At 40.9% G+C, this 72089-nt stretch overlaps 1 protein-coding gene across 4 annotated transcripts; it reads right to left on the bottom strand.

The window, feature by feature from the left end:
- Positions 1–24100: 24100 nt before the first annotated feature.
- On the bottom strand, positions 24101–50612 carry LOC122699183 (zinc finger protein 354B). Of its 4 annotated transcripts, XM_043910790.1 has the most exons (6): positions 50478–50612; positions 49797–49873; positions 49353–49440; positions 46149–46275; positions 45316–45411; positions 24101–26243 (listed from the first exon to the last, which is right to left on the bottom strand). In XM_043910790.1, the coding sequence occupies exons 3-6, from the start codon at positions 49383–49385 to the stop codon at positions 24667–24669; spliced, it is 1833 nt and encodes a 610-aa protein (XP_043766725.1). In that variant the 5' UTR covers positions 49386–49440; positions 49797–49873; positions 50478–50612; the 3' UTR covers positions 24101–24666. The 4 variants fall into 4 exon arrangements, with proteins under 4 accessions (XP_043766725.1, XP_043766723.1, XP_043766724.1 ...); XM_043910788.1 differs by lacking the exon at positions 49797–49873 and having other exon boundaries at positions 50478–50609; XM_043910789.1 differs by lacking the exon at positions 49797–49873 and having other exon boundaries at positions 49353–49523; positions 50478–50608.
- Positions 50613–72089: the final 21477 nt, after the last annotated feature.

The following is a 72089-nucleotide window of genomic DNA, read 5'->3' as shown; positions in this document are numbered from 1 at the left end:
CTCCAGTAGCACATTGGGCACCTGGGGAGTTCATATTTCAGTGTCATGTCTTTTCATCTTTTCACACTATTCATGAAGTTCTCAAGGCAAGAATGTTGAATTGGTTTGGCATTCCATTTTCCAGTGGACCATGTTTTGTCAGAATTCTCCACCACGACCCTTCCATCTTGGGTGGTCTTACACAGCATGGCTCAGTTTCATTGAGTTAGACAAGGCTGTGATCCATGTAATAAATTTGGTTAGTTTTCTATGATTGTGGTTTTCATTCTGTCTGCCCTCTGATGGACAAGGAAAAGAGGCTTGTGGAAGATCCTGATGGAAAGTACTGATCAAAAGCTTGAGACACAAGTAAGACTTATGAGAATTCAGCACCACTAAACTAATTTTGCAACAAATACTACAGAAACTTTTCTAGGCAGGAAGCACAAAAGAAAGAAGTTCAGTTCAGTTCAGTCGCTCAGTTGTGTACGACTCTTTGCAACCCCATGCTTTGCAGCACACCAGGCCTCCCTGTCCATCACCAACTCCCAGAGTTTACTCAAACTCATGTTCATTGAGTTGGTGATGCCATCCAACCATCTCATCCTTTGTCATCCCCTTCTCCTCCCACCTTCAGTCTTTCCCAGGAGCAGGGTCTTTTCAAATGAGTCAGTTCTTCACATCAGGTGGCCAAAATATTGGAGTTTCAGCTTCAGCATCAGTCCTTCCAAAGAATATTCAGGACTGATCTCCTTTAGGATGGACTGGTTGGATCTCCCTGCAGTCCAAGGGACTCTCAAGAGTCTTCTCCAACACCACAGTTCAAAAGCATCAATTCCTCAGTGCTCAGCTTTCTTCATAGTCCAACTCTCACATCCATATATGACTACTGGAAAAACCATAGCTGTGACTAGATGGACTTTTGTTGGCAAAGTAATGTCTCTGCTTTTTAACATGCTGTCTAGGTTGGTTATAACTTTTCTTCCAAGGAGCAAGTGTCTTCTAATTTCATGGCTGCAGTCACCATTTGCAGTGATTTGGGAACCCCAAAAAATAGTCTGTCACTGTTTCCATTGTTTCTCCATCTATTTGCCATGAAGTGATGGGACCAGATGCCATGATCTAAGTTTTCTGAATGTTGAGTTTTTAGCCAAATTTTTCACTCTCCTCTTTCACTTTCATCAAGAGGCTCTTTAGTTCTTTCCTTTCCACCATAAGGGTAGTGTCATCTGAGTATCTGAGGTTATTGATATTTCTCCCAGCAATCTTGATTTCATCTTATGCTTCATCCAGCCCAGTATTTCATATGATGTACTCTGCATATAAGTTAAATAAGCAGGGTGATGCTATACAGCTTTGAGGTACTCCTTTCCCGATTTGGAACTAGTCTGTTGTTCCATGTCCCATTCTAACTGTTGCTTCTTGACCTGCATACTGGTTTCTCAGGAGGCAGGTCAGGTGGTCTGGTATTCCCATCTCTTGAAGAATTTTTAGCAGTTTGTTGTGACCCACACAGTCAAAGGCTTTGGTATAGTCAATAAAGCAGAAGTAGACGGTTTTCTGGAATCCTCTTGCTTTTTTGATCATGCAACAGATGTTGGCAATTTGATCTCTGGTTCCTCTGCCTTTTCTGAATCTAGCTTGAACATCTGGAAGTTCACAGTTCACATACTGTTGAAGCCTGGCTTGGAGAATTTTGAGCATTATTTTGCTAGCATGTGAGTGCAATTATGCAGTAGTTTGAGCATTCTTTGGCATTGCCTTTCTTTGGGACTGGAATGAAAACTGACTTTTTCCAGTCCTGTGGCCACTGTTGAGTTTTCCCAATTTGCTGGCATATTGAGTGCAGCACTTTCACAGCATCATCTTGTAGGATTTGAAATAACTCAACTGGAATTCCATCAGCTCCACTAGCTTTGTTCATAATGATGCTTCCTAAGGCCCACTTGGCTTCACATTTCAGGATGTCTGGTTCTAGGTGAGTGATCACACCATCGTGGTTATCTGGGCCATGAAGATCGTTTTTGTATCGTTCTTCTGTGTATTCTTGCCACCTCTTAATATCTTCTGCTTCTGTTAGGTCCATACCATTTCTGTCCTTTAATGTGCCCATCATTGCGTGAAATGTTCCCTTGGTATCTCTTAATTTTCTTGAAGAGATCTCTAGTCTTTCCCATTCTACTGCTTTCCTCTATTTCTTTGCATTGATCACCGAGGAAGGCTTTCTTATATCTCCTTGCCACTCTTTGGAACTCTGCATTCAAATGGGAATATCTTTCCTTACCTCATGTTAAAATATCTTCAGTTTTAAAACTTAGATGACTCTCAATTGAAATATTAAAAATTTTAAGCCTGTAAAGAAAGAAAAAGAAAGTTAGGGACAAGAGACACTTTCTGGTCACAATGTCCTATTAGCCACTTTTCTTTTTCTCTAAACTTTCTTCCCCAGTCTCAGAACCTTCACCAGCCCCAAACCCCTACCCCTTCCTCCTCCCCCAGGCTCACAGGGGCATCTCTGAGGCCAACAGGGCCTGTGACCTCCTGTACCTGGGACAGGGACATTGTTCACAGAATCCTGGTGAGCAGCAGATGTTCAAGTTCCTTTCTGAGGACAGATTACATTCCTGAAATGAAGGATGAGACCATCCAGGCCTTAAAATTCTTAGTCAGTCCTTGTGTTCTGTGAGTTTTCAGATTTCATTATTCATTACTGAACTTGAACAATACTCAGGCACACAGAAGCTTCCCAACAGGACCATGAGTACAGGCACTGGACATTACTTCTCCCAGTGATGCTGGGTCCCAACCTTCTAGTTAATATTTTATCCTCTCCCACTGACAGACACAAAGGCAGGTGTAGGTCTTGTTAGTGTAGAGGGAGGGTCTCTGAAAACCACTGAAATATACAGTGAGTCATGCCAAAGTGCATCCACATTTCTCTGTCCCTTCCCGGCCAGCACTGGCTACAAAATGGGGAACCTTTTTTCATCTTGAGTCAAGGAAGAAGAATCATGCACAGCAAAGACAACCGCAAGACTCTCAAGCCCAGGGCCATAAAGAAGAACTGAAAACAATGTCCTCAGGTTAGTTTGTAAGACTTGAATACTCGTGAGGCCAACAAGTGAATACTGGCCCATCATTATGGAGAAGACCTAAAGAAGAACTTGGACCAGACTGGAAAGAACATGTCCCCTCTGGTATATCTCTTCTACATTCCATTTTCATGATATTTAAGTAACCAACATGGGATGACCCAGACAATCACACGGTGCCCTAAGCAGAGTAGAGAATTATGAGACCAGGCTTTGCCCATGGTCCTGTTTTCACAAGACTGGGAAGGATTTCACACTCTGAGCCTGCCATACATCTGTCTCCTAGCTGCTCCTTTACAGCAATGGCCCAAAGCAATGATGCTGAGGGAATCAGGGGGTCATCTGTGGATACTGTTCAGAGCATTCACAGCCCCTGAGGAAGACAGGTTCAGAGGAAGAGAGACAGGAAGTAGATCCGGGTCACCTAATCCAGCCCTGAAGGCATTTGTTCCAGTCAGCTCTTCCCTGTGTACATGGCCACCTCCCACGTCCCAGGACCAGCTCCAGGCTTGGTTCCTGAGGGTCACAGCTCTGGATTCCCACCTCAAAAGTGAACTATATTGAGACGCTCGAGTACTGTAATAGGTTCTGTGAAACTTGGGTCCTGTCTGGCTATCTCAACACCCATTTCCTGGTCTTCTGTTGAAGACCTCAAGCCTAGTAACAGCTGTGGACTTTATCAGATTCTTGTCTTGAAGACATGACTTTAAGTCATTTAAACCTGTGTTATATAGCAACTTCCCACTAGCTATCTATTTTACATATGGTAATGCATATATTATGGAGAAGGAAATGGCAACCCACTCCAGTGTTCTTGTCTGGAGAATCCCAGGGATGGCGGAGCCTGGTGGCTGCCATCTATGGGGTTGCACAGAGTCGGACATGACTGAAGCGACTTAGCAGCAGCAGCAGCCACAATGCATATATTATACATGACCAACATAGACAGCATATTAAAGAGCAGAGACATTACTTTGCCAACAAAGGTCCATCTAGTCAAAGCTATGGTTTTTCCAGTAGTCATGTATGGATGTGAGAGTTGGACCATAAAGAAAGTTGAGCACAAAGAATTGATGCTTTTGAACTGGTGTTGGAGAAGACTCTTGAGAGTCCCTGGGACTGCAAGGAGATCCAACCAGTCCATCCTAAAGGAAATAAGTCCTAAATATTCATTGGAAGGAAGGATGCAGAAGCTGAAACTCCAATACTTTGGCCACCTGATGTGAAGAACTGACTCATTTGAAAAGACCCTGCTCCTGGGAAAGATTGAAGGTGGGAGGAGAAGGGGATGACAGAGGATGAGATGGTTGGATGGCATCACCGACCGGATGGACATGAGTAAACTCTGGGAGTTGGTGATGGACAGGGAGGCCTGGTGTGCTGCAGCCCATGAGGTCACAGAGTCGGACACGACTGAGCGACTGAACTGAACTGAATGTACATATTTTAATGCTACTCTCTCAATTTGTCCCACCTTTTCCTTCCCCCACTGTGTCCACAAATCTGTACTCTACATGTGCCTCTCTATTCATGTTCTACAAATATGTTCATCAGTACCATTTTTCTAGATTCCATATATAGGCATTAATATCAGCCTGGTGCTCTGTGATGACCTAGAGTTGTGAGATGAGGAGGTGGGTGGGAGGATGGCTCAAGAGGAAGGTGACATGTGTATGCTTATAGCTGATTCACGCTGTTATATGTGGCAGAAACCAACACAACATTATTCTCCAAATAAAAATAAATTTTTTTTAGAAAGTTATTTAAACTGGATACCAATTCTGTTTGAAAGACAAGGGTTGCATCCACTGAACATCAGAAGGTTAACACTATGTGTGTGTGTGTTTATATGTGTAGAATTCAGTAAAATAATCCAGCCAGTCATTAACAATATAAACATGTTAATAGAAGCAACGATCTACAGGGGTTTGAAATACTCTAACAAAAGATATGAAACATACAAAGAAATAGGGAAGGAAGGCCTGTATGCTGGAAAATAAGCAGGGACCAGAAATTGCTTGTGAATAGGTGACAAATGAAACAGAAAAAGACTTCAGTTCAGTTCAGTTCAGTCGCTCAGTCATGTCCGACTCTTTGCGACCCCATGGACTGATGCCATCCAACCATCTCATCCTCTGTCGTCCCCTTCTCCTCCTGCCCTCAATCTTTTCCAGCTTCAGGGTCTTTTCAAATGAGTCAGCTGTTCGCATCAGGTGGCCAAAGGATTGGAGTTTCAGCTTCAACATCAGTCCTTCCAATGAACACCCAGGACTGATCTCCTTTAGGATGGACTGGTTGGATCTCCTTGCAGTCCAAGGGACTCTCAAGAGTCTTCTCCAACACCACAGTTCAAAAGCATCAATTCTTTGGCACTCAGCTTTCTTTGTAATCCAACTCTCACATCCATACATGACCACTGGAAAAACCATAGCCTTGACTAGATGGACCTTTGTTGGCAAAGTAATGTCTCTACTTTTTAATATGCTGTCTAGGCTGGTCATAACTTTCCTTCCAAGGAGTAAGTGTCTTTTAATTTCATGGCTGCCATCACCATCTGCAGTGATTTTGGAGCCCAGAAAAATAAAGTCAGCCATTGTTTTCACTGTTTCCCATCTATTTGCCATGAAGTGATGGGACTGAATGCCATGATTTTAGTTTTCTGAATGTTGAGTTTTAAGCCAATTTTTTCACTCTCCTCTTTCACTTTCATCAAAGCCTGTTTAGTTCTTCTTCACTTTCTGCCATAAGGGTGGTGTCATCTGCACATCTGAGGTTATTGCTATTTCTCTTGGCAATCTTGATTCCAGCTTGTGCTTCTTCCAGCCCAGTGTTTCTCATGATGTACTCTGCATAGTAGCTAAAAAGTACAGTTGAAATGAAAAATTTACTGGAGTATGTCAGTAAATTTGAACTAGTAGAAAAAATAATTAGCAAACTTAAGTGTGTATTGATAATAAAAATTATGTAACCCGAGAGAAGAGAGGATGAAAGAAATTGAAAGGAGACTCAGAAAACATGGAACATGTTTAAATAAATACACAATGGGAGTATCAGAAGGATAGGAGAGAAGGGAACATAAAATTACTTTGAGGAAATAATAACTTAAAATAAGCCAAATTTATTTTTAAGAACACAATAATCTACACATTCAGGAAACTCAACAAATTCCAACTAAAACAAATGCAAAGAGAGCCAGAATTAGATCCATCACATTAAAAAACTGAAAGCCAAAAGAAGAAAACATACTCTTGAAAAACCACAATGTGTCTCCTCACCTCCCTTCCGCTCACCTGCACATCTGACCATCGGCTCGGTCTGCCCCGCCACCATCCAGCTTGGTCCCTGATATCGGGAAGAGCTGAGGTACAGCCGTGGGGTCAGGCAGCCTCATCCTCCCCAGCCCAGGCCCACTGTGAGGGTCCCATGACCTGCCAGAGCCAGTGGCAGCCGTGGGCAAGGTCGGCGTGGGGCTCTCTGTCCTTGTCCCTGTCCTCGGGGGCAGGGTCCCCGGGCTCCCGCCTTGCAGCTGCAGTTGCATTTCTTTCAGAAGAGGCATCTCTCCGTAGGCTGTTGACTCTCCCCGTGTGTAATACCCATTACCAGAATGACCGTGTATTCAGTTTAATCACTCATTATTTCTATGCTGAAAGAAGATTTTTAACGAAGGGAAAAAACAGCAATAACATTCATATCTATGGAGCAGCTAACTCACTCACATAGTGTCCTGCTTTTCCTACAGAACTCGCCAGTGTACAAAGCGACCGTGTAAATACTCTCTCCTCTTATACACTCGTGTATCATACGTGTACATGGTGGGTCCTCCCCCGGGACTCTCTCCTTACCGGTAGCTGTCCTATTTTCTGGGTTATTTCTAACAGAGGAAGAACACGCCCACCGGCTCACCCGGCTTCCTGGGCAACCCCACCTGTCCTTCATGCCTGCTCAGCGGGCTTGGGGGGCTGTCTTGTTCTTGCTTTAAGTCAGGAGTCACAAACGACACTTTTTTTTTTTTCAATTAAGGAAAAAACCACAGCTCCACCCTGGTGCCCGCCAGGAGCGTCCACATCGCCGTCCCCTTCTCTCCTTTGCTGCTGCTAATGACAATATGACGACTTACTCTACTATTCGAAAACTATTTTTATGTAATTAATGTATGCTTTCTTGTTTATAAATGCCTGATTTAAAAAGAAAAAAGAAAAAAAAAAAGAAAAACCACTTGTCACTTGTAAGGGAAACTTAATAAGAAACTTAATAAGCTAACTTCTCTTTTTAAATTAATTTTTTCATGTTCAAATTTTTTTTTAATTTTTAAAATATGAATTAAGAAAAATGTTTTTTGACGGTACTGCTTGGCAGGTGGGAACTTAGCTCCATAACCAGGGATTGAATCCACTCCCCCTGCAGTGGAAGCGCAGTCTTAACCACAGGACTACCAGGGAAACCCTAATGGTTATCTTCTTTATTAGGAACAATGGAGTCTAGAAAATAGTGGGATATTCAGAGAACTAAAGGAAACAATTGCATTCATCTCATATGATAGCAAAGTAATGCTCAAAATTCTCCAAGCCAGGCTTCAACAGTACGTGAATCATGAACTTCCAGATGTTCAAGCTGGATTCAGAAAAGGCAAAGGAACGAGAGATCAAATTGCCAACATCCGTTGGATCATTGAAAAAGCAAGAGAGTTCCAGGAAAACATCTACTTTTGCTTTACTGACTACGCCAAAGCCTTTGTCTGTGTGGATCACAACAAACTGCTAAAAATTCTTCAAGAGATGGGAATACCAGACCACCTCACCTGCCTCCTGAGAAATCTGTATGCAGGTCAAGAAGCAACAGTTAGAACAAGACATGGAACAACAGACTGGTTCCAAATAGGAAAAGGAGTACATCAAGCCTGTATATTGTCACCCTGCTTGTTTAACTTATATGCAGAGTACATCATGAGAAATGCTGGGCTGGATTGAAGCAAAAGCTGGAATCAATATTGCTTAAACAAATATCAATAACTTCAGATACACAGATGACACCACCCTTATGGCAGAAAGTGAAGAAGAACTAAAGAGCCTCTTGATGAAAGTGAAAGAGGAGAGTGAAAAAGTTGGCTTAAAACTCAGCATTCTGGGAAAAAGACCTAAACAGACATTTCTCCAAAGAAGGCATACGGATGGATAGCAAACACATGAAAAGATGTCAACATCGCTCATTATTAAAGAAAGGCAGATCAAAACTACAATAAGATATCACCTCACACCAGCCAGAATGACCATCACCAAAAAGTTTACAAACAATAAATGCTGGAGAGGGTGTGGAGAAAAGGGAATGCTCCTGCACTGTTGGTGGGAATGTAAATTGATACAGCCACTATAGAAGACGGTATGGAGATTCCTTAAGAACTAGGAATAAAACCACCATATGACCCAGCAATATCACTCCTAGGCATATACCCTGAGGAAACCAAAATTGAAAAATACACATGTATCCCATTGTTCATTGCAGCACTATTTACAAGAGTTAAAACATGGAAGCAACCTAGAAGTCATTGACAGATGAATGGATAAAGGCCTTGTGGTACATATACACAATGGAATATTACTCAGCCATAAGAAGGAATGCATTTGAGTCAGTTTGAATGAGGTGGATGAACCTAGAACCTATTATACAGAGTGACGTAAGTCAGAAAGAGAAAGATAAATATCGTATTCTAACACATACATATGGAATCTAGAAGAATGGTACTGAAGAACTTATTTACAGGGAAGCAATGGAGAAATAGACACAGAGAATAGACTTACGGACATGGGGAGAGGGGAAGAGAAGGTGAGATGTATGGCAAGAGTAACATGGAAACTTACATTACCATACATAAAATAGACAGCCAACGGGAATTTGCTGTGTGGCTCAAGAAACTCAAACAGGGGCTCTGTATCAACCTAGAGGGGTGGGATGGGGAGGGAGATGGGAGGGAGGTTCAAAAGGGAGGGGATAGATGTATACCTATGGCTGATTCATGTTGAGGTTTTACAGAAAACAACAAAATTCTGTAAAGCAACTATCCTTCAGTGAAAAAATAAATAAATTTAAAAAAAGAGAAAATAAGAAAGCTAAGATCATGGCATCTGGTTCCATCACTTCATGGCAAAGAGATGGGAGAACAAGGGAAACAGTGAGAGACTTTATTTTTTGGGCTCCAAAATCACTGCAGATGGTGACTGCAGCCATGAAATTAAAAGATGCTGACTCCTTGGGAAAAAGTTATGACCAACCTAGACAGCATATTAAAAAGCAGAGACATCACTTTGCTTACAAAGGTCTGTCTGGTCAAAGCTATGGTTTTTCCAGTAGTCATGTATGAATGTGAGAGTTGGACCACAAAGAAGGCTGAGTGCTGAAGACTGATGCTTTTGAACTGGGTGTTGGAGAAGACTCTTAAGAGTCCCTTGGATTGCAAGGAGATTCAACCAGACAATCCTAAAGGAAATCAGTCCTGAATGTTCACTGAAAGGACTGATGCTAAAGCTGAAACTCCAATACTTTGGCTACCTGATGCCAAGAACTGACTCATTGGAAAAGACCTTATGCTGGGAAAGGTTGAAGGCAGGAGAAGGGGATGACAGAGGATGGTTGGATGGCATCACCGACTCAATGGACATGAGTTTCATGAAGCTTCGGGTGTTGGTGATGGACCAGGAAGCCTGGCATGCTGCAGTCCATGGGGTTGCAGAGTCGGACATGACTGAGCAACTGAACTGACTGATGGATGTTCAAAACCATCAGTTCTTTGCTGCTCAGCCTTCTTTGTGGCCAGCTCTCATATCCATATGTAACTATTGGAAAAACTATAGCTTTGCCTATACAGACCTTTTCCAGAAAAGTAATGTCTCTGCTTTTTAGTATGCTATCTACGTTGGTCATAGCTTTTGTTCCAAAGAGCAAGCATCTTTTAATTTCAAGACGGCAGTCACCATCTGCAGTGATTTTGGAGCCCAAGAAAATAAAATTTGTCACAGTTTCCATTGTTTCCCCATCACTTTGCTATGAAGTAATGGGACCGGAAGCCATAATCTTCGTTTTTTGAATGCTGAGTTTTAAGCCAGCCTTTTCACTCTTTTCTTTCACTTTCCTCAAGAGGCTCTTTAGTCTTCGCTTTCTGCCATAAGAGTGGTGTCATCTGCGTATCTGAGATTATTGATATTTTCCCCAGCAATCTTGATTCCAGTTTGTGCTTCATCCAGCCCAGCATTTCACCTGATATACTCTGCATATACATTAAATAAACAAGGTGACAATATACAGCCTTGGTGTACTTTTTCCCAGTTTGGAACCAGTCTATTGTTCCATATCTGGTTCTAACTGTTGCTTCTTGACCTGCGTGCATGTTTCTCAGGAGGCAGGTTAGATGGTCTGGCATTCCCATCTCTTTAAGAATTTCCCACAATTTGTTGTGATCCACGCAGTCAAAGGTTTTAGTGTAGTCAATTAAGCAGAAGTTTTTCTGGATTATCTTGCTTTCTCTATCATCCAACAGATGTTGGCAATCTGATCTCCGGTTCCTCTACCACTCTACTATTTGTATTTATCATTTCTATGTTTATATTCTCATGTATCTTTGTTTCATGTATCATTTTCTTAATATTCTTTTTATTTTGGCCGTGTCAAATGGCATGTGGAATCCCAGTTCCCCAAGCAGGGTTCAAACTCAAGCCCCATGCATTGGAAGTGCAGGATCTTAACCGCTGGACTGCCAGGGAGTCCTAATTTTCCTAATATTCATTACTTGCTTATCTGTGTTCTCTTTTAGCTCACTGAGCGTCTTTAAGAGGGTCATTTTGAATTACTGTTCAGATAGTTCACAAATCTCCGTTTCTTAGGGCTGGTTAATGGAGATTTAGTTTATTCCTCTGACCGTGCCATGCTTCCCTGTTCCTTTCTAGACTGTGACTTCTGTCAGATTGGTTATGGGAAAAAAACAGCCCCCTCTTCAGTCTTTATGGGCTGACAGCATATCTTCCAGTCTTTACGGACTGGACAGGGGAACACTGTTATCAGTCAGCTGGGCCAGATATTCTGAGGGTGTCTCCAATCATTTTTAGGGACTCTTCTCTGAACTAGTGTATATAATTTCCAAATTAAATGAGCTTGCTGCAGAGAGAGAGTCTCTCTCTCCGGAGACTGCAGTGTTTTGCTTCTCCTGGTGTCTGTCTGTGGTATTACAGTCTCTTTGATGTTCCCCTATGGTTTTCAGCAGTCCCAACTTGGTGTCTAAACTGCCATTCCAGTCAATGCTCTGAGCCAAGTGAGACAGAAATCAGTCCCCGAGGCAAGACCCTGAAAAGTCAGACCACTGGATGTAAAGTCTATCTTGTTTTTTCCCTCTTTCACTCCTGAGGGAGAAGCTAAGAGTTGGGGATTTTTCTCCTGAATGTGTCTTGCTGTGCTTGGGGCAGAGGACATAGCTAAAGTGGGTAAAGTAGCACGGATTTTATTCTCCAACACAATGCATTTCTTACCGGCTTTGCACTCACCTGGAGTGCTGCAACCTCCTAAATGCATTCTGCAGTTCTCAGAAAAGCAATTTGATCTATATCTTATTTAGTCAAAGTCTTTGTAAGAGAGTGAAGGCCTGGAGCTTCCTAGTTCATCGTCTTACTGATGTGATTACCCTGGGCTCACAGATATTTTATTTCAGCCCTTGTACCTATGTGGTTTCTGATGAAATATCTGTTTTCATTTGTTTGCTTTTTTCCCCCTTTATAAGGGGTCATTCTTCTCTATAACCTCTTTTAAAATTTTCCCTTTCACTTCAGTTTCCAGAAGTTTAACCGTGAAGTATTGTGGTGTGGATTTCTTTGGTTTAATGCTTTTAGGGGTTTATTCACCTCCCTGAGTTTGAAAGTTTACATCTCTTGCTAAACTTGGGAATTTTCAGCTACTACTGCTTCAGACTTTGCCGGCCTGTACTCTTTATCTTCCCTCTTTTAAACTGTGATAATATGAATGCTAGATCTTTTGCTACAGGTACAGGTACCTGAGTAGCCCTGTTCTTTCTTTTGGTCTTTTTTCTCTCTGCTATTAAGTTCTGCTCTTCTGTCTTCAAGTTTATATTCTGTCCACTCTGTTCTGCTCTTGAGCACATGCAGTGTATTTTTAAAATTTAGGTTACTGCATGTTTTCACTTCTAAAATTTCCATTTGTTTCTTATCTTTTCTACTTCTTTGCTGAGACTTAAATTTCTTTGCTAAGACTATTTTTTGTTTCAAACATTTTTTTAAATTGCTTATTGAAGAATTTTTAGGATGGCTGTTATAAAAATATTTGTTAAATTGTTTTAACATCCTTGTCATCTAATTGTTGCCTTTTTCATTTAAGTGATCTTCCTGGTTCTTGGTATGATGAAAGTTTCTTTTGTTGAATCCTTGAAATTTTGGGTATTATGTTACAAAAGTCTTGATCTTATTTTAATCTTTAGCTTCAGCTGACTTGCTTTGATACTGCCACTGCAAAGGTAGAGGAAGTGCCACCTCAAAATGGCCATGTGACATAGATCAGCTTTCCCATTTGATCTCCCTAGAAACCTAAGGAGTTAAGGGTCTCCTTTTTATTGCTTGGTAGGGGTGGGATTTCTGGTTCCTCACTAAGCCTTCACTGGTACCACCTTGGCTGAGACAGATGAGTGCCTGGTTTGTTCCTATGTGTCCTCCAATGGCACTATGGGGTGGGACTGTGGCCTCATTACTGTTGGGCGGTGGTAAAAGTTCTAATCCGGCACTGGTGTGTGTGTGTGTGGGGTGTCCCAGTTCCCCATGTAGTGCAATACAATTCATAGCAATAATAGATTGCTGTGAAGATGGGTCATTTATTACCACCCAGCATGGATGAATGTCTTAGCTCCTGGCCTTCTGTGACACCACCAGCAGAGTTTTATGGCCCCTCTTTACAGTCTTTTAAGGGTAGAAGTCTAGACTCTTCATTCAGACATTGCTGGTGTGTGTAATGATGATTCTTTTTTTTTTTTTGGTGCTTTTTGGATGGAGTAGAATGGTTATTATCTAAGAGTCATCTGTCTTGCTAGGGTACCCCTTTCCTGGTCCTTTGGCTAATGAAACTGAACCCTTTGTTGGGGGTTTGTAAACTTCTTTTTGTGCCTATGTCTCTTGCTGTCTCTGGGTTCCTGATTCTTCAGCTCTACATTTGGGATATAAGAGGCAAAACAATTGCCATATCATTCTTCTGGTTCTCCTGAGGTTCCTAGCAGGCCTATCCTCTTTTCTCCACTTTAAAGAATATATATATATATAACATATATAATGTACAGGGGGTTAGGTGTACTTAGTGGGAAAATAACACAGAGTATATACCTGCTTACTCCATCTTCCTGGAACAATTTTATTTTTAGATTGAAAAGTTGAGTTCATAATATATAAATTGATTGATTATTTTATCCAACAATATATGCTAATACTGTTACTAATTAATGATGTTTCTGACACCAAAATACATAAGATGAACACTTAAAACTATGAGTTAATCTACACCATTCATTGTTGTTGTTCAGTCACTAAGTTGTGTCTGACTCATTGCCACCCCATGGACACCAGGCTTCCCTGCCCTTCACTGTCTCCTGGAGTTTGCTCAAATTCATATTCACTGAGTTGGTGATGCTATCAGATCATCTCATTCTCTGTCGCTCCTTTCTCCTACTGCCCTCACTGTTTTCCAGCATCAGGATCTTTTCCAATGAGTGAGCTCTTCACACCAGGTGGCCACAGTATTGGAGCTTTAACTTCAGCATCAGTCCTTCTAATGAATATTCAGGGTTGATTTCCTTTAGGATTGACTGGTTTGATTTCCTTGCTGTCCAATGGACTCTCAAGTCTTCTCCAGCATCACAATTTGAAGCAAGTGTCTTTTAATTTCACACCTGCAGTCACAGTCTGCAGTGAATTTGGAGCCCAAGAATATAAAATCTGTTACTGCTTCCACTTTTCTCCCTCCTATTTGCAGTGATGGGGCCAGATGCCATGATCTTAGTTTTTTTTAATATTGAATCTTAAGCCAGCTTTTTCACTCTCCTCTCTTACCTTCATCAGGAGGCTCTTTAGCTCTTTACTTTCTGCCATTAGAGTGGTATCATTTGCACATCTAAGGTTGTTGACATTTTTCTCAGCAATCTTGATTCCAGCTTGTGATTCATCCAGCCTGGCATTTTCTATGATGTACTCTGCCTATAAGCTATATAAGTAGGGTGACAATATACAGCATTGATGTAGTCAGTGAAACAGATGCTCTTCTGGAATTTCCTTGCTTTCTCTATGATCCAACAGATGTTGGCAATTTGATCTCTCGTTCTTCTGCCTTTTCTAAATACAGTTTGTACATCTGAAAGTTTTTGGTTCATGTACTGCTGAAGCGTAGCTTGAAGGATTTTGAGTATTACCTTGCTAGCATGTAAAATAAGTGCAATTGTGTGGTAATTTGAACATCCTTTGGCATTGCCTTTCTTTGAAATTGGAATGAAAACTGACTTTTCCAGTCTTGTGGCACTGATAAGTTTTCCAAATTTGATGACGTATTGAGTACAGCATTTTAACAGCATCATCTGTTAGGATTTGAAATAGCTCAGCTGGAATTCCATCATCTCCACTAGCTTTGTTTATAGTGATGTTTCCTAAGGTCCACTTGACTTCACATTCCAGCATGTCTGGCTCTAGGAGAGTGGTCATACCATCATGGTTATCCAGGTCATCAAACCTTTTTTGTATAGTTCTGTGAATTCTTGCCACCTCTTCTTAATCTCTTCTGTTTCTGTTAGGTCCTTCTCATTTCTGTCCTTTATTGTGCCCATCTTTGCATGAAATGTTCCCTTGGTATCTCTAATTTTCTTGAAGGGATTTCTAGTTTTTCACATTCTATTGTTTCCCTCTATTTTTGCATTGCTCACTTAAGAAGACTTTTTTTTTTTTAATCTCTGCTTTCTATTCTCTGGAACTCTGCATTCAGTCAGGTATAGCCTTCCATTTTACTTCTCTTCTTTTCTCAGTTATTTGTAAGGCCTCCTCAGACAACTACTTTGCCTTCTTGTATTTCTTTTTCTTTGGGATGGTTTTGGTCACTACCTCCTATACAATGTTATGAATCTCCATCCATAGATCTTTAAGTGCTCTGTCTACCAGATCTAATCCCTTGAATCTATTCATCCCACTGTATAATCATAAGGGATTTTATTTGGGTCATACCTGAATGGCCTAGTGTTTTTCTCTACTTTCTTCAATTTAAGCCTGGATTTTGCCATATGGAGTTCATGACTTGAGACACAGTCCACTCCAGGTCTTGTTTTTGCTGACTTTATAAAGCTTTTCCATCTTCAGGTGCAAAGAATACAGTCAACTCAATTTTGGTATTGACCATCTGGTTATGTCCATGTGTAGGGTTGTCTCTTGTGGTGTTGGAAGAGGGTGTTTGCTATGATCAGTATGCTCTCTTGGCAATACTCTGTTAGCCTTTTCCCTGCTTCACTTTGTACTCCAAGGCCAAACTTTCCTGTTACTCCATGTGTCTCTTAACTTCCTATGTTTGCATTCCAATCTCCTATGATGAGAAGGACGTCTATTTCTGTGTTAGTTCTAGAAGGTCTTGTAAGTCTTCACAGAACTGTTCATCTTCCCCATCATTAGTCACTGGAGCATAGGCTTGGATTACTGTGATGTCAAATGGTTTGCCTTAGAAACAAACTGAGATCATTCTGTCATTGTTGAGACTGCACCCAAATAACTGCATTTTGGGCTCTTTTACTGACTATGAGGGCTCCTCCATTTTTTCTAAGGGATTCTTGCCTACAGTAGTAGATATAATGGTCATCTGAATTAAATCTGTCCATTCCCATCCATTTTAGTTCACTGATTTCTAAAATGTTGATGTTCACTCTTGCCATCTCCTTCTTGACCATGTTCAGTTTACCTTGATTCATGGACCTAACACTCCAGGTGTCTATGCAATATTGTTCTTTACAGCATCGGACTTTACTTTCACCACCAGACTCATCGAGAACTGGGTGTGGTTTCTGCTTCGACCCAACCTCTTCATTCCTTCTGGAGCTATTTCTCCGTTCTTCCCTAGCAGCATATTGAACACCTATCAACCTGGGGGGCTCATCTTCTGGTGTCATCTTTTTGCCTTTTCACACTTAATCCACACCATTAGGAATTATAAAGCAGTATATGAAAAAGGTGGACTTTCTAGGGTTTAAAAAGCCAGAGACTGTGTAACTTGAACCAGAATAGGGGTAGGAAAGCATATAGGTCTCTTCACTCCTTGTCCAATGATCTCACGGAATGTTATCTCTCTCAAAAATAAAATAAAATAAAATAAAACCTTACAAGTAGCTGTTGGAAGTTGTTTTTATAATCTGAAGCATACTGACCTACAATACAGAAATTATATGTTCTTATTTTGAAAGCATAGTGAAAGTTTCTCAGTCATGTTCAACTCTTTGCGCTTCTCCATGGAATTCTCCAGGCCAGAATGCTGGAGTGGGTAGCCTTTCCCTTCTCCAGGGGATCTTCCCAACCCAAGGATCGAACCCAAGTCTTCCACATTGCAGGTGGATTCTTTACCAGCTGAGCCATAAGGGAAGCCTAACTGCACCTTAATTTTAAAAAGTAAATTAAGTAAATTGTCAGTTTTAACAATTTTATCATCTGTGGTATTTAGCAAAATACCAGGACAATTGTCCGGCACCAAGAGTAGAGCTAGCCTCTGTTCTTTTTTATTTTTTTAACTTCTCATTAAACATTTTTAACAGATTCTCCTAAACTCATATTTCCAAAAGTTCATCTTTCAGCCAGTTTCTCAAGTCAGAAACTATCAAATCATCTTTGAACCTTCTGCCACATCAGACATTCTTCCTAAAACAGGCTTCAAACTGGCCATTTACTACTCAGAAATATACACTGATTTAATATCTAAGGATCCTACCCAAACTCCTATACTCTCAGGTAGTATCTGAAATTTCTGATAACCTAACTCTAGCTTTCATTTCCAGTACTACTTTTTCTTTCATTGTATCAGAAATCCTCTACATCAGCAAAGCTCGTTTCTCTACTGGTCTCATCAGACGCTGCATTCACTCTCCTTCTGAGACTCTTGCTCTTACGGTACTCTTATCCATGCCATCCCCTTCTTCTCTCTGGATGTGATAATTCCATCCATGCTTCAGATCTGGATGATAAAAAAAGTTCTGCTCTGAGTTCTTAGAACACAATCTTGGTCACTTCATTTGGCTTCTACTTATTAAAGAAGAAACCTGATCTTATAAACACATACATGTAAGTAATGATATACCATGACCAAGTAGAATTTATTTTAGTAAAGCCAACATTCAAGGGATCAGATCTAGTAAACAGTGTGCCTGAAGAACTATGCACGGAGGTCCATGATATTGTACAGGAGGCAGTGAACAATACCATTCCAAAGAAAAAGAAAAGCAAGAAGGTAAAGTGGTTATTTCATGAGACTTTACAAATAGGTGAAGAAAGAAAAGCAGCAAAAAGCAAGAGAGAAAGGGAAAGATATGTCCAACTAAATGCAGAGTTCCAAAGAATAGCAAGGAGAGACAAAAAGCCCTTTTACAATGAACAGTGCATAAAAATAGAGGAAAACAACAGAAGGGAAAAGCCTAGAGATCTCTTCAAGAAAAATGGAAATATCAAGGGAACATTTCACCCAAAGATGGACACAATAAAGGACAGAAATGGTAGAGATCTAATACACACTGAAGAGATTTAATAGAACTTCTTGATCTAATAGATGGAGATGAAAAGAACACATGGAAGAACTGTACAGAAATGATCTTAATGAACTGGATAACTATGAAAGCCAGAGCCAGTATGTCACCCGGAGCCAGACATTCTGGGGTGTGAGGTCAGGAGTGTCATAGGAACTGTGGTGCTGGCGAAGATTCCTGAGAATCCCTTGACCAGCAAGGAAACCAAACCAGTCAACCTTAAGGGAAATCAACCCTGAATATGCATTTGAAAAACTGATGCTGAAGCTTCAGTATTTTGGTCGCCTGATGTGAATAGCCAACTCACTGGAAAAACCCTGATGCTGGGAAAGATTGAGGGCAGAAGAAGAGGGTGTCAGATGATGAGATGACTGGATGGCATCACTGATGTAACAGACGTGAACTTGGGCAAATTTCAGGAAATGGTGAGGGACAGGGAGGCCTGGTGTGCTGCAGTCCATGGGGTCGCAGAGTCGGACATGACTGGGCAACTAAATAACAATAACAGTGCAACACTGGTCAGCATAAAAATTCAGTCAATATAATTATCTATTAAAAGTGTGAAGAAAAAAATATTATTTCACTAAGTACAGGAAATAAAAATGAAAAAATACTACTCCTATTTATGATTAAAAGAAACAGCACACTGGGAATACAGAGGTATGTTTCTGTTCTGATAACAAATACACACAAAAAATTTAAAGTAACATCATTAAATGGGCTTTCTTGGTGGGTCAAATGGTAAAGAGTCCACCTGTAATGCAGGAGGCTCAGGTTCAATCCCTGGGTTGGGAAGATTCCCTAGGTTGGGGAGATTCCCTGGAGAACAGAGTGGCTACTCACCCCAGTATTCTTGCCTGGAGGATTCCAAGGTTAGAAGAGCCTGGCAGGCTAAAGTCCACAGGGTTGCAAAGAGTTGGACGTGACTGAGCAACTAACACTTTCACTGCTTTTCAACATTGTGCTGGTCTGTGCTATACAGGACTACCATGTAAGAAGAAATTTTGATTTAAAATTAAATGTACTACAACTCAAAGAGAAAAATAAAATGGTCATTATTTACAAAAATTCAGACATAAATTGAAGAAAGTAGGGAAAAACCACTAGACCATTCAGGTATGGCTTAAACCAAATCCCTTGTGATTATACAGTGGAAGTGATAAATAGGTTTAAGTGATCAGATCTGATAGACAGAGTGCCTGAAGAACTATGGACAGAGGTTCATAACGTTGTACAGGAGGCAGTGATGAAAACCATCCCAAAGAAAAAGAAATTTAAAAAGGCAAAATGGTCGTCCAAGAAGGCCTTACAAATAGCTGAGAAAAGAAGAGAAGTGAAAGGCAAGGGAGAAAAGGGAAGATACACTCATCTGCATACAGAGTTCCAAAGAATAGCAAGGAAAGATAAGAAAGCCTTCCTAAGTGAACAATGCAAAGAAATAGAGGAAAACGATAGAATGGAAAAAACTAGAGATCTCTTCAAGAAAATTAGAGATACCAAGGGAACATTTCATGCAAAGATGGATACAACAAAGGACAGAAATGGTATGGACCTACAGCAGCAGAAGAGATTAAGAAGAGGTGGCAAGAATACACAGAAGAACTATACAAAAAGGGTCTTAATGACCCAGAAAACCACAATGGTGTGATTACTCACCTAGATCCAGACATCCTCGAGTGTGAAGTCAAGTGGGCCTTAGGAAGCATCATTACAAACAAAGCTAGTCAAGGTGATGGAATTCCAGCTGAGCTATTTCAAAGCCTAAAAGATGATGCTGTTAAAGTGCTGCACTCAGTATGTCATCAAATTTGAAAAACTCAGCAGTGGCCACAAGACTGGAAAAGGTCAGTTTTAATTCCAACTGCAAAGAAAGGTATTGCCAAAGAATGTTCAAACTACACAATTGTGCACCACATTCAAAGCAAAATTGCACTCATTTCACATGCTAGCAAGGTAATTCTCAAAATCTGTCAAGCTAGGCTTCAGCAGTACATGAACTGAGAACTTTCAGATGTACAAGATGGATTTAGAAAAGGCAGAGGAACCAGAGATCAAATTGCCAACATCTGTTGGATCATAGAGAAAGCAAGGGAATCCCCAAAAATCTACTTCTGCTTCATTGATGACACTAAAGCCTTTGACTGTGTGGATCACAACAAACTATGGAAAATTCTTAAAGAGAATCTGGAATACCAGACCACCTTAGCTGCCTCCTGAGAAACCTGTATACAGGTCAAAAACAGTAGTTAGAACCGGACATGGAACAATTTTGAAGTGGTTCAAAATTGGGAAAGGAGTATGTCAAGGCTGTATATTGTCACCTTGCTTATTCAATCTATATACAGAGTACATCATACTATATGCTGAGCTGGATGAAGCACAAGCTGGAATCAAGATTGCCAGAAGAAATATAAATAACAGATACACAGGTGACAACACCATAATGGCAGAAAGTGAAGAGGAACTAAAGAGCTTCCTGATGAAGGTGAAAGAGGAGAGTGAAAAAACTGGCTTAAAACTCAACATTCAGAAAATGAAGGTCCTGCCACTTCATGGCAAATAGATGGGGAAAGAATGGAAACAGTGACAGGCTTTATTTTCTTGGGCTCCAAAATCACTACAGATGGTGACTACAGCCATGATATTAAAAGATGCTTGCTCCTTGGATGAAAAGCAATAACTAACCTGGACAGCATAATAAAACACAGAGACATTCCTTTGCTGACAAAGGTCCATCTAGTCAAAGCTATGGTTTTTCCAGTAGTCGTGTACAGATGTGAGAGTTGAACCATAATGAAGGCTGAGCGCTGAAGAATTGATGCTTTTGAACTGTGGTATTGGAGAAGACTCTTCAGAGTCCCTTGGACATCAAGATCAAACTAGTCAATCCTAAAGGAAATCAACACTGAATATTCATTGGAAAGACTGATGGTGAAGCTGCAGCTCCAATCCTTTGCAACCTGATGCGAAGAGCTGACTCATTGCAAAAGACCTTGATGCTATGAAAGATTGAGGGCAGAAGGAAAAAGGGGTGACAGAAGATAAGATGGTTGGATGGCATCATCTACTCAATGGACATGAGTTTAAGCAAACTCCAGGCGATAGTGAAGGACAGGGAAGCCTGGCATGCTGCAGTCCACGTGGTCGTAAAGAGTCAGATACGACTGAGCGATGGAACAACTAAGTTTGTAGAAAATTCCAAAGAATCTATAAACAAGCTACTGGAGAAAGTCAGTTTAGCAAGATTATGGGATATAAGGTCAATATATAAAAACCAGTTGCATATTCATGTTCTAGTAATAAACAATTGGGAAATGAAGGTTAAAAAGTACTATTTGCAATACTACAGTAAAGACATCATATCTCCTATGTTCTTTGCCATTACATGAACTTTTCCTCTGTGTTAATGTCTTTCCATCTACTTCCACACATTTGTTGAACTCCTATAATTCTTTCCAGTCTCTGTTCAGGGTTAATCAATCTTTTAAAGCATTTTTTCTTACCCTTTAAAGTACTTTTTCAACTTTATCAGCAAATTCTCTTCTTAAAAAGAAAAACAAAACAAAAATTAACACAGATATCAAACATATAGAACTAATAAAAGTGGAGCTTTCTTACTGAAATGAGTACAGAGTAAACTCAGAGTCATAACTTCCTAAAAAAGCTCCTAAGCACAGACTGAAACTCATTAAGATTTTTAAGCACCCAAAGATCTGAAAGTTGCTACTATAGCCAACATCTTAAAAAGTGAAATCTTTCTCCAGCTTTATAGAAAATAAGATCAGCATATACAAATTCTTTCACCTCCAAGTCAAACAGAAACTTATTTGCATTCCTTTTTGTAGGATTCCTCTCCAGTCTGAGTTGAATTCTTCCACCTATGCTCTCATTCTCTCATAATATCTCAGAAAATCTGTTCCAGTGACCTCTTTAATTCACTCTCAACATGTACATACACTGTTGCCTCAATTATTAACACAGAAATATTGTCATTTTCTCCCATTGAAATACAAACTTCTTCTTTTTCCCTTTTTTTAAACTTCCTGAAGTTCACATCTTCCATCTAACCTAGAATAATGTGGTTTCTGTTCACCCTGATTAACAGAAATTGTTCTTGCCAAGGTCTTCAACATGCTAGCTACTAATTCAAATTCATTCTCTTTTATGTGATTTGTGGCACCCAACACTACTGAGATCCAGTTCTCCTTTGGGTTCACTGACTTCACTCCTCCAGCTTTTCTACCTCTGGGGCCATTCCTTTTCATGTTAAATTACTTTTTCTCCACCAGCTCCTTATTTATTGATATTTTTGTGGGTTTTATATATGACCCCTGCTCCCCATTCTAATCTATACACTATGCTAGACAAGTTCACACACAATGGTTTTGACTACCAATTCTGTATTTTACTCTGAATTCTCATCTTCTGGGTCTAGATTTCTAGGCTTGTCTGTTCAGCTGTCTTCAACCTTCTAAACTCAGTCTCTACACCTTATTGCTAGACCCACTTCCCTTATAGAAAATCTTTCATTGGTATAAATTTCTGAATCAATTTAAAATGCTTTAGGATGGCAAGTAAGACCTTTGGTTCTGCCATTTCTCAAGCTTCAACCTGTCATTCTCACCACTTAACAGATATTCTACAAATGTGTCACGCTGTCACCCACCTTTATGTTTGCTTATGTGGCTTCCTTTCCTTGAAGTACTCATCTCACTCCCTGGAGAATTCTTATTCTTCTTCCAAAACGAGGCTCAGACTTCACTGTCCCTATTCCTTTCAGACTCCTTATGAATCCAGCACAAAAACACAGCATTTGCATTCCATAACATAGTATCATTGTAACATCTGTTTCCCTGTGCAAACTACTTTAACACATTGTAATCTGCTTACTCATTTGTTATTCTCTTCAACTCCATCTTTTTGCCTGTCAAATCACGACTTCCTGAAGGCCTATTCTTTTTCTCTTGTAGGAGTTCCAGTGCCTAGAATAATAGCTGGCTCACACTTGGGGTTAAGCATTTACTGAGTAAACTGTTTTTTAAAGGCTTAGAAATTTCCCCCTTCTTTTATTTTCCTTTGGAGTCTGAGATTTTTAAAAACCAGAAAATCTTAAGTGGGGAAAACATGCTTTTATTTCGTGAAATTGATTCCTTTTTAAGACTGCCACAGGTTCTTAGGACTTCTGCAGCAAACTAAAAAAAAAATTAATAGCTTTAAAGGGATTATCTAATCAAACTATATTTTTCCTACTTATATTAGCATGCTGTACAGAACAGAGCAAATAAAGTTATATGATAAATATGGCTTCAATGCAAAGAAAAATAATGCTGAAACAAAATTAGAAATTGTGTAAAAATGTTGGGACACTCTTAGGTGCAGTTTGGAAGTAACAAGAAAAATAAAGGAGGAAGAGAAAGTTATGACCAACCTAGAAAGCATATTGAAAAGCAGAGACATTACTTTGTCAACGAAAGTCCATCTAGTCAAGGCTATGGTTTTTCCAGTGGTCATGTATGGCTGTAAGAGTTGGACTATAAAGAAAGCTGAGCGCCGAAGAAGTGATGCTTTTGAACTGTGGTGATGGAGAAGACTCTTGAGAGTCCCCTGGACTGCAAGGAGACCCAACCAGTCCATCCTAAAGGAAATCAGTCCTGAATATTCATTGGAAGGACTGATGCTGAAGCTGAAACTCCAATACTTTGGCCACCTGATGCGAAGAGCTGACTCATTTGAAAAGACCCTGATGCTGGGAAAGATTGAGGGCAGGAGAAGGGGATGACAGAGGATGAGATGGTTGAATGGCATCACCGACTCAATGGACATGGGTTTGGGTGGACTCCAGGAGTTGGTGATGGACAGGGAGGCCTGGCGTGCTGCAGTTCATGGGGTTGCAAAGAGTCAGACACGACTGAGCAACTGAACTGAACTGAACAGAGAGTGGGTTTTTTGGCCTCTCTTTTGATGAAAACCATGCACCAAGTTTGACAGCAATTTAGGAAAAGTAAGTTGCAGAGGCTGAGGTAGTTTGCAGTTTATTTTTATCTATTATTTGGTCCTTTGCTCTAAAAATGCATATATTTTAAGATTTTGTTTGCTATTAAAATGTTAGTTGTAAGAGACATGGTATTAAGCTTATGCAGTTGGTGAGTTTCTAATGAGAAATTCAGCACCTTTACACACAGATTTTTTCTGTTTACATGTTGCATATAGTATATAACACTGTATAAAGAGACAGAAAAACCTCACATTTATCTTACAAATGGCCAAAATCAGTATTTTTGAACTGTGATTTATTTGTCTCAGGATATTTTAAAAAGTGACTGACAGGTATTAAAGTATTCCACATATTTATTACACAGTCAAAGCTTTTCCTTAAAATTAAATAACTGATAAGGACTAGATTAAAATTGAAGTTTTATCATATTCATTACATTTACTAAGTCATTCTCAAGTGTGTATACAGTTGTCCCACACTATCTGTAGTGGACTGATTCCAGGACACCCCCCCCCCCCACAGATACCAAAATCTGAACATGATCAAGTCCCTTATGTAAAATGGCATAGAATTTGCATGTAACCTATGCACATCCTCTCATAAACTTTAAATCATCTCTAAATTACTTGAAATACCTAATACAGTGCAAATGCTTATGAAAATAGTTGCCAGTGTGTGGCAAATTCAAATTTTGTTTTTGGATATTTCTGAAAATTATTTTTTTAGTATTTTAAATTTGCAGTTATTTGAACCAGTGGATGTAGAACCCACAGATATGTGGGATCAATTTTATTCTAATGACCTTTGGTTTAAGGGTTTCACACATGCAAATCTACTTTGAAGGGGTCCTCTTCAATGTGAATTTTATAATGGTTCGTAAGGGACGACCTCTGGCTGAAGAGTTTCCCGCATGCATTACATTCATAGGGTTTCTCTCCAGTATGAATTCTTTGATGTGCAATAAGTGATGAGCTCTGCCTAAAAGTTTTCCCACAGGTAATACACACAAAGGGTTTTTCTCCTGTATGAATCCTTTGATGTTGAAGAAGAGCTGCACTCTGCCCAAAAGATATCCCACATTCCAGACATCGATATGGTTTCTCTCCTGTGTGAATTCTGTGATGATTACTAAGGGATGAATTACACCTGAATGTTTTCCCACACTCATTACATTTATAGGGTCTTTCTCCAGTGTGCATTCTCTGATGTTGAATGAGAGCAGAACTTTGTCTGAAGGCTTTCCCACACACTTTACATTTACATGGTTTCTCTCCAGTATGAATTCGCTGATGAATAATGAGTGTTGAGTGGGAACTTAAGGCTTTACCACACTCATTACAATTATACAATTTCTCTCCAGTATGAATTATTCTATGCCTATTAAGTCGTGAAATAGAAGTGAAACCTTTTTCACATTCATTACATCTGTAAGGCTTTTCTCCGGTGTGAATTCTTTCATGTTGAATAAGAGATGCACTCTGACTGAAGGCTCTCCCACATTCACCACATTTAAAAGGTTTCTCTCCTGTGTGAATTCTCTGGTGGTAACGAAGGGATGAACTAGACTTAAAGGTGTTGCCACATTCGTTACATAAATAGGACTTCTTTCTTGAATGAATTCTCTGACATCCAGGAAGGTTGCAAGTGGCTGCCTTCCTTCCTGGGTTATATTTGTGGGGATTGTCTTGAGCATGAATTTTTTGATGTATAAAAAGGGCAGACCTTCTGCCAAAGGATTTACCACATTCTTTACATTTGTAGGATTTTTCCACAGTATGTATTTTTACGTGTTTATAAAGGGATGCACTATGGCTGAAGGCTTTCCCACACTCTTTACATATATAGGGTTTCTCTCCGGTATGAGTTCTTTGATGTTGAATAAGAGCTGAACTTTGGCTGAAGGCTTTCAAACATTCATCACATTGAAATAATTTCTCTCCAGAATGGTTTTTCTGATGTTTACGAAGGGATGACTTGTGAATGAAGGCTTTTTCACATATGTTACATTTATGGCGTTTTTCTGCTGTCTTTATTTTCGACTGGTTAAGTACATTTGAATCCTGCCTGAAGCTATTCCTTTGTATTTCATATTTTGAGGGTGTTTTTTCTCTAGCACTCCTCTGTTGCTTAACAAACACTGATTTCAGGCTGAAATTTTGGCCGAAGTCATTATTTTTATGGCTTCTTTCTGCAGTGAGGATTTTTGTATGGGTGACTGAAATTATTTGTAAACTTTCACTTTTGTCCTTCTGTTTCTTTATTCTGTCTTCATATATGCAGGGGTTTTCTGATATGAAATTCCATGGTTCATCCTTTTTGAGTGTTTTCCTTATTAGCCCCGAAAATGATGAGTCTTGAGTTTGAGTTGCCTTTGTGGTTTTACTGCTCTTACATTCTGAAAAAAATAAAAAAAGGAAGTGCCAATGATTCACATGATTAGCTGAGACTAAATGTATAGAAGGAATAAATATTAATGATATCTAAATAAGGCCTCACTTTCTGGATAAAAAAACTAGGAAGAGGAAAAAATAGGAAAGTAACACTGTATATATAAAACAATAATGAATGAGAGATGATGTATTAGGGTGAGTGAAATAAGGGATCCTCATTTAAAGAAGGTGAGCATATATGCATGACCAGGAGAATGGAGAGAAGGGATCAGAGGAGAAGTATGAACTGGGAAATGCAGTCTAGCACCCAAAGCATATGACAGGCTCATAAATTATCTCCATGACATCATTCTCATTTCTGTAATTATTTCTAATCTTGAATATCTTTCCTACTTTTCCTACATGTCAAACTTCTCTGTAGCCTTCAGATTCAGTTCCAATGTTAGCTTGTCTGTCACCCTTTCCTGACTCTGAGCCCCACCAATCTATTCCCCTTATTATACCACTTACCATAGTATGTATTTAAGGGAAAAAACTGAGTATATCTAGAGACAAGGAGAAAGCCTTAAAAAAATTCAGCACCATTAATAATAAACACATGCAAGAAAACAGGAATTGAGGGATACTTCCTCAACAAGATAAAGTACATACACTTTAGTCCTAAAGTCAGTATCTTATTTAATGAAGAAACTCTAGAGACATTTCCACCATGATCAAGAACAAGGCAAGGATGTCAACTACCTTCACTTCTATTCAACACGGTACTAGATGTATTAACCAATACAAGTATACAAGCAAAGTCTTTTGGCTTTGTGTATAAACAGGCATAAGGATGAGTAAAGAGAAAATTAAACTACTTCTATTTGCTGATGCTATTAATGCTACATCTAAAATTAAACCTCAGAGAATCAATAATAAAACTTGATCAGTGACATAGCAGGATATAAAATTAACATACTAAAATCAATAACCTTCATTTATACAAAAAATTTAGGGAAAGAAAAATTCACAAGAAATATGAAAAACTTATATGAAGAAAAATTTAAAACAGTCTTGAATGTCATTAAAGTATACCTGAACCAATAGCAAAACCTCTCCTATTCATGGATAAAATGATTAAATATTATAAAAATATAAAGGTATTAAATTGCATACGTGTGTGTGTGTGTATAGATAGATAGATATTTTAAATCCTGCAGGATTTCTCAACTTCAGCTGACATTTTATGCTGGATAATTCTTTGTTTTTCAGTGATGGCCTGTGCAATAGTACCTACTCTTTTCACCACTCCTATCCTCTCTCAGGTTGTAACACTCAAAAATATCTCAAGACACTGAAGCACTGAAATGGTAAAATCACCCCTGGTAGAGAACTAATGGTATGGATGAAATAAAAATGACAGTAAGTTAATAAATGTTGGAACTGGGTGATAGACACACAGGAATTCCTTATATTATTTTCTCTACTTTCATATATGTTTAAACTTTTCTATAATAAAAGTAAAAATTAAATTTTCTTTTACTTTCTGTTAATTTCTTGCTAGAGGAGAGAGTAAGTTAATATTTTCCCCCTTTATACCATGTCTAATCAGGGAGAAATTAGAAAATGTTTATACATGAATGAAAATGAAAACACAACTTACTAAAACTTATGGGGTGTAGTGAAAACAGTGCTAGGAAGAAAATTTAAAGAAGTACTTAAAAACATAATTTACTACTTAAGGAACCAGAAAAAACAAACTCAACCCAAAGCTAGCAGAAGGAAGGAAATAATAAAGGTAAGAGCCTAGCCACATAAAATAGAAAAACAATAGAGAAAAATCAACAAATCCAAAATCAGTTATCTGAAAATACCTAGAAAATTGATAAGCCTTTAGTGAGACTAAGAATAAAAGGGAAAAGACACACATTACTAAAATCAGAAATGTGAGTGTTGACATTACCACAGATTAAAATAAAAAGGATTATAAGGAAAAACTATGGATAATTGTATGGCAAAAAACTGGAGAGCCTAGAAAATATGGACAAATTCATAGAAACAAAAAACCTACCCAAACTGAATTATGAAGTAGAAAATCTGAACAGATATATATCTAGAAAAGCAACTGAGTCAGTAATCAACACCTCCCAATAAAAATAATAATTACAAAAAACAGCTCTTATCAGATGGCTTTACTGCCTACCAAACATTAAAGAACTAACACCACTCCTTCTGAAATGCTTCCAAAAAACCAAAAGAGGCAGCAATACTTTCTAACTTATTCTATGAAGCCAGCATTGCCCTGATAATAAAATCAGACAAAAACCCTACAAGAAAAGAAAGCTAAAGACCAATATTCGTTACATATATTGATTTTAAAATCCTCAATAAGGTACTAGAAAAGAGAATTCAGCACATTAAAATGATTATATGCCATGACCAAATGAAATTTATCCCTGGCATGCAAGAATGATTTAACATATGAAAACCAACTAAAGCAACACATCACATTAACAGAATGAAGACACAAAATCACACAGTCATCTCAAGTGATGTAGAAAAATGCACCTAACAAAACTCAAAATTCAACATCTTTTCATTAAAGAACAAAACTGGGACTAGAGGGAAACTACCCCAACACAATAAACACTATCCTTAAAGAACCCACAATTAACATCATATTCAATGGAAAAAGACTGTAATCTTTTCCTCTGAGATGAGGAACAAGATAAGGATGCCCACTTTTACCACTTCAACCCAGTATTGGAATTTCCAGCCAGAACAATCAGGCAAGAAAAATAGAGTATCTAAACTGGAAAGGAATAAGTAAAATGATCTTAGTCACAGATGACATGGTTTTTTTCAAAATTTATTTTATTGAAGTACAGCTGACATATAATGGTGTGTTAATTTCTGCTGTACCACCGTAATTCAGTTATCAGATGATAAAAGAATCTGCCTATAATGCGGGAGACCCAGGTTCGATCCCTGGGTTGGGAAGATCCCCTGGAGGAGGGCATGGCAACCCACTCCAGTATTCTTGCCTGGAGAATCCCCATGGTCAGAGAAGCCTGGCAGGCTACAGTCCATGGGGTTGCAGAGTCGGACACAACAGCAACTAAGTGCACAGCACATACATATATTGGGTTGACCAAAAAGTTCGTTCAAACATTTCTGTAACATCTTATGGAGAAACCCAAATGACCTTTATGGCCAACCCAATATATACATTTTTTTTCATATTCTTTTCCATTACTTACGGTTTACCACAGGATATTGAACATAGTTCCTTGTGTTTTACAATAGGACTTTGTTGTTTGTCCACTCTATATAATAGTTTGCAACAGATGACATGATCTTATATCATAAAATCTAAAGATTCAACAAAAGAACTGATAGAATACACAAACTCAGCAAAGTGGCAGGATAAAAAAATCTACACAAAATCAGTTGTGTTTTTATATTCTAACAATTAACAAGTCAAAATGGAAATAGAGAAAAGGTTTTTATTTACTATAGCATCAAAAAGAATAAAATACTTAGGAATTAACTCAAAGGAAGTAAAAGATTAATACACTGAAAACTACAAACACTGTATAAAGACGACAAAGGTAAAGTGGAAAAACATCAAATATTTATAGATTATAAGATTTAATGTTGATAAGATGTCAATACTACCCAAAGTGATCTAGAGATTAAATGCAAGCCCCATGAAAATTCCAATGCCATTTTGGGACAGAAATAGAAAAACTCATGTTAAAATTTATATGAGATCTCAAGAGACCCTGAAAAGTCAAAATAATTTTGAAAAGAGGAACAAAGTTGAATCCTCATACTTCCCGATTTCAAAACTTATACAAAGTTACAGTATGGAAGCATCATGGTACCGGCATAAAGGTACATATAGACCAATGGAACAGAATAGGAAGTCTGAAAACAAACCTTTGCATACGAGGGTAAGTGATTTTCGACAAGGGTGCCAAGACCATTCAATGGGGAAAAGATAGTCTTTTCAACAAATAGTGCTGGGAAAACTGGCTATGCAGGTGAAAAAAAAAAAAAAAAAAAAAAAGCCTCCAACTAATAAAAATAATTGAAAAAAAATGAAGTTGGACCCTTCATGTGTGTAACACCATACACAAAATTTAACTCAAAATGAATATATAACTTAAATATAAGACCTAAAATTATAAAATTCTTAGAAGAAAATATAGGACAAAAGCCTCATGATTTAGGATTTACCATTGATTTCTGGAATAGAATACCAAAAACATAGGAAACAAAGGAAAAAATAGACAAATAATTGTATTTCATCAAGATTAAAAGCTTCTGGGAGAATTCCTGGCAGTCCAGTGGTTAGGACTTGGCACTCTCACTACTGGGGCCTGGGTTCAATCCTTGGTTGGGGAACTAAGACTCCACAAGCTGAGCAGTGTGGCCAAAATAAACAAATAAAATCTTCTGTACGTCAAAGATGACATCAGCAGAATATAAAGGTAAGACTAGGAAAAAATTTTCTAATTATATATCTGATAAAGGGTTAATATCCAAAATATATTCCTATAACTCAACAATAAGAAAAAAACAATTTAATTAAAAAATGGGCAAAGGACTTGAACAGACATTTCTCTATAGAAGGTATACCAGTGGACTCTAATAAGCACATGAAAAGATGCTCAACATGTTAGGAAATAAAAATCCAAACCACAATATTCTATTTCACATTTGTTATTATGGCTAACAAACATACATGTGTATGTGTGTGTTTTAATTATAGAGAGAGACGGAAAGTAACAAATGTTGGCAAGGATATGGAGAAACTGGAACCCTTCTGAACTGCATTGGTGACCATGCACCAGCTAGGAGAAAGAAAGCTCTGACTCAGTCTCTTTCAAAATCTCTGCTAATGCTTGAAACGTCAAAAATTCCAATGTTCACTTGCCACCCCCATCATTCCAGTTTGGCTTTGAATGTAGCCACTTTACATGCCAACCTAAACACACTGTCATTCTCCCCTAAACAGACAGATGGAGTCTGTTGAGCAGGTTGAATATGTCACACAATGAAGGAAATTTTGTGACCCATTCTGTGTCACTGAAATATGCTGCTAGTGGTGACCATTATTCTAAAAAAAATCTCTGAAATGTCTCTCATAACTCAAAAACTGGCCAGATCACTCTGGCCAGTGATCTACCCTTAGAAAGCATCTCACTTCTGTGTATAAGAGAGGACATGTGTGCTCTGCATCCATCTCACAGAGCTGTGCAGACAGACATGAGTTAAAGGCACGTACTTAATGTGGTTGATAATTTTAATCACACTCTGCAAAACGTTGTCAAGGAGGTATTTTCCAGCTAGCCAGCATTTCTCTATGAATAACACAGTGCATAGACTCACATTCAGAAGTGACCTCTTTGACCCAAGTACATTACTTTGCCAACAAAGGTCCGGCTAGTCAAAGCTATGGATTTTCCAGTGGTCATGTATGGATGTGAGAGTTGGACTATAAAGAAAGTTGAGTGCTGAATAATTGATGCTTTTGAACTGTGGTGTTGGAGAAGACTCTTGAGAGTCCCTTGGACTGCAAGAAGATCAAACCAGTCAGTCCTAAAGGAAATCAGTCTTGAATGTTCATTGGAAGGACTGATGCCGAACCTGAAACTCCAATGCTTTGGCCACCTTATGTGAAGAACTGACTCACTGGAAAAGACCCTGATGCTGGGAAAGATTGAAGGCAGGAGAAGAAGGGGACGACAGAGGATGAATGGTTGGATGGCATCACTGACTCGATGAACATGAGTTTGAGCAAGCTCCAGGAGTTGGTGAAGGACAGGGAAACCTGGTGTGCTGCAGTCCATGGGGTCGCAAAGAGGTAGACACGACTGACCGACTGAACTGAACTGAATGAAGCCAGAAAGCCATCTAGTGGCTTTCTGACCATGTAATAATGGTCTCAAGACCATTATTATGGTCTCTGTGCAGTCAAACCTCTCTGCTAAGGATAATCTGTATTTGTACCACCCCCTCCCAGCAATAGCATCAACACCTCAGTTCCACATCAGATCAAGCATTAGATTCTCATAAAGAATGAGCAACCTAGATCCCTCACATGTACAGTTCACAGTAGCACTCACACTATTATGAGAATCTCATGCCACTGCTGATCTGACAGGAGTTAAGAGCTCAGTCATGGCAGCCACTCTGTCCATGCATATACAGACACAAAATGACCAATTCTGTTTTCCTGATATGAAATCATTCTTGAATAGTTCTGCAGCTGTGATGTTGGTTGCCAACCAAAGTGCACATAACATATCCTCCTGAAAAACAGATTGCACAAAAACAAGCACTGTTGCCCTGTTGTCAACATCGGTAGACTCATCAACCTGGATTGCATACCACAGTGACTCATTAATCCTCTCTAACAATTGTGCCTCAACATCCTCTGCTGTTTCATCCATTCGTCTAGTTACAGGGCTAGCCGAAAGAGGAACACGTGCCACCTTTTAACTGCGACCTCTCCTAAAAGTTCATGACAAATGAACTTTAGCAGCAGACAGGATCAACTCTTCACCAATAGTAAAGGACTTCTTACCTTTAGCAATGCAGTTAGCCCTAAGAATGATGCTCTCAGTGCAGACACATTTCATGAAGTGGTGGCCTTCAGTAATTTCTTCTGTTCTTCGTATTCACTTTTTTTTTTCCTTTTGAAAAACTCCAGAGACTTGCACTTTATTGCAGGGTGCTTGGTCTTCCTGTGGTAAAGCAGTTTCGAAGGTTTCGAAACTTTGTTGGATAGCCAGTCATCACATATTATACAAAGTGGGCTTAGAGAATGTGACTCACCTATTTCAATAAACCTGTACTTTAAGTTGGACTCCTGGTATTCTATATAACTGGGTCTTTGTTGCTGTGTGCAGGCTTTCTCTAGCTGTGGAGACTGCAGGCTTCTCATTGCAGAGGCTTCTCTTGTTGCAGAGCATTGGCTCTGTAATGCAAGGGCTTCAGCAGTTGCAGCTCTTGGGTCCTGGAGCACAGGCTCAGCAGTTGTGGTGCAAAGGTTTAGTTGCCCTGCAGCATGTGGGATCATCCTGGACCAGGGATCAAACCAGTGTCCCCTGCATTGTAAGGTGAATTCTTAACCACTGAATCACCAAGGAAGCCCCATTTTCTTTTAAATGCAGCTTTATTTTTGTTGGCAGTCTTAGAGCCTTCTGCTGTCTCATTATTGTGTCTTTCCCCCTTTTCAAAGAAGCTCTCCAGTGATGTTTGTTTTTCACTCATTTTGGCAAGGGTTACTTTGTGGGTTTATCAAAACTGTGACTGAGACAAGTGTGCAATGAGGGAAAGAGGTGTGGATAGAAGTGATAAATAAAATAATGGACAGGCCATGCATGGCCTAAAATAAGTATAAGATTCTGATTTAAAGCCCGCCACTAGATGCAGCTGTACAATTCAAGTACATCAATTCACTTGCCACTATAAAGCCTGCCACCAGATACATCTTAGTTGTCACTTGCCACTCACTGACAGGGTTTTTATATCAGTCTTCAAGCAATTGATTTATTATGGTCTCTGTGCAGTCAAACCTCTCTGCCAAGGATAATCTGAATCTGCACCCCCCCAGCAAAAGCATCAACACCTCGGTTCCACATCAGATCAAGCATTAGAGTCTCATAAAGAGTGAGTAAACTAAATCCCTCGCATGTACAGTTCACAGTAGCATTCACACTATTATGAGAATCTAAAGCCACTGCTGATCTGACAGGAGTTAAGAGCTCAGGTGGTAAATGCGAGCAAGGGGGAGCTGTTATAAATACAGATGAAACTTCCCTCGCTCTCCTGCTGCTCACCTCCTGTCATGCAGCTTACCACTCACCTCCTGCTACCGGGACTCCTGCTCTGTAAGACACTAGGGATCCAGTAATGAAAAGAAATGTTTTGTTTCCTCCAGGAGCCTAGTTTGACAGGAGAAACAAATTAATTCAATGTGCAATCACAGCAAATTGTGATCACTTCTACAAGGAAAACAAAAGATAGAAACAGAAGCAAATGTGTGCTTTAAATAGTATCCAAACTATCCTTAAGATATTGGAGGATATAGGCAGGAAAGATGTTCAGGCAATAGTTACAGTTTCCTAGGATTTTAGGGGATTAGCAGTTTGCTAGTGGAAATTTAAAAACTGAATCTTCCCTTTTGTCAAAATGGAAAGATATATGCTTTCCCACCCTTTTTCTTGGCATATTCTTTGAGAAAACTTTTATTTGTAAATCATTCCTCTATGCCTTTGATACGTATTTAAACTTGTAAAGCCTCTGTTAGCATTACAAACCAGCACTAAAAATTCTTGAGAGCTTGGGAACCATCTCTTTGAAATATAAACATCAAGAAATACAGTGATACTGTCTTCCTGTCCTTGTTAAAGTTTAGCCTAGTGCCTAGCTCCAAACTGGCACTATCTGCTCACCATAGGATACTAGCAGTTTTCTTATCACCAGGACAGATCGCCCGACCGCCTGGTGAGTTTAGGGTAAATACAAAGGAACGTACAGCTGTGTTGTCGTCAGTCCCCTGGGAAGTGACAGTGTTAGTCGCTCAGTCCTGTCGACTCTTTGCGACCCGTGGACTGTAGCCTGCCAGGCTCCTTTGTCCATGGAATTTCCCAGGCAAAATTACTGGAGGGAGTTGCCATTCCCTTCTCCAGGGATCTTCCTAACCCAGGGATCAAGCCCAGGTCTCCCACATTACAGGCAGGTTCTTTACCATCTGAGCCACCAGGATGAAGACAAATGACAGTTAACCTCAAGAACATGTATTCTCAAGAATATGTAATTCTCAGCTACATTAAAAAAGGGTGGGTTTTTTTTCTGTTGTGATTTCATCAGCAGGTCACCTATGCAGTCTAGTTTAATGCTTATTCAATAGTGACAATGTTTTCCGTCTTTTGGAGAGATTTTTCTGGGTTGGCAGGAGATTTAACAAAACTTCCCTCAATATTATATGAAGGGATAAGCATGAGGGTTGAAGTCAGAATCAGTATCTTTTTTGTTTGTTTTGTTTTGTTTTTTTTTTCCATTTATTTTTATTAGTTGGAGGCTAATTACTTTACAATATTGTAGTGGGTTTTGTCATACATTGATATGAATCAGCCATGGATTTACATGTGTTCCCCATCCCGATCCCGCCTCCCACCTCCCTCTCCACCCGATTCCTCTGGGTCTTCCCACTGCACCAGGCCCGAGCACTTGTCTCATGCATCCAGCCTGGGCTAGTGATCTGTTTCACTGTAGATAACATACATGTTTCGATGCTGTTCTCTTGAAACAACTCATTTGAATCAGTTCTAATGAGATGGATGAAACTGGAGCCTATTATACAGAGAATCAGTATCTTTTTTTTTTAACCCCAAATACGTTTTTGGCCTTATTTTCTAAAGCATTCCCCTGACTTATCCAATAATCAGTCAGATTCAAAGTTATATCTTAACAAAAATGTGACTTTAATTGGCACTTTCACAAGGCTTCTTGTAAACCAGAGGACTGAGAGAATTAAAATCGGTATGCTGGGAATTAAACATAAGAGTATAATTATACATGGGTGTAGTACTGCACATTTGTGAACACCCTCTGTCTTACTGAAAAAAGAAATGCTGGTCTAGACAATGGTTTTGGCAATGTCAATTTTAAAAACTTTTTATTATGGAAAAATTTCAATATATATGAAAGTAGAGAGAATTGTACAATGCTTCAAAAACCACCACCATTTCATATATAAGCTTCACTCCTCCTCCATCAGATGGGCTAAAGCAACTCCCAAACATATCTCATCTTTCCAAAGATTTCCAAACGCATTTCTCAAAGGGCATTAAAAAAAAAGCAACAAAAAGCAAAACATCTCACAGCCAATGAAATTAACACTATTTACTAGTAGCATCTTATATACAGGCAGCATTTAATTTCCCTATGTCAAAGCCTTTAACTATGTGGATCACAATAAATTGTGGAAAATTCTGAAAGAGATGGGAATACCAGACCACCTGACCTGCCTCTTGAGAAACCTGTATGCAGGTCAGGAAGCAACAGTAAGAACTGGACATGGAAGAGACTGGTTCCAAACAGGAAAAGGAGTATGTCAAGGCTGTATATTGCCACCCTGCTTATTTAACTTATATGCAGAGTACATCATGAGAAACGCTGGGCTGGATGAATCAAGATTGCTGGGAGAAATATCAATAACCTCAGATATGCAGATGATACCACCCTTATGGCAGAAAGAGATGAACTAGAGAGCCTCTTGATGAAAGTGAAAGAGGAGAGTGAAAAAGTTGGTTTAAAGCTCAACATTCAGAAAACTAAGATCAAGGCATCTGGTCCCACCACTTCATGGCAAATAGATGGGAAACAGTGGAAACAATGGCTGACTTTATTTTTGGGGGCTCCAAAATCACTGCAGATGCTGACTGCAGCCATGAAATTAAAAGACACTTGCTCCTTGGAAGGAAAGTTATGATCAACCTAGACAGCATATTAAAAAGCAGAGACATTACTTTGCCAACAAGGGCCCATCTAGTCAAGGCTATGGTTTTTCCAGTGGTCATGTATGGATGTGAGAGTTGGACTATAAAGAAAGCTGAGCGCTGAAGAATTGGTGCTTTTGAACTGTGGTGTTGGAGAAGACTCTTGAGAGTCCCTTGGACTGCAATGAGACCCAACCAGTCCATCCTAAAGGAGACCAGTCCTGGGTGTTCATTGGAAGGACTGATGTTGAAGCTGAAACTCCAATACTTTGGCCACTTGATGTGAAGAGCTGACTCATTTGAAAAGACCTTGATGCTGGGAAAGATTGAGGGCAGGAGGAGAAGGGGACGACAGAGGATGAGATGGTTGGATGGTATCACTGACTCAATGGACATGGGTTTGGGTGGACTCTGGGAGTTGGTTATGGACAGGGAAGCCTGGTGTGCTACAGTCCATGGGGTAGCAAAGAGTCGGACATGACTGAGCGACTGAACTGAACTGTCTCATAAATTTTTTCAACTAGGAAACAAGGCTCACCTACCTTGGTTGGTATGACTCTTAAATCTTTTCTAATTATTAGGTTATAAATGTAATCTGTAATGTGGTGAAGTGAAGGTCATTTGCCATCCCAGAAAAATATCTTAACCTGATAAAGAGCATCCACAACAACCTAGAGCTAACATAACACTTGGGCTTCCCCAGTAGCTCAGTGGTAAAGAATCTGCCTGTCAGTGCAGGAGATGGAAGAGATGCGGTTTCTATCTCTGGGTCAGGAAGATCCCCTGGAGAAGGAAATGGCAACCTACTCCAGTATTCTTGCCTAGACAGTTCCATGGAGAGATGAACCTGATGGGCTACAGTTCATAGGTTTACGAAGAGTCAGATATGACTGAGCAACTACACACACACATCATTATACTTAATGGTGAAAGGCTGAACGAAAAATTGGTGCTTTTGAACTGTGGTGTTGGAGAAGACTCTTGAGAGTCCCTTGGACTGCAAGGAGAGCCAACCAGTCCATCCTAAAGGAGATCAGTCCTGGGTGTTCATTGGAAGGACTGATGCTGAAGCTGAAGCTCCAATACTTTGGCCACCTCATGTGAAGAGTTGACTCATTGGAAAAGACCCTGATGCTGGGAGGGATTGGGGGCAGGAGTAGAAGGGGGCGACAGAGAATGAGATGGCTGGATGTCATCACCGACTCGATGGACATGAGTTTGAGTAGACTCCGGGAGTTGGTGATGGACAGGGAGGCCTGGCATGCTGCGATTCATGGGGTCGCAAAGAGTTGGACACGACTGAGCAACTGAACTGAACTGAACTGAATGCTTTATACCTAAGATCTAGAACAAGGCAACGATGTCATTCTCATCACTTATAATCAGTATAGTACTGAAAGTCTACTTAGTACAATATGGTAAAAAAGTGATATAAAAGGTGTACGAACTGGAAAGGAAGAAATAAAACTATCCCTATTTGTAGATAACAGTACAAAGAAAATTCCTCAGAATCTACAAAACATTTTCTAGAACTATAAGATGTTTAGGAAGGTCACAGGAAAAAGACAAACATACAAAAATCAGTATTATATCTACATACTATGGACATATGGGCACTGAACTTATATTTACAATACCATTTATAATTACTCAAAAACACAAGTGTAAATGTAACAAAACATGTATAAGACTTGTATTATGAAAACTATGAAACATTGATGAAAGAAATTAAATAAGAGCTAAATGGGGAATTCCGTGGTGGGTCTGTGGTTAGGACTCAGCACGTTCACTGCTGAGGGCCCAAGGGCCAGGGTTCAATCTCTAGTTGGGGAACTAAGATCTCACAAATCATGTGGCATGGCCAAAAACAAAAACAAAATAGAACTAAATATATGGTAAGATAAACCATATTCACAGATTGGAAGATTCAGCCTAGTAAAGACCTCAGTTGTCTCAAAATTTACTTGGTTTACTACAATATCTCTGCATGTAGATATAAATAAGATTATTTTAAAATTTACATGGAAAAGCAAAGAAACTAGAATACCTAAAGCAACTTCTAAAAGGAAGAATAAACTAGGAATAATCAACCTACCCAACATTAAAGCCTATACATAGCTACAGTAATCAAAACTTTGTGATGCAGGTAGAGGGAAAGACACATAGATCAGTGGAACAGCAGAGAACACCTAGAAATAAAGTCACAAATGTGCTCAACTGCTTTTGGACAAAGGTGTAAAAGAACTGAGTGAAAGAAGATAGCTTATTCAACAAATAATGCTGGGACAACTGACTGTCCACCAGCAAAAATAATGAATCTTGACTGGATCCTACATCTAATACAAAAATTAACCCAAAAGAATCACAGAAATAAATGTTCAGTGTAAAACTATAGAACTTTTAGAAAAAAACGCAGAAGAAAATCTATAAGATCTAAGGATAGGTAAAGAGTTCTTAGACTTGACAATGAAAGGACAATTCATAAAAGGGAGCATTGATGAACTGGAGCTCATCAAAATTAAAACTTTCATTCTTCAAGAGACACAGTTAAGAGGATGAAAGGAAACTAAAGACTAGGAGAAAATATTTGCAAAGCACATATCCATCAAATGACTATGATCCAGAATGTATTAAAAAACTTTCAACAGCAAAAAACCAAGCAATACAATTAGAAAATGGACAAAAGATACAAACAGACATTTCACCAAAGAAGATATACAGATATCAAAAAAGCACAGAAAAATATGTGCAATGTCATTAGAGCTTAGGAAGATGCAAGTTAAATTATAGGTATAATTGGGTCTCCTGCATTGCAGGCAGATTTTTTACCATCTGAGCCACCAGCAAAACCCCGTATATACCTATAAGAATGGCTAAAGTAAGAGTAGCAACAACACAAAATGTTGGCAAGGATATGTAGAAACTGAATCATTCATATGCTGCTGCATTGCTGGTAGAATATCAATTGGTACAGCCACTCTGGAAAACAATTTGTTTGTGTTTTCAAAACCTAAACATGCAACTACAACATGACCCAGCAATTATACTCCTGGGCATTCATCACAGAGACATGAAAATTTTCTTTTGTACAAAAACCTGTACACAAATGTTTTTAGCCATGTTTGTTGTAATTGTCAGAAACTGGAGACAATCTATGTCCTTCAACAAGTGAATGGTTATATAACTGTGGTATGTGTACTTTACAAAAAACTATTCAGCAATCAAAAGGAATGAAATATTGATACAAGAAACTACTTTAAAAATTTCCCAGAGAATTATGCTGAGTGCAAAGAAAAATCCTAAAATGTAACATACTGTATGATCATTTAAATGACATTCTTGAAATGACACAATTACAGAAATGGACTAGGAGTTACAAAAGAGAAAGAACAAGGGGAGGTGAGAAACAGGGACAAGGAATCGGAGGAAAGTGGGTGTGTCTAAAAATGGGTAACAGGTAGGATCCATATGGGGGCAGAAGGAATTCTTCCATATCTTTACTGTATCAATATCTTATTTGCAACCTTCTATTATAGTTCTGGAACTGGGTGAAGGACCAGTGGGATCTCGCTGTGCTACTGGGTTGGCCAAAAAGTTCCAATACTTCTTATGTGAATCTACAATTATTTTAAAATGAAAGTTTTTTTTTTTAAAAGCAAAATTCCCTCTAAAGTAAAAACTCAAATTGGTATCAGTCCCCCAAATCTGATCTCCTAGTACCACTGTCTCAGTGAATGATATCATTGTCCATCCCTAAACAAGTCACAAGACAAGCAGGCAACCTTGACAACTCAGCATCCCTTATCTTCTGTATTGAATCCATCTTTAATTCCTGCTGCATTTATCTCCTAAATATCTCTGAAACTGGTTTCCTTCTTTCTGTCTCCATCACCACTAGGCTAACCAAGTCATTCATGCATTCATTAACTGGAAACTGACTTGGACTAGGCACTATTTTAGGTACTGGGGAAATATGTACAAATGAAACAGACAACCCAGCACAAGGGAGTTTATAATTCAAAGAAAGAGCAGATTATTAAAAAATACTTACTATTTTGCAGTGGTAAGGACTCTGAGAGAAAGTAACACATGATGAGGGGATTAAAAAAGAAGGAAGAATGCTGCAAAGGGTGTGGAGGTAAGGGAACCCTCCTATACTGCTGGTGGAAATATAAATTGGTGCTGCCACTATGGAAAACAGCATGGAAGTTCCCCAAAACAACTAAAAACAGAGTTGCCATATGATCCAGCAATCCCACTCCTGGGCATATGTCTGGAAAAAACTGTAATTCGAAAAGATACACACACCCAAAAGATCACAGCAGCACCATTTACAATAGCCAAGACATAGAAACAACCTAAATGTTCATCAAAAGATGAAAGGATAAAGAAGATATGGTATATATACACAAGGGAATACTACTCGGCCATTAAAAAGAAGGAAATAATGCCATTTGCAGCAACAGGAATGGACCTAGAGATTATCATACTAAGTCAACTAAGTCAGAAAGAGAAAGTCAAATACCACATTATATCACTTACATGTGGAATCTAAAATATGATGCAAATAAACTTATCTGAGGCAGAGGAACCAGAGATCAAATTGCCAACATCTGTTGGATCACAGAAAAAGCAAGAGAATTTCAGAGAAACATGTTTCATTGACTATACTAAAGCCTTTGTGTGGATCCCAACAAACTGTGGAAAATTCTTCAAGAGATGGGAATACCAGACCACCTGACCTGCCTCCTGAGAAACCTGTTTGCAGGTCAAGAAGCAACAGTTAAACAGACTTTTGGACTCTGTGGGAGAAGGCAAGGGTGGGATGTTTTGAGAGAACAGCATGTATATTATCTATGGTGAAACAGATCACCAGCCCAGGTGGGATGCATGAGACAAGTGCTCGGGCCTGGTGCACTGGGAAGACCCAGAGGAATCGGGTGGAGAGGGAGGTGGGATCGGGGATCGGGATGGGGAATACATGTAACTCCATGGCTGATTCATGTCAATGTATGACAAAACCCACTGCAATGTTGTGAAGTGGTTAGCCTCCAACTAATAAAAATAAATGAAAAAAAAAAAAAAAGAGTAGCAAAAAAAAAAAAAAAAAAAGAAGCAACAGTTAGAACCAGACATGGAACAATGGATTGGTTTCAACTTGAGAAAGGAGTATATCAAGGCTGTATATTGTCACCCTGCTTATTTAATGTATATGCAGAATACATAATGCATAATGCTGGGCTGGATGAAGCACAAACTGGAATCAAGGTTGCCAGGAGAAATATCAATAACCTCAGATATGCAGATGATACCACCCTTATGGCAGAAAGTGAAGAGGAACTAAAGAGCCTCTTGATGAAGGTTATAGAGGAGAGTGAAAAAGCTGGTTTAAAACTCAACTTCAAAAAACTGAGATCATGGCATCTGGTCCCATCACTTCATGGCAAATAGATGGGAAACAATAGAAATAGTGACAGACTTTATTTTCTGGCTCCAAAATCTCTCTGGACAGCCCTGGACAGTTGTACTTTCATTCAATTCAATCCAACTAAAGCTTAACTCAGAAAGGGCTCCTCCTGGATCAGAGGCTGCAAGGAGAGGCTGGTGAAGGTGAAATCTGTCAGATGCACTTTCCTCAAGGACCACCCCACTGTCCTTTCCTTCAGCACCAGTGTAGCCTGTCCACTCTTTTTTCAGGGTCTTTCGGTCTTTCTTGGTTCCTCTTTCTCTCTGCCTCCCTGACAATCCCACCTGCCATCGAGGCCAGAGTCAGATTCTCCTCTGCTTCCTTCACAACCTGCGTCTGACTCCTGATATCTCCAAAAGTGACCTGTTCCCTGCAGAGGGGCTGTGAGAGACCCAGGCCCATTCCTGCGCTCATCCGTGACTGGTATGGACACTGCTTGGGCTTTATGAGGGCTGGTATGCAGACCCTCACCCACCTTTAGGTGGGTCCAGGGATTCACTGAACTACGGGTGCAATTGTTGTTAAGGCGTTCATAGAATCCAAAGGACGCACCAGTTTTCCTTCACCTGAGCCCCTGCAGGCTCCTGTTCTCCAAGGTCTCCTCCCATTGGCTGCCCTGATCTCGCTCTCAGCCTGAGGTCTGTTCGAGTCACTGGCCTCTGGAAGAGGCAGCTAGTCTGTCTCACAGGGTGTTTAGAGCTTATGCTGGTTTTCTGCTTGGCCTGTTTCATGTCCTCACTGTTTCCTCTGTGAAGTTGGGCATCATTTTTGAGCTTTCTTTGTAAAATTAAAATGTGAAATTTGAATAAAATGGAGGCAGAAGATTACCATGCATGGGGAAGGTCTCAACTAATTTGAATGTTCTATCCTACTCTGTCCCTTGAAAAATGTCTCTCAAATTGTAGTCTACAAGGACAGAAAGGTGCAAGTCATTATCCAGTGCCAAATCCAGACCAATTTATGTAATACATTTTCCAAACACTAAACCTTTACCTCCTTTCTCTGGACTCACACACACCTTTCTGAACGCTTCTCACATCCCAGGATCCTTCCTTGGGAAGCATTGCCCACACTGCCCCTCCTGATCCACATTCTCACAGCTCCTGTGGCTCTTCCCCCAAGATCCCCACCAGAATCTGCCATTCCACACTCCTGTGTGCACTTAGTCTTCCCCTCAGCTGAGCTCTGCCAGGGCAGGACCTGTGTCCTTCTGTCCAAGGTTGCATTGCCGTTTATCAGGGGACAGGAAAGCAGTGGATGAGGGTTTGAACTTGGTTCTCTCAGAGCCCGAGCCTCCCCAGTTCAACAGCTGTCAGTCCCCAATTTTCACGACAGCCGCCTCTGCCATTTCTCTCCTCTGGTGACCACTTCTCTGGTTCAGTCACAGAATCTTCCTTCTTAACCCACGTCGTGAACATCAAGGTTTCCTGGAACTCTGACCTCTCCTCCATTCCCTCACCTGCTCAGCTCAACGCTTCAAATGCTTCCTTCACACTGATAGCTCCCTGACCTCCCTGCTGAGTTCCAACCCCCTAATCCTTCTATAACTGTCCACTGCTGACCTCTACCCACATTTCATTCACATCTCAAGTGAAACCCCACCTCACACTGAACTCATCACATACCCTTAACAAAGGGGGCCTCCTCTTCTCTCCTGAACCCACTGCACACGCCTTCTTCCAGGTAATGTCTTGCTTACATTATGCAATAATCTCTAGAAGGTTCCCACCTCTATTTTTTTCTCAATTCAAATCTAAGCCCAACAATGTTTTCAAAGTGACTATTCTTATTAAATTCAAATTACATAATTAAGGACTTCATGAATATATTTTGTGAAAATTCTAATAAAATTAAATGTAAATAAGTCTCCTTTCATCATGCCCATTCTTGATCCCAATCCACATGTAACTAGTGTCCCCTGACCTTTTTTTAAGCACTTAAGCACATATTATGCATGTAGACAAACATGTATAACACCAGGGGCTTTCCTGGTGGCTCAGCTGGTATAAAGAATCCTGCAATGTGGGAGACCGGGGTTCGATCCATGGGTAGGGAAGACCCCTTGGAGAAGGGAGCTGCAGTATTCTGGCCTGGAGAATCCCATGGATTGTATATCCATGGGGTCACAAAGACCTGGACATGACTGAGCTACTTTCACATGCATGCATGCAGACAAACACCATGTAAATTTCTGTACATGTAAATGGTGACATGTTATAATCATGCTCTGTAACTTGCTTTAGTTTCTCATAGGCCTTGGAGCTCAGCCCACAAGGCTGCTCCTTCTTTCTAACTGTGGTGCTGTGTGCCAACACAGCGACCCACCTCAGGACGTTTGAAGCGTCTCAGACTCAGACCAACTTTTCCAAAATATCAAGGACCATATAATTCTTCAGCTTAAATTCTTGAATTGGGGCTTCTCTGGTGGCTCAGCGGTAAAGAATCAGCCTGCCAATGCAGGAGACACAGGTTCAATCCCTGATCCAGGATGACCCCACAGGCCAAGGAGCAACTTGGCCCATGAGCCTCAACTGCTGAGCCTGTGCTCCAGAGCCTGGGAGCCACGACAAGAGAAGCCACCACAGTGAGAAGCCCGAGCACCGCAATTAGACAGCAACCCACAGCAGCAAAGACCCAGCCCAGCCAAAAAGTGATGCCCAAATAAATAAAACTATCAAAAGCTTCTTAAATTATTTCCAGTCAACCATAGACAGTTCTCATCTTCAAGAACTGTGCCAAAGCACCCATAGTGTGGCCCCCACCCGGCTTTCCAATCTATTTCCTTTCTCATCTCTTTCCTTTCCTATAACCCTCGTCTTTAGTCAGAATGAAACAGCTACAGTTCCTTAAATACACTAAATCTGCTGAATGAATACATGAAAATGTAGTCCTCCTCTGAAACAGGAAAGAATAAGAAAAAAGATCCTGAAAGATTTCTCCTGTGAAGTAATTCTAAGAGAAAAAGAGGATGCTTGTGACTGGGGGCCTTAGCATTCCTTCTCCATCATTTCTTGAGGACTGAGAACCTGGAGAAAATTCACTGACCAACATCTCCAAGTCACACATCCACTTGTTTACCAGACTGCTGCTTGCAGAGATTCCCCACTCACTCACCTAGAGAGGGACCTTCAGGGCCTTCTTTCTCTACTTTCCAGGGATCTTCTCCTTGCTGCAACAGGGAGATCACTTCAGGTTTGGAAAATGGGAGTCCTGCTCACAGAAAAAAAAAAAAGACAAAAAAATAAAAACAACAACAAACTCAGTCTTGACACAAAGAGGTAACTGGTTCTGAGGGGAAACTTAGAGGATGATATAAAGAGCTTCTGTGGGGTGCTCAAGCTATGCCCCTATGATGTAAAGGGGTGGGTTAGGGAAAAAGCAAGGGACTTGTAGAACCTACCAATGGAATAATTAGTTACATGTGAGGGAAACACAATGAACATGCAGCCCTGAAATAGGGTACCATTAGCTTTCTCTAGAAAAAGAAATATGTGAAATGTCCAGACTAATATCTATAAACAGGTATCTATGGAAAGGATTATGTAACAGGTAGCTTGTTTAAAATGAGAAAACACTATCTAGCTCCCTTTAAAAATATGGATTATATGGTGTTCATCTGGTTGGAAAAGAAAACTGGGAAAGGCAAATGGTGGGTCAAATAACGGGGCTAAAGGATGCTCTCTGCTTAGAAAAGAGCAAACACATCATAGTGGGAATGGCCTGAACTATGAGGGAATTTCAAATGTGCAGTTCTGTAGACTGTCCTATTCATGAGGCACGAGGCATCCAGGCTTATGAGGAAGAAAAATTTTTCAGATTTATTTTTGGTGATCCAATTTGTACAGTGCTAAGGCAAAATTCAGCTGAAATTTTGATGATCCATGGCTTTTATCCAGGGAATTGGGTGTTGAGTTATCCCAATTTCTGATCAGAGGAAATTTCCTTACCCAATGAGACAAGGTTACTATAGTTCTCCAGCATCACATCTTGGTACAAGTTTCTCTGAGAAGGAGCCAGCTTTCTCCACTCATCCCGTGTAAAGAGCACAGCCACATCTTCGAACGTCACTGACACCTGTGGAGACAAGTATCCTAGCTCACCCAGGACCACCCATCACACAGGCTGAAGGCAGCAGCAATGGGAAGTAGTCAGGCTACCATGAAATGCTTTTATCTTATTCTAGATTCTGAAAGGTTCAAGTCACTTGTTTAATGAACACTTGATTTGTGACAAATATATACTGAGTAGCATGATGTCTGAACCATGCCCTGTGTTAACCACAGAGATCTGTGGAGGTATTAAGGCCATTAGTAGTAATTTTCATTAGAATAGTCTTTCTTAAGGCAATTCAATAAAACATATTAAGAGCTTTAAAATGTTTATACTCTTTAACCCTCCAAATTACTGTATTTGTTTGATAATGAACCGTGCAAAAAAAAATGCACACACAAGGACATTTATTATGGTGTTAGTAAGAGCAAAGAAATGGAAACAACCTAAGTAATCATTGCCAGAGGCTGGGTTAAATAATTTAAGGCATTATCTGTGTGCTCTCTGAAGCCTGAGGACAATAGTGGCAATTAAAATAGCTATCATTTATTGAATGCTTTCTTCAGGCGAAGTACTATTCTTACAGCTTTATATTAACCTTTAGTGTAAATCTTTTATTTTATCTTCATGACAACCTTGAGAAGAAGGTACTCTTAGTATCCTCATTTTACGCAGGAGAACTCACAGAGAGGGGAAGACATCTGTCTAAAATCATAAAGCCGGTCAGTGGTAGTGCTGGGATTCCAATTTCAGGTGCATGGCTAAGGCTCCATTCTTAACCACTCTGTAAAAGGCCTCTTAAAATCTACCAAATAATTAGTAAATAATTGAAATACTGCATACAATGTACTTAAAACTGTACCAAGCTTATATTAAAGGTTCAGATGTTACCTATTATCACATCAATATAAAGTACTATGCAATCATTAAAACTGATGGTATAAGTCAACAATGTTGACTTAAAAAGACATTCATGATAATGTTAAGTACAAAAAGCAGGTTATGTATCAGTATGTATAGTTTGTTCCCATTTTTGAAAAAAAATTAAATATGTACATAGAAAATGATGCTGAGAGATGCATAACAAATGGCTCACAGCAGTTATCTCCAGATGGTGGGTTTTTTTTTGCATATATGGAAAAAATATATACACAAATACACACACATACACACATCTATGTACATATGTACATATACAAGCATATATACATATACACATATATATGTGCATATTTTATTCTCTGTCAAGTTTTTTGCCACAATTATGCAATATTTTTATGGTAAGATGAGATATTAAATTAATATTGGTGAGGAATACAAGAAATGATCTTTGCTGTCAAAAAATTTACAATCTAACAGACAAGAAAAGTGAATTTGAACAATAAAAGAAAATGTGTAGCTGAATATGACCACACATCATTTCTATTAATCCTTATTTTAGAGACGAGGAACACAAGATCCAGGGCAGTTAGGATTCCAAGTCACATACTTTATTAATGGCAGAGACAGGATGATAACCAGTCTCCTTTTAACACAGCACTTGGTTTATTCTCTCTCTGATCCTAAAACATCCCATCACTGAGTTTTACATACAAGTCCACGCAGCAGGTGAGGTTAGGGAGGAATGTTATATAGGGACGGAGAAGATTCTGGGCAAGAGAGCAGCTTGACTTTGTTGGAATGGAACGTGAAAACCAAGCAGCTCAAATAATCAGAGGCAGGTCCTAGCCATTGCCTCAGAAGATCAATTACCACATTTCGTGGCTTCAAATGACATGCAACATCACATAGCAAAAAGCTCTGGTAACACAGGGTCTGGGCCTACTCTGCATTTTGAGAAATGCACCAGAGGAACGGCTGGACAATAACCAGCATAAACTGAGAGGCCAGACATACCTGGGTTTGATTTCAGGTCACTTGACTTCTTTGAGCCTCAGTTCCCTCATATGTAAAATGGGGTAATAACTGCTGCACTGTTATGAGAGTGAGAACAAAGGTAAAGTCCTTGGGATATTCCCTAGCAAAATTAACTATCAATATTATTGTTAGATGAAAATAAGTAAAAATTGACAGTGTTTTCTGGGTCTGAAAAACACTGTACAGTAATTTCTATTTACCAACAGTAATAGTATCATGGACTAGAATGATACTGTTCAGCTACTACAACTGGTGCCCAGCCCTGATTAAAACACTTTTCATGCTGTAATTTCATATGATCCTCTCATCTACCCTATGAGGTAGGTATGGTTGTTATTCTCATTCTACAGCTGAGGAAACTGAGGCAGAGAGAGATGCAGATACCTAAGGCCTATAAATGGCAACAGAAGATATGGGTTCAAACCTGGTTCTCTGGCTTGAGAGCCCCACTTCTAATTGTATACCCTGTATACCTTGACTCTCCACTACTGATATCCCACAAAATCCTCCCTGCCACTTCCTGAGGAGTCTTCTCCCTGCTCTTGAAGTCAAGAGACCTCTCCATTTATGTTCCCTCTAACATGGTTAACCTGGATGAGGGCCCCACCGTCATTTCCACAGAATGAAGATCAAAATAGTAGGTCAAGATCAGCTTTCAAGAGAGTGATAGAAGCGAGATACATGATCCAGAAAGTTAAAAGGGAGAAAAAAACCGAACAACTATGGATTGGGAAAAACCTGGGAAAGATAGCATGAGGATTCTCAGGGATGGAAAGAAAAAGAAAAGCATTCTGGCCAAGGGCAGGGAGAGGGACAGGAATGAGCAAAGGGGCCAGGCCAGAAAGCAACTCTGCCAAGTGTGCACGTTTCTTTGTTCTGACCTCAAGTGACACAAGACGTGTGTCATCTTACCTGTCTAATTAGTAATCACATGGTGAGCTGAGATTAACGAATAAAAGAGTGTCTACCAGGGAAACAAAAGAGAAACACTAGATATGGATTGCAAGGTTCGAAGTGAACATTCCCTATGGAATCCACCATCCACCACTGTGGGCCAGCTCTTCAAAGAGAAAAGGATATGGGCTCCAAATCCTGGTGAAGATGGTATTAGGGGGAGAACTCCAGTTTCCAGATAAAAAAACAAATCTATTTGTCTGTAAGACTTGAGAGGGCAATGAACTCACCTGAGACCTTGTTTCCCTCTGTTCGGCAGCCATATCCTCTTTCTGAGCAGTTTCCCTTGAGGATGGGTGAAGTCTCTGGAAGTCAGATCTGAGAGAAGAAGAAGGGAGCCAGGAGGAAGCCCTTTCTCTTTCCACCCCTCAGAATCAGCAGCTCTGAAACCTTTACATTCCCTGAGAATGATAGTATGTGCCCTCAGAGATGGAAGTCAGGACCTCGGAACAGACAGCACCAGAGAAAAGGGTTGGGTCATCCTGTTCCAGGCCCAGCTCTCTCCCTGACTCAGAGGAAAAGGTCCTAGGACTCTATCAGCGGTAGTAGCAGCTCCTTGAGCCTCACCAAGTGTCAGGCGCTACCTGCATCACTGAGCACAGTTGGCACTGTCAGCCCCCCCACCCCCCCATTTTATAGATCAGGAAACTGAGGGCAGAGTGGGAGCAACTCACCCCAGTCCACACAGCCAAAGGAGGGTGGTACCAGGATTCCAACCACAGCTGGCTCCAGAGCACAGGCTTTAACCTCCCTGCATGCACGTGACAACTTTTCTCCATCCAAGTCTTCCCACCCAACTCCTCCCTCTCCTGTTAAGGAAACAATTTCCAGATTTTTCTAGAAAACCTGCTTCCGGAAGGGAACACATCAGCTCTCCTAAAGCGGGGAGCAGGCTTGAGGGAGGAGGCACAGACAACCAAAGACCGGGATTCCAGTCCTGATTCTGCCACTGGGGGAAACCAGTGACTCACTTCTCACGCGAAACAAGCCTTTCACTGAGGAGGGTAGTGGCGATGTGAGGGGGAGGAAATAATCTTCTCATTCACTGCCGGCCCGGAGCAAATTAAAACGCCCCAGGAGCCGGGCAGGCAGCTCGCTGGGAACAGGTCGGGAGAAAGCAGCAGGGTGGCAGAACCCGGCGAATGGGGAGGAAGTGCCCGACTTGCAGCGTTCAAGGCACATCTGTGGGAGGCAGTGGCGCCAAGAAAACATAGGCGGTGGTGCCCCGCCCACGGCCCGCCGGCACCCACGAAGAACCTGATCTCGCCTCTTGGGCCTCTGCCGCGCGCCCCGACGCAGCATCCTCCCGAGGCCCGGTCCTCCCTCCTGCATCCCGCCGACCCTCCGCCGCTCACCTCGCCCAGGCCTCCGGGGGTTCCGCGGGCAGCAAGTGGTATGCTCCGGAACTGCCACGGCCAGACAGCTGCTTCAGGTAGGGACTTGTCCGAGGTGCTGCTTGGGTCGACCTCACGCCGGGAGGCCTTTCACGCCAGCGGCAAAACCCACGCAGGTCCGGGACCCTCAGGGGCTATCGCTATCCCCTCTGGGAAATGTAGTCCGCACCAGTGCTCAAGGATTCTGGGAAGTGTAGTTCTTCCTAACTGTCTGCCAGGAGAGGCCCGGCTGAGTCTGTCCCATGCCCAGAGGTATTCTGAGCTAGTGCTGGTGCTTCCTGGGCCGCTGGGTCGTGGGTTCCTGGTTCTTCCGAGAGGAAACCGTTTTGCCAGGATAGTATCCTGTAGCTCTGCATCTTTGTAAATGATAGTAAGGCAAGTAGACAACTGACAAGAGCAAACCTATTTTCTCTTAAGTCTTTCAACAAGTATATTGAGCACCTGTTGGAGATAAACCCTATCTTGGTGAGCAAAACAGAGATCATTGCTCTGGAGAACTTTTTTCTGGGTCAGGGGTTGGGGAAGGAGGTGTTGGAGGAAGGAAACCCCCTCCAGGGCCCAAAAGAGGGTTCTTGTCTAACACTTGGAAATGATATGTCCAAGGAGACACACATGCTGACAAAGCAAGAGACTTTATTGGAAAAAGTACCCTGACCCCATCCCTCAACCCCCCAGAGAGCAGTAGGGTAAGGGAACCCAGGAGAACTGATCTGCCACATGGCTCACAGTCTCAGGCATTATGGTGATGGGGGATTACTTTCCAGGTTATCTTTGGCCAATTATTCTGACTCAAGAGTCCTTCCTGGTGGTGCATACGTTGCTCAGCCAAGATGGATACCAGGGAGAAGGATTCTGGGAGATGATTGGACATGTGGTGTTTCCTTTTGACCTTTCCCGAACTCTTCTGGTTGGTGGTGGCTTATTAGTTCCTGTTCTTTACTAGGACCTCCTCCTGTCATGAAATAACTCATGCAAATGGTTACTATGGTGCCTGGCCAAGGTGGGCGATTTCAGTCAGTGTGCTTTCCCTAACAGAGAGATTGAGCAGACAAGAAGTCATGAACAAAATTATACAGCATTTTAGAAAATAAACATTATGGGGAAAAGCAAAAGAAAAGAAAGGTAGGAAGAATCTGCAACAGGTATGGAGGCAGGTTGCAGCAAGGAATAGGATCACAAATACAGCCATTTGTTAATACAGCAGGAAACAATCTTGATAAGGTAGAATAAGCATCCTTCCATAAGTTCTTTTTTAAATTTATTTTTTTATTGAAGGATAATTGCTTTACAAAACCTCGTTGTTTTCTGTCAAACCTCAACATGAATCAGTCATAAGTATATGTATATCCCCTCCCTTTTGAACCTCCCTCCCATCTCCCTCCCCACCCCACCCCTTTAGGTTGATACAGAGCCCCTATTTGAGTTTCCTGAGCCATACAGCAAATTCTCATTGGCTATCTATTTTACATATGGTAATGTAAGTTTCCATGTTACTCTTTCCATACCCTCTCTTCCCCTCTCACCATGTCCATAAGTCTATTCTCTGTGTTTGTTTCTCCACTGCTGCCCTGTAAGTAAATTCTTCAGAACGATTTTTCTAGATTCGATATATGTGCATTAGAATATGATATTTATCTTTCTCTTTCTGACTCACTTCACTGTGTATAATAGGTTCTAGGGTCATCCACCTCATCAGAACTGACTCAAATGCGTTCCTTTTTATGGCTGAGTAATATGCCATTGTGTATATGTACCACTACTTCTTTATCCATTCATCTGTTGATGGGCATCTAGGTTGCTTCCATGTTTGAGCTATTGTAAATAGTGCTGCAAGGAACAATGGGATACATGTGTCTTTTTCAACCCTGGTTTCCTCAGGGTATATGCCTAGGAGTGGGATTGCTGCATCATATGGTGGTTTTATTCCTAGTTTTAAAAAGAATCTCCATACCATCTTCCATAGTAGCTTCTGTAAGTTCCTGTTCAACTGTCTTGGCTATGCTCAACTCAAATAAATAATAGTCATCATGACAACTTATAAATAAAAATGCTGAGACTTTGATGGGATTCTTTGAATCCTTAAATCTACTTGGGAAAAAATATTATCTAACATTATTGATTGTAATAGCCAATTACCATGGTATAGCTCTTCTTTTACTTTGGTCTTATTTAGGTCTCCCTATATTTAGGTCTCCATGTATTTTCTCCACGGCAGTATTGCATATTTTTGTGAGTTTTATCTGAGGGTGTTACATACTTTTTGACCCATTCATGGATGACAGCCTTGTCGTAGTGAAGGGGTTTGGATAACTCAATGAAGCTATGAGCCATGCTGGGCAGGGCCACTCAAGACGGATGGGTCACAGTGGAAAGTTCTGACAAAACATGGTCCACTGGAGGAGGACATGACAACCCACTCCAGTACTCTTGCCAAGAGAACCCTATGAACAGTATGAAAAGGAAAAAAGATTTAACACAAGAAAATGGGCCCCACAGGTCAGAAGGTGTCCTGTATACTACTGGGAAAGAGCAGAGGGCAGTTACTAATAACTCCAGAAAGAATGAAGCAGCAGGGCCAGAGAGGAAACAAGACTCAGCTGTGGATGTGATGAAAGTAAAGTCCAATGCAGTAAAGAACAATATTGCATAGAAACCTGGATTGTTAGGTCCATGAATCAAGATAAATTGGACATAGTCAAGCAGGATATGGCAAGAGTGAACATTGACATCTTAGGAATCACTGAACTGAAATGTACAGGAATGGGTGAATTTAATTCAGATGACCATTATATGTACTACTGTGGGCAAGAATCCTTCACAGGAAGTGGAGTAGCCCTCATATTCAACAAAAGAGTCCACAATGCAGTACTTGGGTGCAATCTCAAAACTGAGAGAATGATCTTGGTTCATTTCCAAGGCAAACCAATCAACATCAGAGTAATCCAAATCTATGTCCCGATCACTAATGCTAAAGAAGCTGAGGTTGAACGGTTCTATGAAGACCTATAAGACCTTCTAGAACTAACACCCAAAAAAGATGTCATTTTCTTCACAGAGGATTCGAATGCAAAAGTAGGAAGTCAAGAGATACCTGAAGTAACAGGAAAATTTGCCCTTAGAGTACAAAATGATACAGGGCAAAGGCTAACAGAGTTTGCCAAGAGAACATGCTGGTCATAGGAAACACTTTCTTCCAACAACACAAGAGATGATGCTACATATGGACCTAATCAGATGGTCAACACCAAAATCAGAATAATTATATTCTTTGCAGCCAAAAAGGAGCTCCTTATTTGAAAATTCAGACTTAAATGGAAGAAAGTAGAGAAAACCTCTAGGTCATTCAGATATGACCTAAATCAAGCCCCTTATGACTGTACAGTGGAGCTGATGAATAATTTCAAAGGATTAGATATGGTAGAGTGCCTGAAGAAATATGAACAGGGGTTTCTAACATTGTAAAGGAGGCAGTGCCCAAAACCATCTCCAAGAAAAAGAAAGGCAAAGTGGTTGTTTGAGGAGTCTTTACAAATAGATGAGGAAAGAAGAGAAGCAAAAGGCAAGGGAGAAAGGTAATGCCAGAATTCCAGAGAATACCAAGGAGAGACATGAAGGCTTCTTAAGTGAACAATGCAAAGAAATAAAGGAAAAAAATAGAATGGGAAAGACTAGAAATCTCAAGAAAATAGAAACAGTAAGGACGAAACAGAAGCAGAAGAGATTAATAAGAGGTGGCAAGAATACACAAAAGAACTATACAAGAAAGGTCTTCTTGACCTGGATAACCACGATGGTGTGTCACTCACTTAGAGCCAGATATCCTAGAGGGTGAAGTCAAGTGGGCCTTAGGAAGAATCACTACAAACAAAACTAGTGGAGGTGATGGAATTCCAGCTGAGCTAAAAGATGATGCTGTGAAATTGCTGCTGTCAATATTTGTCAGCAAATTTGGAAAACTCAGGAGTGGTTACAGGGCTGGAAAGGTCAGTTTCCATTCCAGTTTTCCAAAGAAGAACCTCTTGGTGAAAGTGAAAGAGGAGAGTGAAAGAGCTGGCTTAAAACTCAACATTAAAAAAACTAAGATCTGTGAAAAATACCGTTGGTAGCTTGATAGGGATTGTGTTGAATCTATAGATTGCTTTGGGTAGTATAGCCATTTTGACAATATTGATTCTTCCAATCCATGAACACGGTATGTATCTCCATCTGTTTGTGTCCTCTTTGATTTCTTTCATCAGTGTTTTATAGTTTTCTATGTATAGGTCTTTTGTTTCTTTAGGTAGATATACTCCTAAGTATTTTATTCTTTTTGTTGCAATGGTGAATGGTATTGTTTCCTTAATTTTTCTTTCTGTTTTCTCATTGTTAGTGTATAGGAATGCAAGGGATTTCTAGAACAAATAATTTCACAATTTGTAGGGAAATACAAAAAACCTCGAATAGCCAGAGTAATCTTGAGAAAGAAGAATGAAACTGGAGGAATCAACCTGCCTGACTTCAGACTCTACTACAAAGCCACAGTCATCAAGACAGTATGGTACTGGCACAAAGACAGAAATATAGATCAATGGAACAGAATAGAAAGCCCAGAGATAAATCCACGAACCTATGGACACCTTATCTTTGACAAAGGAGGCAAGGATATACAATGGAAAAAAGACAACCTCTTTAACAAGTGGTGCTGGGAAAACTGGTCAACCACTTGTAAAAGAATGAAAGTAGAACACTTTCTAACACCATACACAAAAATAAACTCAAAATGGATTAAAGATCTAAATGTAAGACCAGAAACTATAAAACTCCTAGAGAAGAACATAGGCAAAACACTCTCTGACATGAATCACAGCAGGATCCTCTATGACCCACCTCCCAGAATATTGGAAATAAAAGCAAAAATAAACAAATGGGACCTAATGAAACTTAAAAGCTTTTGCACAACAAAGGAAACTATAAGCAAGGTGAAAAGACAGCCTTCAGATTGGGAGAAAATAATAGCAAACAAAGCAACAGACAAAGGATTAATCTCAAAAATATACAAGCAACTCCTGAAGCTCAACTCCAGAAAAATAAATGACCCAATCAAAAAATGGGCCAAAGAACTAAACAGACATTTCTCCAAAGAAGACATACAGATGGCTAACAAACACATGAAAAGATGCTCAACATCACTCATTATCAGAGAAATGCAAATCAAAACCACAATGAGGTACCACTACACGCCAGTCAGGATGGCTGCTATCCAAAAGTCTACAAGCAATAAATGCTGGAGAGGGTGTGGAGAAAAGGGAACGCTCTTACACTGTTGGTGGGAATGCAAACTAGTACAGCTGCTATGGAGAACAGTGTGGAGATTTCTTAAAAAACTGGAAATAGAACTGCCATATGACCCAGCAATCCCACTTCTGGGCATACACACCGAGGAAACCAGATCTGAAAGAGACACGTGCACCCCAATGTTCATCGCAGCACTGTTTATAATAGTCAGGACATGGAAGCAACCTAGATGCCCATCAGCAGACGAATGGATAAGGAAGCTGTGGTACATATACACCATGGAATATTACTCAGCCATTAAAAAGAATTCATTTGAATCAGTTCTAATGAGATGGATGGAACTGGAGCCCATTATACAGAGTGAAGTAAGCCAGAAAGATAAAGAACATTACAGCATAGTAACACATATATATATGGAATTTAGAAAGATGGTAATGATAACCCTATATGCAAAACAGAAAAAGAGACACAGATGTACAGAACAGACTTTTGAACTCTGTGGGAGAAGGTGAGGGTGGGATGTTTCGAGAGAACAGCATGTATATTATCTATGGTGAAACAGATCACCAGCCCAGGTGGGATGCATGAGACAAGTGCTCGGGCCTGGTGCACTGGGAAGACCCAGAGGAATCAGGTGGAGAGGGAGGTGGGAGGGGGGATTGGGATGGGGGATACATGTAACTCCATGACTGATTCATGTCAATGTATGACAAAACCCACTGCAACGTTGTGAAGTAATTAGCCTCCAACTAATAAAAATAAATGAAAAAAAAAAAACAAAACAAAACAAAACTAAGATCATGGCATCTGTGGTGACCCAAGGATGAAAGAGCAGATAAAACCAGGGAGGGTCTTGAAATGCAGAAACAGAAAAACCAGACCCTTATCATCCTTCCTTCCCCCATGTTGTAACTGTTAACAGATTTCAGGTCCTCCTGAGCATTATAACCTGTCTCCCCTCTTACCCCCTAGGGAGAAGGTATTTCCTTACTCTACCCTCAACACAGTATACGTGCCTCATCCAATCAGCAAATAACCTGCAAGGCCCCATCCCACTCCTTGTACCCTGAGTATAAAAGTGAACTAAGGAATCCTGTTCAAGGTCGGTTCTCCCTTGAGCTGGCCCACTGTTCTAAGAGCGTCTCCCACTCTAATAAACTTTGTTTCCTTCTCATTCTGTCTCATGTCTGGAAATTCTTTTCTGACTCATGTCCAGACTACAACATTTTTGGTGGCCCATTTTTGGTGGCCGACATTTTGGGGGACCTTGGGGCCTCTTCCCCCACCTCCTCGCTTCTCCTTTCTCATAGGGACCCTCAGCAAGCAGACAAGTGCTGTGGAAGCGACTGAGGAACTCTGGCCAGGGTTACCCCCGTGTGTTCCAAAGGCCCCACTGCTCACTGCACCCCAGTAGCTGCTGCCTGAATGGGTGGGGGTCTCTCCTGTGTCTTCTTTCCAACTGAGGACTAGGCCAACAAATATTGTGTGGGCACAGGTCAGGCACTTAAAAGCCATTAGGATGCCTGACACATGAAGACTCCCGTGTGAGGATAAGGGGGACACGGGACGGATCAGGCCACAGGGGCATCCGCCTGCAGCAAGACAACTTCCGTGCACCGTGTCAGGCACATAGTGGTTGAAGCAAAACAGAGGCCATTGTCCCCTGGCCACTGCCTCCCCAATAGGATTGTAAGGCAGACTCCTCAGCTTTCTTCCCTGTCACTTTCACTTCTTTCCCTTTCAGTCCAGATTGATTTACAGGAGCCTAGCTGTTGCCTCAGAGCCATCCTAAGAATGGCTTCCATGTTTCAGGGAATGGCCAAACAGTGAGTCACCCGGTTGCTCCCGGGAATCTCTATCTGTTTCTGCCCGGGCCACAGGTGCTGTCTTTCTCTGCCCAGGTCACATGGTACCATAGCCACATGTTTCTCAGGGGTCACCTCCCACTGTCAGACGCGACTTGGGACGGTTGGCCATTTTTGTGCCATTAGTCACACAGAGAGATCACTGGGACAAAAAGGACGCCTTTCTGTCAGCTGGTGTCTCTCAGTGCCCACATTCTACGGCAGAGGCTAAGAGTGGATTCTGGTACGTCCTGGGAGCCTCTCTCAGACTCACCCCTTGCTACCTTCTCAGAAACTGAAAAATTTTGATCGTGCAAATGGCCTGGCCCCATTACAAACTGGGGGACCTCAAAAAAATGGCCTCTGAGTGGCCCACTATCTTTTGCCAAAAGCAGAGAAAGGACTCAGAATTTCCTTACATTCAGTCCTTCATGGTCCTCAGTCAGAATCCAGATTTGAGGGACTCATGTTGCATGTGTCTTTCTGTTGCCTTCCTATCACCTGTCCCCCTCTGTCTCTCTCCATCAGATTTCCTAGATGACCCCTACTTGACCTTGCATATCCACATGATCTCTAGGAAAGGATTCTGAGGTTCCCTTTTGGTCCAGGTTTTTCTCCTATATTCAAAAGCCTGAAGGATCAAAAACTCTCCTGTATGTATGCTTATCTCTCAGGTGGGGAGGGAACCAAGTTTCCCCCACTCCTGACCATCCTAAAGAATTCCCTTCTAACTACACCTAAGAGTGGGGAAGGACCAAGCCTCCCCCTGCAAATTTCCTTAATCGTTCAGATTCTTCTGATGGGACAAAGACCTCACTTCCCACCAGAGGGACAATCCAAGATTTTTATCAGCTGATCTGCCCCTGACATCAGAGTCAATTTGAGCACTATTTGGTCTATAATTTAGGTATAAAACTATGACCATAGAAAGGAAAGATGACTTTTTGACACAAGTTGGCCATGATATTCTTTAGACTCTGGAGAAAACTGGTTAAAGTGAAATTTTTTTTCTTCAAAACTGCAAAACCGGTCTTTTTGCATACGCAGTTAAAAACAACTAACTTGTTAAAAGGCTTGTCTAGGGAAAAGCTTAAAGTTAACCCTTTCCATGTCCTTGAAATACACAGCCCATTTTACCTGAGACCTCAGCCTTGGGCAAATTAGCACTTCAAGCCAAAACAAACAAACAAACAAACAAAAAAAACACAAGGGGTCAAAGAGACATTTTAAATCTCAGGCGGAAAACTATGCTATCTCTGTCTGTCTGTCTGGGTTTATGTTTGTCTCAGTGGGTGTCTTTTTGTTTGTTTGTTTGTTTTTTAATAATATTGCTGAAGTTGTAAATGAGTTCTAATTTAATTGGCCTAAAGAAAAGCAAACGCTTACAAATCAGACAATCCTAAGTACAAGAGAAATTAACCTAAATGAATTTCAGATTTACGTGAACTGGGGAATTTTCAGTATTAAATATCTAGTATTATTGTTTGTTTGCTAATCTAATATAGACATGTCTAAGAGTCATTAAGCATAGTATTTTCATTGTGCCTTGGTTTAATATAAGTTAAATATTGTTATATCTGTTACAAGTTTGTCAGCAAGGAAAGTAACTCGAGTGAAGAAACTTTTAAAAAAGAAAAATATAAATGAGACAAGAGCTTTTAGTTAAATTATTAAGAATAATTATACTTTAGGAATGTCTGTCTAAAATAGTGTCTGCAGACTGGGGTAACTTGAATTTCTAGGGTTGTGCTAAACTAAGTGATGGAAGTTTATTGAATAACTAGGTCATTTCCAAATAAAATAAGATTCTGAAACATTCATTACTGAACACTAACTTCCTCTTACAAAGAAACTAGTAATTTTGGACTATTATTGAATAATGTTTGATGCCATCCTGAGATGTTCTCTAGAATTTTTTTTTAGAATTTATCACTAGTATTTATGTTCACCAATCTATAGAGTGCTAATATAAAGATCATTTCTTCGTTGCTTAAGGAAAGTAGGATGTCTGTTTTCAGTAAAGAAGGTATGAGGAATGAAATTACATTTTATGAAGGGAAAAGGAAGTAGGTCTGGCTTACAGATGGCAGTTTTAGGATGGGAGAACAGAATAATGGGTACAGAAAGTGATAAGAAGGTTTTATGGAAAGGGAAGAATTTTGGGCATAAATACAAGTTTATTGAGATGTTGAACTGCCTTTGATAATGGATTTTAAGTTTCTTTACCTTTGTAGTGATCTGTTCTATGTTTACCTTTGAAATCTTCTTTGTTACTTTGGCTAAGTGAATATATTTTTTCACAGTGATCTATATGATTCTATCTGACTGAGTGTTATAAACCCTTTCGATATTTATCGACAAAACTTCCTAAATAACTTGATTTCTAGCTAACTTTGGGGTGCTTCAGAGGGCCCCTGAGATATCTCAAAGAGCTATTAAACTACCTGGGTTCATTGGACATGTTGAATTACATGGGAAGTACTATTGAAGGGGTGGTAAATCTTCTCAGATTATATTGTATGATTGATGTTACTAATATAGATATCCTAGAAATTATGTGAAATTCATGAAAATCTGATATGTCCTGGTAAAATACTGTCAGTTATAATTCTAGTTATCATGTTAAAGTGTTACAAGTCACAGCAATGACCAGGTTACTTTGTCAATTACAATTTAATCAGATTTTAAACCTGCCTTCTATGGTTTCACTCTGATGTCTTTGCAAGAATACTGCTATTTCAAGATTTATGGAAAATACTTCTAAGATTAAGCAATAAACAAATTTTGTTTGTTATCTGGTAAACTGGTAACAGACTGGAATTTAGTCTACTCTCTATGTTAAGAGAACAAAGTTTTCTTAGTATGCAGCTTTTGATAACAGATTATGAATTTCTTTGCCTTTAAGTGGTTTATGTTTGTTTTTAAAATCTTTCGCTACTTTGGTAAACTAAATAAACATTATTTAAGATTATGGTACATGTAGGCAAAGCTTATTCTGCTTCTACAAAAAATAAGCCCTCACAGTTAGACTTTTGCTATCCTGATGTCCTTAAAACATGGCAACAGTCTATTCTTGAATCGGGGAATTAAAAATGGGTGAACAATAGCCGTAAATCAAAGCGTTAGGGCTACGGGAAATCCAAGACGGCCGCTTGGCTTTTCCTGACTCCCTGACAAACCTGATTTTTATTTGATGGGTTAAATAAAGCCTTCCCTGGCTACAGGGTTAATGCCCTCATAATGAAAAATTATGTTTCACTGATGTTAAGTTTTGTTAATTGTTAAACTAAGTTTATAGTTTTGTTAATTAAAGTTTAGTGTTTACTGAGACTCACTTCTGAAATAGTTCCCTGTTGTTATGTTATATTGATAAAAGATTTAATTAAGTTATGAAGAAGGACACTCTAAGTTTGTTTCTAAAGCTTATCTCAGTAACCAATCTTCAGATAAAGATCAGATGCTCCATGATGTACAACCAGGAGATTAACGCCAGGCTATAGTCATTTAATATGCCAGCAAATTTGGAAAAATCAACAGTGGCCACAGGACTGGAAAAGATCAGTTTTCATTCTAATCCCAGGGAAAGGCAATGTCAAAGAATGTTCAAACTACCACACAATTTCACTCATCTCACATGCTAGCAAACTAATGCTCAAAATTCTCCAAGCCAGGCTTCAGCAATATGTGAACTGTGAACTTCCAGATGTTCAAGATGGATTTAGAAAAGGCAGAGGAACCAGAGATCAAATTTCCAACATCCGTTGGATCATCAAAAAAGCAAGAGAGTTCCAGGAAAACATCTACTTCTGCTTTATTGACTATGCCAAAGCCTTTGACTGTGTGGATCACAACAAACTGTGGAAAATTCTTCAAGAAATGAGAATACCAGACCATCTGACCTGCCTCCTGAGAAATCTGTATGCAGGTCAAGAAGCAACAGTTAGAACTGGACATGGAACAACTAACTGGCTCCAAAATTGGGAAAGAAGTATGTCAAGGCTGTGTATTGTCACCCTGCTTATTTAACTTATATGCAGAGTACATCAGGAGAAACACTGGACTGGATGAAGCACAAGCTGGAATCAAGATTTCCAGGAGAAATGTCAATAACCTCAGATATGCAGATGACACCACCTTTATGGCAGAAAGTGAAGAAGAACTAAAGAGCCTCTTGATGAAAGTGAAAGAGGATCATTGTTCCCATCTTTCTAAGTTCCATATATATGCATCAGTATACTGTATTGGTGTTTTTCTTTCTGACTTACTTCACTCTGTATGATAGGCTCCAGTTTCATCCACCTCATTAGAACTGATTCAAATACATTCTTTTCAACAGTGATTCATGTCAGTATATGTGGCAAAAACCACTACAACATTGTAAAGTAATTAGCCTCCAATTAAAATAAATAAATTAATTAAAAAATAAAAAACTAAAAAAAAGAAAAAGGAGAGCAAAAAAGTTGACTTAAAGCTCAACATTCAGAAAACTAAGATCATGGCATCTGGTCCCATCACTTCATGGCAAATAGATGGGGAAACGGTGGAAACAGTGGCTGACGTTATTTTTCTGGGCTCCAAAATCACTGCAGATGGTGACTGCAGCCATGAAATTAAAAGACGCTTACTCCTTGGAAGGAAAGTTATGACCAACCTAGACAGCATATTAAAAAGTAGAGACATTACTTTGCCAACAAAGGTCCGTCTAGTCAAGGCTATGGTTTTTCCAGTGGTCATGTATGGATGTGAGAGTGGGACCATAAAGAAAGCTGAGAGCCAAAGAATTGATGCTTTTGAACTGTGGTGTTGGAGAAAACTCTTGAGAGTCCCTTGGACTGCAAGGAGATCCAACCAGTCAATCCTAAAGGAAATCAGTCCTGAATATTCATTGGAAGGACAGATGCTGAAGTTGAAACTCCAATACTTTGGCCACCTGATGTGAAAAACTGACTCAATGGAAAAGACCCTGATCCTGGACAAGATTGGAGGTGGGAGGAGAAGGCAGAAGATGAGATAGTTGAATGGCATCACTGACACAATGGACATGAGTTTGAGTAGCCTCTGGGAGTTGGTAATGGACAGGGAAGCCTGGCGTGCTGCTGTCCATGGGGTCGCAAAGAGTCAGATACAACTGAGGGACTGAACTGAACTGATGTGAGATTTCTATCATATTTCATTGATCCCTTCTTTCATTAAGATGATGCTATATTGGTTACTGTAGTTTACACATGCATGTCTTGTTTTATTGTGCTTTAGTTTATTGCACTTTGCAGATATTTTTATTTTTTACAAATTGAAGGTTTGTGGCAGCCCTGACTGAAACAAGTCTATCAGTGGCATTTTTCCAACAGCATTTGCTCACTTTGGATCTCTCTGTCACATTTTGGTAATTCTCACAATATTTCAATTCATTATTAATTCACATATTCATTATGATTATATTTGTTATGGAGATCCCTGATTAGTGATATTTAATATTACCATTGCAAAATGATTATGAATTATTGGAGGCCCAGATGATAGTTAGCATTTTTTTTTAGCAATAAAGTATTTTTTACTTACATTATTTACAATTTTTAGACACAATGTTATTACACATTTAATACACAAAAGTATAATGTAAACACAACTTTTATGTACACTAGGAAACAATAAAAGTTCATGTGACTTCCCTTAGTGTAGTATTCAGTTTATTGCTAGGGTCTGTAATATCTCTGAGATATGCCTGTAGTAAGTCTTGAAGTCAGGTAGCATCAAATTCAAACTATTCTTCTCCTTCAATAGTCTGTTAGCTATATGTTATATGGATTAACTTTCCATATAAAGTTAATAATCAGCTTATCAATAATCACAAAATAATTTGCAGTGATTTTGACTGAGATTGCATTGTATCTATAGATCAATCTGGGGAGAACTGACAGCTTGACAGTATCCAGTCTTTCTATCAATGAACTGAACAAGAAATATTTCTCCATTTATTTAGTTCTTCACTTATTTTGTTCATGACGGTTTTATAGTTTTTTTTTTTTTCACACAGATATTACACATATTTTGTTAGATTTTTACCTTGTTATTTCATTTTGGGGATGTTAATATAAATGGTATTATATCTTTAATCTCAACATCCATGAGTTCATTGCTGGTACAGAGGCAAGCAATTGACTTTTGTATATTAACCACGCATCCTGCAATCTTGCTGTAGTTGCTTATTCTACGAGTTGTTTGTTATTTCCTCCAGATTTCCTACATAGATGGTCATGTCATTGTTGGGGGAGATCATCAAGAGGATGTGACTGCTAATTGACCCATGAACAGGAATCAGGTGATCAGAGGCTCCTTAACCTCTCCCCTGTCCTTAGAATGTATGTTCCACCTACTATTTCTACACCAGCAGCCACTTCAGGGATGCAGTCTTGAGAGAGTAATGTGTTGTTGAGACCATCTGAACTGGATGTGTGACTAGACCCTATTGTAGGACTTCTCTGGTGGTCCAGTGGTTAAAAATCCACCTGTCAATGAAGGGGACACTGGTTTGATTTCTGGTCCAGGAAGATTCTACATGCCATGGCACAACTAAGCCATAACACCACAACTACTGAGGCCAGACCATGTTAGAGCCTGTGCTCTGCAACAAGAGAAGCTGCCTTAATGAGAAGCCTACCCATCACAACTAGAGAGTAGCTCCCAATTGCCACAACTATAGAAAGCCGTCGAAGAGCAACAAAGACCCAGCACAGCCAGAAAACAAAATAAATAAATAAATAAAATTTAAAAGGCCTCTCTATTAAATTTTAAGGTTGTGGCAGGAGGATGGATAGATCTACTTGTCTTGAGACTGACAAAGACAAACCTTGTATGTAAGCTCCCTTATTTATTAAAACTGCCTCCTACCAGCCATCCAGCTACTCAACATAGCTGGATGACATGCCTGGTGCCCTGGTTGTCCCAATGCCGGCCCTTGTTGAGCATGTAAACCTTCACTGGCCATGGGATGTCAGTCAATGTGTGGCCGGGGGATCAAGGAAAAGACCCTGCTGGAGTGGCTGGGAAAGGGGTCTGGGGAAGGCAGGAGCTGATGTTGGAGGATGCCCAGGAGTGGAAGGCACCCTGGCCTTACCTCTGCCCACCCTGGAGCCTATCCACCACCCAGGAGTCGCTGTCTGCCTATGGAGCCTTTCTGCCACCAAGGAGTCGATGTCTGCCCATGGAGTCGATCCACCAGTGGTGGTGGCAGATCCACCCCAGGGAGGCCAATGCAGAGGAGAGGCTGGGATACCGTCCACTCCTGGGTGGCAGATTGGCTCCAGGGTGGGCAGTGGTAAGGCCAGGGTGCCCCCGCTCCTGGGCATCATCCAACGCTGGCTTCAGCCTTCCCCAGACTTGCTTCCCAGCCACTCCAGGAGGGCCTTTTCTTGACACCCAGCCATACATCGATCAACACCCTTCAGCCAGTGAAGGTTTTCACACTCAACAAGGACCATCACTGGGACAACCAGGGCACTGGGCATGTCATCCAGCTACAATGAGTGGCTGAAAGGTATGTCCCTGTTAGTAACAGACAGAATGTGGTCCACTGGAGAAGGCAATGGCAAACCACTTCAGTATTCTTGCCTTGAAACCCTATGAACAGTGTGAAAAGGCAAAAAGATAAGGTACTGAAGGATGAACCTCCCAGGTCGGTAGATGTGCAATATACTACTGGGGAAAAGTGGATAAACAGCTACAGAAAGAATGAAGAGGCTGAGCCAAAGCAGAAGTGATGCCCAGTTGTGGTTGCGACTGGTGGTGAAAGTAAAGTCAGATGCTGTAAAGAACAATACTGCATAGTAATCAGGAACATTAGGTCCATGAATCAAGATAAACTGTCTGTGGTCAAACAGGAGATGGCAAGAGTGAACATTGATATTTTAGAAATCAGTGAACTAAAATGGACGGGAATCAGCAAATTGAATTCAGATGATCATTATATCTACTACTGTGGGCAAGAATGCCTTAGAAGGAATGGAGTAGTTTGTTTCCAAGGCAAACTGTTAGGTAGTTAGAATAGGGGAAAGGAGGGAAAAGCCTGCGAAAATAGAACGAAGAAAGGTCAAAGGAAGGTCCGAGGACCGGAGTGAAGACCTCAGGTAGAACAAACAGAATTCCTGGCTAAGCCTAATTTGCATAGGGCAGGCCCAGGGGGAGGAAAAACCTATAAAAGGAAGAGCCAAAGCGCTTTCTCTCTCTCTCTCTCTCTCTCTTTCTCTTCCTCTCTTCCACATGCATGCACTCTTACTCTTTCTCTTTCTCTCTCTTTCCCACGCGGTGGTGTGCTCCTCCACTCTCTTCTCTTCATGTCTTTGGGTTGGCATGCCCTCATGATTCGAGGATGGATTCTCCTACTATCTTCTAAATAAAATAGAGCTGTAACCCTGATTTGTCTGAGTTATAACACGGTCTGTTCAAGACCCGAGAGCTGTGACGCGCCGAGGGCTTTAATGTCCGTCACTCCAAATCTTTGTTGTGAGGAGACAGAACCGAGGAGCATACACTCACCTGGCATCTATGGTGCCGTGACTCAGGTTTAACCTGGCTGAAACCACCTCGGCGCGGCCCCCGCAAGGAGGAGACCACACACAGCAGGAGCCCAACTCAGCGAAAGCTCCCACGGTAGAAGTGGAACATGAAGAAAACCCAGTGCAAGAGGCCCAGTGCAAGAAAACCCAGTGCAAGAGGCCCATTGTGCTGGAGACCAGGACAGCAAAAAACGAACTCAGCGGAAACCTCATGAGGCTCAGCCTCGGATTCCAGAAGACCTCCGGTTAAGGTAGGAGGTCCTTGCTCCTATGGCTGGAGGGATATGCCTAACAAAATCTTAATTCCTTTACAATCTCTCGTTTCTTGTTTCCTTGAACTCCCTGCGAACAGATGGGTGGCAGTGGGTGCAATTGAGGGACTCTGGAGAAGCTACTCTCTGGTATGTCCCAAAGGCACTATCTGCTGGGCCCCAGTAGCTGTTACCTAAGCCGGTGGGGGTTCTTTTGTCCTTACTCTTCTCTGTGCCAAGAATCAGGCCAATGAAAACTGTGAACACAGGTCAGGAATTTAGCAGGTTTTCCAGCAGGCTATGAAGGGGATCCCTTGGCACGTTTTACCCACTGCTTTTTCCTCCTGTCCTTTAGCTCTCTCCTAGGACTCAAGCCCAGCCAAAACTAATGGAGCCCAGGCTCTGATGTCTCATTGCAAAAATTCATTGAGTGACAAAGAGATAAGTAAGAGGTGGATTTGTTAAGATTCAGAGAGAAGCCACTCTTCAGGGTGTGGGCCATTGCTGAGGGCAAGGGCTCGGGCCATGGAATGTGGCCTGGCTAGGTTTTGCGAGTGGGGTGAATTTATATGCTAATGAGTGGGAGGATCATCCCAATCATTGGGGAACCATCCACTCCTCCCTCTTTTGACAGTGCCTTAGATCTGTCCTGCCACCTCTGGGTGTGTCTGTTGGCTTATAGATTGGGGATTAAGGTTTACTTGAATTTGACTTGTCATCTTGTACCCAATTGATTTTAATCGGTTTATGTTATGCCCTTGTGCTTTGTCATTCTTTCAAAGGTTGTGCTCTGCCTCCTTCCCTCCTGTTTCATGCTCCTTTCCTCAGCCCCATCCGGGCCCACAATGTTGCCTCTACAGTCTTCTGGAGGGACAACCAGAAAATAGCTGGCTTTAGGAGGGAAATACTGTATACAGCACTGGTCATGCTGGAGATCTTGGTGACACCCAAGTCCAGTCCGGGGGTCCCAGGAGGTCAACCTGTCTTGACCTGCCTATGGATCTGGTCCTCAAAAGGTTGTCACGCCTCAACCTGCTCGGGGATCCACCAGTCCCAGGGGTCCCAGAAGGTTGTCACGCCTCGACCTGCCCAGGGACCCAATTCTCAGGAGGCCGTCATGCCTCAACTTGCCCGGGGATTCTATCTCTAGGAGGCTGTCACACCTCAGCCTGCCTGGGGATCTGCACCCTGACCCAGGGACGCCTGGCTCTCAAGTTGCAACAGTTCTGGGTAGGATAAGCTTCAGAAAGACTCACCTCTAAGGAAGTCCACCCATGAAAATTGAAGGAGGCCTATTAGTTTTCTTCTTTTTCTTTGCCTCCCTGTCATGACTGTCTTTCAGATGGGAAATAACCAATCCACTTCCTGGCAGATGCCCTTGAGATGCATCCTTGATAACTGGAAGCTGTTTGATCCTCTAACTCTGAGGAGGAGTCGCTTAAAATTCTTTTGTGCCACTGCGTGGCCACAATATCCACTGGGGAACAAGGAACACTGGCCTGAGGATGGGAGTTTAAATTATAGTACCATCCTGCAACTAGAATTATTCTGCAAAAGACAAGGGAAATGGACAGAGATCCCTTATGTCCAAATTTTCTTTTGACTAAGAGATATGAAGGAACTATGTCTTAAGTATGGGATTGTTGTACGCCCTAAAAGTGAGTCTACTAGGCAGATGGTGTTAGGCACAGGCAACCAAGAGGAGGAACCCCCCCCCCCGCCATAAAGGCTCAACTCCCATGCCCCCCAAGAGACTGGAGCCTCCCACAACTCCCGAGTTGTCTGGTATCCAAACGTGCCCCTATGTCCGGGAGCACCCCCTCTACAAAAGCCAGCTCGAGTTGGCTGGAGGAGAATTCGGACCAAGCCAGGTCCATAAGCCCTTCTCCCTCTTAGAACTAAGACAGATCAAACAAGACCTGGAAAGCTATACAGATGACCCAGGCAAATATATAGGTACGTTCCAACATATTACCTTGGTCTTTGACTTGACGTGGAAGGACATCATGGTCACATTTAGTCAAACTTTATCTGACCCTGAACATACTAGGGTCTTAAAGGAAGCCTGAAGGTATGCAACGGGGCTTCACGTGTCAAGTGATAGATACCCAGTAGGGGAAACTGCAGTCCCCTCTTCCAATTCTAATTGGAATTATAATGACCCTGAGCACATCTGGAAAAGAGATGATTTTCTAATCTGTGTGAAGACAGGACTGAAAGCAGCCCAACAAGAAGTAATCAGCTATGCCTGGGTCTCAACAATAACTCAGGAGCCCGACGAGAACCCCATTGCCTTTCTAGAAAGGCTAAAAGAGGCCCTCCAAAAGTTTACCAATCTGGACTTAGACTCTTAGGAGGGACAGGTGATTTTAAAGGACAAATTCCTGTCCCAATGTGCATCAGATATCAGAATTAAGTTACAACAGCTACAGCAGCAGGACCCTGCTACCTCTTTAGATGAGATGATCCAGACAGCCACCGATACCTATTATAACAGAGAACAGGAGAGGGAGGCCAAGGCCAAGGAGAGGGAGAGAAGGAAAGAGACAAGGCATACCCAGATGCTGGCTGCCCTCCAGGGTAGCCCTATGGCACACCCTGATTCCTTGAAGGACAAGGCATGAGGCAAATGCCTAATCTGTAGACAGGCGGGGCATTGGGCCAGAGTGTCCAAACCCTGACAAGTCTCCTAGAATGACTTGCTACAAATGCCATCAGCTGGGACATTGGGCAGCAGCACTCTGCCCTCAGGACACAAGAGCCTCAAGGTCAAGCGCCAAGCCTTCCCTCATGATGGTTCAACAGGACTGAAGTGGCCCGCTCCAGCCAGCCTGTCTGTCACAGATAACCATCATGGGGCTGGAGCCAAGGGTGCAACTGGATGTGGCAGTTAGGCCTGAGAATTTCTTGGTTGACATAGGGGCTACCTACTCTGTCTTGATCTCCTACTCCGGGGCCTTCTCCTCTTAAACCTGTACCATTTTGGGTGCTACAGAAAAAACAACTACTAAGAGATTCACCCAAGCATTTCTTTGTTTCTGGGATGGACAAATATTTTCCCACCAGTTTCTGGTGGTCCCTGAGTGTCCTACTTCCTTATTGGGAAGAGAAATACTCACTAAACTGGGGACCACCCGTGTAATGGGAAGCTTTTCAGCCACTAGAGCCCCACAGCTCCTCGTTACTACTGAAGAACCCATTACACCTTCTCCAATAGGAAGGGATCAAAAACTATGGGAGGACAAAATTAATCCCCAGGGAATTCCTGGACGAGCCCACCAAGCTGAACCGGTCATCATTGTCCTTCGAGATCCCACTCGGTTTCCTAACCGGAAACAATATCCTCTCAAAAGAGAGGGTCGGGAGGGACTACAGCCTTTAATAAATAAATTTCTTGCTTGTGGGCTATTGGTCCCCACCAGTTTGCCATGTAACATCCCAATCCTCTCAGTAAAGAAAAAGGACGGAACCTGGCGAGTGGTTCAACATCTCTGGATCATAAATGAAACTCTAGTCCCCCTCCATCTCACAGTACCCAATCCCTATGTAATCTTGGGAGAAATCCCACCCAGTGCCAAGTGGTTTACAGTCTTGGATCTCAAAGATGCATTTTTTTTTTTTGCATACCACTGGCTAAAGAAGCCCAATATCTTTTTGCCTTTGAGTGGGAGGCCCCAGGAGAAAAACACCAACAGATGACTTGGACAGTATTACCTCAGGGGTTCAGAGATAGCCCCCACCTGTTTGGACAGGCCCTTAGCCAGGATCTCCTAGATCCAGACCTGGGACCTAATGGGAAAATATTACAATACATAGATGACCTACTAATCTGCTCTGGAGATGAGGAAAATGCCCAACAACATGCAATTCAGGTTCTAAACTTTTTGGCAGAAAGGAGATATAAAGTCTTCCGTGCTAAGGTACAAATGGTTGAGACAAAAATCACTTACCTGGGAGTTCAGATGACACACGGGTCCAAGAGGCTGTCCTCTGATCGGGTACAAGGAATCCTCCAGTTGCCCTCCCCCACGACTCGAAAACAATTGCGAGCTTTCCTGGGGCTAACAGGGTATTGTAGAATCTGGATACCCAACTATGGTCTAATTGCCCAGCCCTTATATGAAAGCTTAAAGGGACGAGATGATCCAATCCCAGTGATGTGGGGAGCTCCTCAAAAGAAGGCAGAGGCTACACTAAAACAGGCCTTAACTCAGGCACCTGTCTTGAGGTTGCCAGACCCAGAAAAAGCATTCCAACTTTGTGTCCATGAAAGAGAGGGAATAGCCTTGGGAGTGTTAACTCAAAGGTTAGGATCTGAGCCCCAGCCTGGAGCTTACTTATCCAAGAGACTCGATCCAACCACCCAAGGCTGGCCCCCTGCCTTTGAAATCTTGCAGCTATTGCAATTATGATAGAAGATGCTTTAAAACTCTCCTTTGGGGGCAAATTAACTATTTTTACCAGCCACCAAGTAAAATAACTCCTAAATGGGAAAGGCCATTTATGGATATCTGATCAAAGAATCCTCAGATATCAAGTAATGCTGATGGAAAATCCAGGCCTCACTTTATCCCCTTGTGAGGTTCTTAACCCAGCCACCCTCCTGCCTACCCCCGAGGGCTCTCTCCCCTTTCACTCTTGCCTAGAAACCTTGGACCACTGGACAAAACCCTGAGACGAATTGTCAGAAGATCCTTTGGCCAATCCTAAGGAAATCTGGTACACTGATGGAAGCAGCTTTGTCTTAGATGGAAAAAGAAGAGCCGGGTATGCAGTAGTCTCCAATTTTGAGATCTGGTGGCTAAGCCTCTGCCACCAGGTACTTCAGCCCAATTAGCTGAGCTCATAGCCCTGACTCGAGATTTAGAGCTGGGAAAAGGAAAAAGAATAGCCATTTACACTGACTCCAAGTATGCCTTTCTGGTGCTACATGCACATGTGGCTATTTGGAAAGAAAGGGGCCACTTGACCACCCGAGGGTCCCCAATCGAATATGGTGATCAAATTCTTAGACTCTTGGAGGCAGTCCATCTGCCAACTGAGATTTCAGTCTCCCACTGTAAAGGACACCAGAAAGGGAGCACAGAAGTGGCATGAGGGAGCCAAGCAGCAGATCAGGCAGCGAAGAGAGCAGCATTACAGAACCATGACCTAATAGGGGTTGCCACCTTAGTTCCACAGACTAATTTGCCAGAAACTCCTTCATATACTGAAAGTGAGACTCTTAAAGCTAAAAGTGAGGGCTTTCAAGAAGATCATACGGGGTGTGCAAAAGGAGGGACTACTTTTTCTGCCTGGGAACCTCCAATGCAAGTTGGTTAACTCCTTACATGCCACCACTCATTTAGGGGAAAAGGCCTTCCAAAGATTACTAGAAAGGTCCTTCAAAGGAACAGGCCTACAAACAACTATAAGGCAAGTGGTCTCCTCTTGTCCCACTTGCCAATTAAACAACCCCCAAGGAGCTCGAAGACCCCAGCTGGCCTAGCCTGTCCAATGATGTGGGACCTATCCAGGAGAGGCCTGGCAGATGGACTTCACCCAGATGCCAGTTTCTCAAGGTATAAGTACCTATTAATCATGATAGGTATTGAAAACTTTCCCACCTGACTGAGAAGGCTGAGGAGGTGGTAAAATTAACTACTCCATGAA

Source organism: Cervus elaphus, chromosome 9 (assembly GCF_910594005.1).
Source record: "Cervus elaphus chromosome 9, mCerEla1.1, whole genome shotgun sequence".
Taxonomy (NCBI): domain Eukaryota; kingdom Metazoa; phylum Chordata; class Mammalia; order Artiodactyla; family Cervidae; genus Cervus; species Cervus elaphus.
Note: the sequence above shows the minus strand (reverse complement) of the source record. Positions and strands in the feature narration are given on the sequence as shown.

What these genes read in the sequence shown, in the direction of transcription:
- LOC122699183 (XM_043910790.1), bottom strand. Translation starts at nt 49,385, where the DNA reads ATGGCTGCCGAACAGAGGGAAACAAGGTCTCAG. An exon ending in TAGTAACCTTGTCTCATTGG is followed by an intron (nt 45,412 to 46,148) that starts GTAAGGAAATTT and finishes TTCTGTGAGCAG; the next exon opens with GACTCCCATTTTCCAAACCT. An exon ending in CCCTGAAGGTCCCTCTCTAG is followed by an intron (nt 26,244 to 45,315) that starts GTGAGTGAGTGG and finishes TATTTTTTTCAG; the next exon opens with AATGTAAGAGCAGTAAAACC.